This window comes from Sparus aurata, chromosome 19 (genome assembly GCF_900880675.1).
Source record: "Sparus aurata chromosome 19, fSpaAur1.1, whole genome shotgun sequence".
In the NCBI taxonomy this organism is placed as follows: domain Eukaryota; kingdom Metazoa; phylum Chordata; class Actinopteri; order Spariformes; family Sparidae; genus Sparus; species Sparus aurata.
Window position 1 is genome coordinate 9,701,239 of NC_044205.1, and position 72,089 is coordinate 9,773,327.

The 72,089-nt window shown below is 42.8% G+C and overlaps 2 long non-coding RNA genes across 2 annotated transcripts; one reads left to right on the forward strand and one right to left on the reverse strand.

Annotated features, from left to right (window-relative positions):
• Positions 1–19,250: 19,250 nt before the first annotated feature.
• Positions 19,251–45,713, forward strand: LOC115570437 (uncharacterized). The gene is made up of 3 exons (XR_003981767.1): positions 19,251–19,409; positions 34,596–34,810; positions 45,321–45,713. It is a non-coding gene; the product is annotated as an uncharacterized LOC115570437 (long non-coding RNA).
• An 8,805-nt stretch (positions 45,714–54,518) lies between these two features.
• Positions 54,519–71,923, reverse strand: LOC115569748 (uncharacterized). Its single transcript, XR_003981619.1, has 4 exons — positions 71,891–71,923; positions 66,845–66,933; positions 65,861–66,021; positions 54,519–54,649 (listed from the first exon to the last, which is right to left on the reverse strand). It is a non-coding gene; the product is annotated as an uncharacterized LOC115569748 (long non-coding RNA).
• Between the last annotated feature and the right edge of the window lie 166 nt (positions 71,924–72,089).

The following is a 72,089-nucleotide window of genomic DNA, read 5'->3' on the forward strand; positions in this document are numbered from 1 at the left end:
CCTGCTAGTTTGGCTGTCTACTGATATGCATATGTCTAGCGCAGAGGCACGCGCGAAAGACAGTCATTCAGGAAATAATGTGTGTGTGTGTGTGTGTGTGAAGTGCGGGAATAAACAGGCGAAACATCAAACCACGCCAGACTGACAACTTGTGAAACTTTGTAAACTTTACATCTGCTTATATCACCTTCATCATCCTCATTGTATGGGATAATTTGCAGCCTTTTCTGTGGAACATGTTTCACGTCGGAAAACAATGTTGTATGTCTAATGATCTCCTTAGCATTTCCAGTTCAAAGAGATGCTTTAGACACATGTATTCCCCCCTCAGTGTCTGCGCTTTTTGCAGCGTGAATTCAATTTGTCAGGTGAAGACGAGAAAAAATGAGGCCAGCGTACGGGCCCCCTGAGTGAGTGAGTGTGTGTGTGTGTGTGTGTGTGTGAGAGAGAGAGAGATTTTTTCCTCTCTTTATTTTGGGGAACTAGAGCGTCGTCTCAGCGCTTCGCTATTCCCTACTAATCAGGTGCTGCCAACCTGCCAGCCAAGGCGGGACGCGAGGCCTTTCAAAACACTCTGCTAATTAACAAGCCCCCAATGCATCCCTTCCGCTTTTACAGCGCTAGCACATCTGCCATTGAAACTCCGGAGAAGAAAACCTACATTATCGTCGAGCTGAGTGGATTCCCTCCGCTTTGCACGCCAGCCTGAATAGATTGCGTGTGTTGTGTTGTGTGTATGCGTGTCAGTCGCAAAGGTGCGCGCAAAGTTCTTCACACGAGCTCCCAATTTTTCTTTTTTTTTTTTTTCCTTCTTCTCCTTTTTTTTTTTTTCTTGAAAGTGTCGGCTTCGCATTGGTGCGCTCGCTCGCTTGTGTAGACATTGGCAAGGCGTCCTGCATCTATCAGGCAGCTGAAAAGCATGAATAGCGTTCCCACCGTCTTAATGACTGTTTACATGTCCCCAGTGCAGATTAAAAGATGTTTCTGGTGTCGCCCGGGGTCTTGCTGCAACACATCTTTGACAACCCTCTTGCGTGATTAACTTCAAAAGTGCTTTTTTTTTTTTATTTCCTGCACTTTCTCCGTTTCTCATTCCTTTACGTCCCTCAAATCAGCGCTAAAGTACAATGCTAATTTCATAGAGGGAAAAAAAAAAAGTGTGCGTCATCAAATTAAATCTAATATAAGCTGCAGATGCAATGTAAAATGTGCAGATTTGCTAAAGGGGATTGGTTTGAGAAGGGGGAAGCTGGTGACAAAAATTGGCCAGCATGTAATCCCAAGAACCTTTTCCGTAATCCAAATATTTACTTCAATTAAATCCCGGCGAGGGGCTCACACAGGTAGAGAGGCCTTTCATGTAAAATCAACACTTCTCATGTTAACTACGGGCGGAGAAAAAAAAGCCCCTCTAACATGGAGCGTAATTTACACAGCACGCTGGTCTTTGAAAACCTCCGGAAAAGTTGGACAAAGCACCCACAGTGACCCTGTTTACTTTGGAAAGGTCTGCGAGGGCTCTAAAGGATCCATACGTTCACAGCCGCACTGGAGTTATGAGCTTTTCCAGGCCTGGAATTCCATCTCCTTTTACGTTTGCCAACCAGAGGCCGGCTGTGGCCCATGAGATCCCCTCAGCTCATTTCCTCCCTGTCAGAAAGCCATACCACGCTCACTCTCTGCCTCTGATGGAGCCTCACGCTAATTTACTGCTACCCGCCAAATCCCTACATTTCATGAAATTGTCAATGAGCTGCTCTAAAGTCCTGGAAATGAGCTAAAAGTACTTTCTCAGAGGTCAGATGTCTCATGTCAAAGCAAAGTGATAGAAGGCAAAGTGGATTTCATAATTCATTGAGATCGACATGGGTCTCAGATTTTATTGAAAAATTATGAATAAACAAATCAATAAAGAAAGCAAGAATGATAACATATTTAAAGCGTATGCACACCTGGTTGGTTCCTTACTTGCACAACATTTAAAAGAAATATTTCTTAATGGTTATATGATTTCTTGATTTGTTGTTGTAACATATACTGTACTTTCTAACTGAAGATGTTACATTTTCCATGTGAATTCCACACAAAGAAAGTGTTTTAAAACTGAGCTCTTGACTATCAAGAAATTAGATGGAAATGATGACTTTACTGGTCCGTGTAGAATTATTTTATTCCCTTCTCTCCATGGGAAGGTCAGAGGTTAGGACTCCTGGCAGGATTCATTGTCTTTGTCCACGGTCATGACTTCTGTAGTTTTTTTCTTGGGATTTTTTGGGCTCCAGTAAAGTTGCATTAACATTTCTTTTCATAGACTAGTTCAAGAGCAAATATATCAAAATGTTTGACTACTAACTAACAGAAAAATATCATTTTTATTTTCAGTATTTTCTAAACAGTATGTCATTATGCGAGTTCTATTGTTAAAGTAACTTACAAGTGAAACAAAAGGATGGTTTTAAACAAAATGACTCTCCAAAAGTCAAGGTCGTGTGCATTTAAGTAGTTTAGAATTAAAATTGAGTAAAAAAAAAAAACAAACAAGTTTGAACTTCGAACCATAGATACTTTAGTCAGGATCAGAGTGGTGGGCTGGCTGACCTATAGACCAACACTGCCAGCCAGTTCTCACTCCTAGCTTGTCAAATACAGCGGCTGGATCAGTGATACAACGGTTCCAAGATTTATGCTGTAGTTACCCCTCTAAGATCATTTTTGGAAGCAACTGTAGTAATCTAAAGCTCTACAAAGGTCCAAGACAGGGTGTGGTCGGGGTGATAGTGTGGGTAGGAGCTTCCCCCCAGGAGACCAGGGTTGTTTGATGTTAATCAACGTGAAATGTTGATCAGCAAACTTTTTTTGAGTCCAACCGGATGTTGCAGGTAATTTTTGTGCATACCATTAAGCCCTTCACATGTGAAACTGACGCTCTGGTGGTAGACAGAGCATCATAGTCTGAAGCCCGAGGCCACTGACCGACCTGCTGTATTTAACAAGTTGGTAATGAGTACGTACGGACATTGCCATCCATGAAACGATGCTCATAGCACACAAGAAAAGAGAAAATATACTGGCGATGGCTCTGTTCGTCAGCCGCTCAAGCTCCCCCTCGTCCTTAAACATTTTCTTTTTTACTGCCACCTCAGTGCTTATGTAACCTATTTTTTTTAGCCTGATGTACAACCTAATTCACACTACACATTTATATCAAGAGGCAGCTGCTTTAACTGTTGTCAGAGCTCACCCACCTTTGTATTTTCTTTAAGTGTCATCTCAAACTTTCATCACCGTCTCATTAGCCTTGCAAGAGTTACATAACACTCTGGTAACTACAGATCTATTATATGCCGGTAGACGATGCTGAAAAACTCTCCTTTCAGAGAGAAGTTGTGTTTAAATGCGGTTATAAGATCCATACAGCAATTGCAACCACAGCAGGAACAGCAACAGAGAGTGTGGCAAGTGTGTTTTAGTTAAACCCCGGGCTTAAGTGTTGTAGACAGAAATGTATTTTTTTCGGGGAGGGGGGGAGGGAAGACTTGTTATTCTCCCCATCTACAGTGTGGAGGCCCTGGCAGGAAAATGCCAATCAGGAGGTAAGTCGGAATCCCATCATCCCTCTCCTGCCTAGAACACCTTCACTTTCCATTTGCTTCAATATGCAAACCAAGCTGTTTAGGGATGAGGAGAGAGGCGGCTAATGAGCTGCCTGCATCAACTCAACCCCGCAGAAAAAAGAGAGAGAGACCCCTCTTCGTAGCTGCTCAGGAGAACACCTCCTCTGGGCATGCTCAGAACCGGAGAAAACAACAACAACAACAGCCATACAGCCAAGGCAACACAAATTGACGTGATTAAGCAGTGGGAATGACAGTTATTGTGCGAGGGGCTGGATGCAGCGCAAGCAGATTTGGAGTGCTTGGGATCGCACGCAGGCGGAGTGCGTGCAGCTGCGGATGACTTGCAATGTGGGAAAAGTTTACACGGTGAGACATCAGCTGTTGATGAGACGCGCTTGACCTCTGAACGACATAAAGTTTTCTCGCTCTTCGCTTAGTTATCTCCCCCCCCCCCCCCCGTCTTAAGTTTTCCAGCGCATTGTGACACAGGCACAGCGCCTCATAAAGCTGTAGAATAAACGCCATTAGGGCTGGAAGGCGCTCGTACCCGGGAGATTGGCTGGCATCCTGTGCTGTAAATCAATCTCTGTGAGAATAATGATCCATTTCGGGGTCTAACAGTCTCTGCTGATTGTTCGTCTGCCAGAAAATGCCATATAGATTATACTGTGTCCTAAAGACATTGTGAGATGGGAAGTCCTCGTTCCTACAGTCATAAAAAAAAAAAGAGAAAAAAAAGCATATTCTTTAATTCCGAGGGAAAATGTTGACTCAACCCAAGAGATGTTTCTCTGAGCGCACATAAGTCTACGTTCAATGTCACCTCCAAGAAGTTTGTGACCAACGGAAGCAGAGGTCATTGTGCAAACAATTCAAGAGTGAGATGGGTTCCTGTTTCGTAACATAAGCGGACAAAAACGGACATTCTCTAAATATTATACGGTATGTACACGTCAATGTGCTGAGGTCAAGCACTGAACTTTTGCACTCTCCTCGGCCCCGGCCAGTGTTGTGCCCCGCCGCAAACCATCACAAACAAAACACGAGGGCAGTCTCGTTTCACATAATTGCCCAGCCAGAAAATGTCCATTACGCTCTTGTTTTCCTTGGCGCACGGAGTAGAACTTTAAACCATGAAAGAAAAGCAGTGTGGGAAGTTCAAATGGTATTGTCATTAACGCCTCAACACAGTGATCATTCACAAGGGGGCTTGCACGTACAGACAATGCAGGCCTTTCTTGCTGTGGCGCAGATGGCATCGTAAAAAAAAAGAAGAAGAGGCCTTCTCTGCAAACACCAAAAGCAAACACACAAACAGTGGTGACCCTCTGAGTCCCCTATCCATCTTTTCTCCTGTTGGGCGCTTGTTGTCCCAGTAAGATCAAGGCGCTTTCTCTGAACTGATGTCTTCATGCTGTTATGCACGCTCATTTCGGGGCAACGCTTGAAATGTAAATGGCAACTTTTTCTAAATGATTTATTTCATCCAGCTTTTGTTCCGACTTCATACTAGTGTAGATTCTCGGGACTTTCACCGTCGGGGGTTTCCCAAAAGCTTTAATGTACAGTAATTTATGATGCTCATCAATCTTTGTCAGCACTGCACAACCCCATTAGGTAAAGGTTCAGGCTAATTTACATGCATTTTCTGTCCTTTTTGTAGCTATTCTTCCCGTTTCTATTTTGGTCGGAGGAATTTGTTTGCACAACCAATAACCGCAGTGTTCGCTGATTACACAGTGCAGCATGAGGCCGTCGCCTCCATTTGGTTTAAGGCAAATTGGCTAACCTTTTTGAAATGGCTAGCGCCGAACCTCATCTCTCCTCCAAGACCGGTGGGTGTCTCGCGGGTTGCCCTTCAGAAACACAGATGTTCCATCTCCTGAGTAATGCAGCCTTCCTCGGGCCTAATCCCTGAATGCTGGCACCACCGCGGCACAAATATTTCCAAACAGAGCTGCAGCACTTCTGTGTGCAGCTGCGCCTCAACATTTGTCAAATCTTGTCATCAAGTGGCGGACACAAGGCTGAAGAATTTGCTGGTGATTACATCGCACACAAGCGGTGACTCACATATACACGTATGCGCGTTCGCGGAACGTGCACAAGTCAGCGCACGCACACGCACACACACACACACACACACACACATTGATGAATTGAAAGCTGCAATAATCTAATGAGAACTCAAACTGCAACTGAGCATATTTCAGAACATGTTTGCACAAAGCACATTCGGAGGTCGGTTTATTAATCACTTTCCCTCCAGTTGGCTTTGTTTGAGCAGGTGAATATGATGCTATTAGAACACCGGTGCTGCCAAGTTTAACAAGACAACACAACTGATCTGGCTCTCTGCCTGTTGCTAAAGGATTTTTAATGATTTTCCTCCATGCGAATAATGACAGCCAAGACTACAGAGCGGAACAACAACCCTAAAATGCAAGAGCCTATGTGTGTTGGAGCTTGTGTCAAAGTTAATGTATTATGCCTAATTTTAAGGTTCATCATTTTATATTGAGTTTCTACTGAAATAGGTTTACGTACTGCAATTGGCAAAAAAAGCAACTGTTTTTTTTTGTCCTAAATGCTGTTTTTCGCTCATGTCTCTTTAAGGCGCCCCACCTGAATATCCAGTCTGCTCTGACTGGTTAGCTTGCACACGCCTGACCCAGCACTGTGCTTAATTTACGTGCCAAACTAGCCGCTGTGCATTATATAATGCAAATTTGTGACGTTGTCGTGTGATGTCAAGAAGTCACTAAATTAGAGGCAGATCTAGTGAGGAGGAATCAGGAGCAGTGTTTTCTGTGGGAGAGGTGAGCTTCTGTTGGTGCAGACCTTTTAATTATTTTACTTTTAAGAAATTTCACATGCACAAGATCCTATACAAAACATTTAAGGACATGAAACCAAAAAATAAAGAAACAGAAATTATAATAGGGCTTCTTTAAGTTTTTGTAGCCATGCTAGCAGAGTGGTTCTAGGGATGGCTATGTCATCCACTGGTCATTTCACCAGTGTGTTCCAGATTTAAACATCTCAACAACCTCTAAATGGATGGTAATACAACTTTCTACATACATTATGACCACCAGAGGATTAATCATAATAACTAACGGTCTCTTGACTTCTCCTCCAGCACCACCAGCAGGTCAAAGCTTTTAATTTTCCAGTGAAATATCCCCATTAGGATCATAATATAGTGCATCCTACAAGGTGAATTATAACAACTTTGGCGACCTGCTGACTTTTTATTGAGCACTATCTCCCTGTCAAAACGTTGATATATTCAGTACTTCAGTTTTGCATGTGTGAAATCACTAACCAGTTGCATCCCCGCCATCCTCATCTTCATGTTTTAGGCTAGTTACAAGATACAAAGTACATTTATGTAACAAAACTAAGTTTGAGTCCTTTTATGCTACATACACGAAAAAAAGGATGTGTTTAGGAGTCTCACAGCCTGGGGAATTAAACTGCTCTGTAGTCTGGCAGTGATTTGGCAGTGGACACTCGTGTATCTTTTGCCAGGTCATTTTTTTGTTGCTGAATGTGTATGTTATCATGCTAACCTGCGAACTAAAATGATAAATGTGGTTAACATAAATTCCCAAATAGCCAACTACAGCCACAACAACACCAACCCCAGCCCCCTGACCAAAGCTCCTCTGCCATACCAACGGGCTATTAAATGTTTGCTTTTGTGACTTCATTATTTATTTATAAGTTTGTATCGTGGTTGTTCTTCATGTATGGAATTGGGAACTAGGACTGGAGTTTTGTCACCAAATATTTTGTAGAATGACAATTAAACTAATCTTATTTTTGAATAAACAACAGCGCATTAGTGTTGTCATTGTTAGCATGCCAGAATGTTGATGTTAGCATTTAGCTCCAGCTTAAGAAGAGCCTAAAAGAGCGGCATGGTTTAACACTCTGCTTAACCGAAGATGTATGTCAATGCTCACATGAAAAAAAAAAAACAAAAAACAAAACTGTAAGAACCTTTTTGTTAGTTTAAATCTGCCAATCACCAAAATTCCTTAACTGGAAGGATGACATGTTAACAAAATCCTGTCCCATCAACCAGCTAACCGTTGGACATTTTGTAAACTTGGATTCAAGCACTGACAACCTAAATGAACCAAAAGCACTAATCAAACCCCAACTACATGAGTCAGACTAAGGAGATATTGTGTGGGTATGACTCCACTCCAAACATTGACAAGAGCTGTCAGTAAAGACACTGATTTATTAAGTGTTTGCTGGTGTCTTAATAGAGGCTAATTGTGTGGGTTTATGGGTTTATGATCTTCACACTGTTCAAACTGACCCAGGAGAGCTTAGCTGACCCCACCACGCACACACACACACACACACACACACACACACACACACTTACACTCTTTTTCTCTCTCACATGGTCCCCTCCCCTCCCCAAACCTCCATTTGCCAAAAAAAGGTTTCTAGCTGCGACCTGTTCTGTCCCCCCCCCCCCCACAAAAAAAACAAACAAACGTAGCTCCAGACGCTGCGCTGAGGTCAAGCACATTAGTTTATTAGACCACATTATTTCCTGTTAATCAAGTTATTATTTTCTCCCTTCCACTTTTAATATCTGACTGCTCTGGGCCCAGTGGTAAATATGTCAACAATTTTAATTTGAACTTTTCAACTCCCTGATTTACAACGGCGATTTTGCCAGTCTGAGTACTGCCACTGACCTCCAAGGAACATTTCAATTTATTTGGCCTCCCCCCATAATTTATTTTCACTTATTAATGAGAATGGAGTTTGGGATAACGATATTGCTATTGGATCGGGTGGCAGGAGATTGCAGAATACCAGCTCTGGGTGTAATGGGTTGTTATTATTTGATGGCCTATCTCCAAGGGAAAACACCACCAGGTCAAGCTGAACAGATTAATTACTGGAGGTTATCAGACACATGAGATTACATGGACCCTAATCATTAACACTCCTCATTTGTTTAGTGTAATGGCGAGACAATGAGACGCTATGAATCCCTGCATCTTCACCTCTGGATTGCCCTCCTATTGCTCCCATATATTTTCATTTTTAAAATCTCGCAGAGAAATTGGATATTTTCCTTCCCAGATCATTGGTTGGGATAAGGATCCAGCATCGTGTTGACTTCTTTTTCGGCCCGTCGAAAGTTTCATGAATGATTAACAAAGCTGGGCCTAGACCTGCTCATAAATAAACAGCAGGCACCGGGACTGAACAGGCTTCTCGTGGACAGGGAGAACTGACAGATTGGCTTCCAAATCATACCATTCAGGGGTAGCTAATCCAGTGTATAGCATTTTTATGAGGGCGCAGCCAGGTCAGGAATCATGCATATGAGCTATGGGGTGGAGGGGATGTAGGAAAAGTAGATGAAAAAAGCACTCACGAGTGGAGCATGCCCTTATAATACATACAACCAACTTCCTGCTCTCATATTTGTCCAAACTGTGAACACAGAGGGAATACAAATGAGCCTGTGCGCTTAAAACGATGCCATGCAGCCTCTTCCAGTAAATAAAATGTCATCCACATGTGCAGTTGACCGAAAACCAGGACCAAGGCAACAAAATGCTCCTAGTTCTCTCCATACCTCGGGGCGATATAATGATTTTAAGTCTCCAGTCTGTCCCTGGGCGGGTTGAGGGGTCAGTGCATCCATATGTGCTCCTTTTTCAGCTGTTCTCCCTCCAAATGAGAGCCAAGGTGCCACAGGACGACCCTCCATCTCAATCGTGCAGCTTAATGAATAGTCTGAGGCCAGCCGCCCTACACATGCTGAACTTTTGGCTTTGGAATCACATCTCGGCCAATTTACTCCCCCGCCGGTATTCTGTGCAACCCCCCTCCCCCCTCCCCCCCCCTCGAGGTCAAGGGCTTGGATGCAGTTTGCCACTTCAAACCAAATCACTAATGGCTAGAAATAGCTGGGACGCTTTCCATAAGAGTTGCAGGTTTGCTAATTGTATGCATTTCCGTCTGTTCAGCCAGAACAGCTGAGAGCGACACAGTGCACTGCATTTCATGTGGGCTTGTTAGCATCTGGATGCATTAGGGAATAAGCGGGGCTGATTATCTCTCCAAGTTTTTTTTCTGGGGGAGTCAAAGCGATAATATATTACATCTAGCGAGATGAAATGAAATCTATCATGCTGTGAAGCAATCAAAAAAAAAAAAAACAGAAACGAAACGGTTTTACTATACTTGCTTATCACGCTTGAATGATATGTAATCAACTCTGCAAATTGAAATACTATATCATACCAAGGGTATAATGAGAGCAACACTCAAATGAATATTTCAGGGGTGTTCCATCAAAAGTGAAACATCTTTGTGATGTTATCGCTAGTTGGAGATGAAAGAGGGCTTGAATGCTCTGATTTGCTAATTGGTGTGTTTATTTAACAGGTTGATGAAGCTGTTAGTTCATTACAAGCTTCATGTAAAAATAATGAGGTGGTTTGTCCGTCCGGCATTGCTCAGGTGCGATGAGTGCCGAGGCTCACATTCCAAATGTCCTCCCCTTTGTCGCTGAGCGCTGTCACCTGACACTCTCCCTTTTCTCTTCCTGATTTACCGTATCACTCTAACCAGATTTGTGACACAAATTGGGATATTATGACAATGACCACAAGGGTTAAATGTTGTGTTCGCCAAACACTGACTGGTTCTCCCCCCCACCCCCGCTTCCCCACCCTCCCCTCTTCCCACTCTTTTCTCTTTTCAGCCCATTATGTCGTGGCCCCAAACCTGCTAAACACATTTCTAAATGACAGTTACTGCGCCTCTCTTCAAAGAAGCCCCGACTTGTGGATTTTCCTCGCCTAATGTGGCATCTTTGGCTGCGCAATAGAGTGGAGGGAGAAAGGTGGGGCCCTATGGCACAATGGTGGTTTGTCTGGGGGGGGGCGGGGGGGGGGGGGGGGGGGGGGGGGGGGGGACGGCAGGGAAGGGGTCAAGAATCAGAATGCGAGAGGACATTAGCAGTCAGCAGATTGATACAGGACCATTGATTCCCGGCTTCTTTTTTCCTTCCTCCTGGACATGATCTGCATTGCAAATGGCAGTTCTGTCGCATTGGCCTTTTTTCTGGAGTCAGAAAAGATTGCGGGGGGAGGTGGGGTTGAGCGGGTGGGGGAGATCGGGGGTTCCCACAACACACAGGCCTTCTAGACTCCATAAACTCACACCCCTCCCTGAAAAAAAAAAAAAAAAAAAACCCTCCGCTGCACTCCTCCTCCCCGAGTCCTAGCCCTTGTCCCAGGATCCCACCACAGCTGCCTCTCCAGTCTCCCAGGACTTCTCTTCACTACTGAGGAAAGCACAACAGGCTCATTGTTCTGCAGAGAGGAGGCTTGGACAACTCTGCTGCTCCTAGGTGTATTGTCTCCCCTAACAAGCCCCATAAGGTCTAAAAAGGGGAGTGCTCGAACAGAGTGCGGAAAGTTAGCCCTCTGCCTCTAAAAAGCCAAGTAATGAGGCTGCTCCTTTTGGCCTTGGTAACACACCGCGCTATCAGCGTTAAAGATTAAAGAGGAACTCCACACTAAATCTTTGATTATGTCCACATCATCACATCGATACTTGTTGACACAGATATGTTGATTTTCTTTCCCACAACACTACACGTCTCTTCATAATTGAAAGTTCATTCCAGCTGAACTTTCTGGCACCTCACTCCATGTTTTCAAAAATTGGCAGGACTCCGAAGTGTGTTACATACATAGGCCTGTGGTGACTCCCAAACTGTAGCAGCACCCACTGGGGCAAGTGGAACACTGGCTAACCATGGACCCTCGTACAAAGGTTCTGGTAGCCTTTGGCGAGACTGATAAGCACCATGGAGAAACAATGTCGTACATGAACCAGAATACAACAACTAATGGGCCATGGCAACAGGGGCTTGCTGATAACTGCTGTTTTCAGGGAATAACAGGATATTTAGGGATGTAACATTGACCACAACAAACAGCATGCAGCTATGTGCTGACACTCCCCCATAGAAGCGTACACCAGAGAGACTGTCAGAGTGGTGCTGCAACACAGGTGACTGTGTGACTGCCCATGACTGCCAATGGAAAGACAGACAGTAGCGGATCATTACAGCCCAACCCAGTAATAGCCCAGCCACAGAACAGGTACCCACACATTCCCCCTTTTCCACCAACATGAAATTGGTTCTGTTCCATTTGTGCACCTAATTGTGAATATTTTGGAGCATTTTGGTCCAAAATAACTTAGTTTGGAATGCAAAAATGACCTGTATTTAAGGTTCCAGGCCAACATTTGCAGGTTTTTCCTTGACATGAAGTGTGGACCAAACTGGACCTGACATGTTCTTCAAGTCGCTGTGCAGTTAGCCCCCCATTGATGATGCATTCTACAACGAAGACTACAGTCAAGTAGAAGTACTGTTCCTCTTCACAAACAGTTACTCAAGTAGAAGTAAATTAATCATCAAAATAACTACTTGAGTAAGACTACAAACAGACACCTGTATTTGTGACACCATAACAAAATCATCATCTCCTGATTAGATAATTGGCCAAATTTACACCAGGGCAATATTCCCAGTCTGTGTCTCTCAGTATGATAAGAAAATATGACATTATTATACACTATTATTAATGAAGTTTCTTGGTATGTTCTTTGGCTGTTGTCCCCTATGTCCCCTAAAGACACACTTTTTTAATCAGTCTTTTAACTAATATTTTAAATTCTTATTCCATTCTTATGTGGTTCTATCGTATTTTATGTTGTTGCTTCTATCTTGTTTTTTAAAAAACGATTTTAATATTTTTATTTATCTTTGATACTATTTTATTTTATTTATTATCTTGCGTATTTTATCCTTTTAACTGTTCACTCCATTTAATTATCTTTCGTCAGGGTTTTTATCCTATCTTATGTTTTTAGTTTTTAAGGGGTTAACTCCAGAGTTTCCTCAGGGGGGTCCTCCACACTGGGAACTGTGTCTGGGTTGCTGCTGGGGGTGCTGTCCTTGGGTCCCTTCGGCCCGGCCAGCTGTTGTCTGTCAGGGTCGGGGGGCCTGGGCACTGGTGCCCCCCGTGGCACAGCCTGTGACTCCTCCCAGTGTGGACGGCCCCAAAGGTGGCGTTTCCTCAATCCTCAGTGCCTTGCCATGTCTCCCTATTGCCAGCAGTAAGAGTGTGCAGGTGTGTGTGTGTGTGTGTGTGTGTGTGTATGTGTGTGCGTGTATGTAGTATGGAGGGTGGGAGGGAGGGGCTTTCTTTATTATTGTTCTATGTTTCTTGTGTGAAGCACTTTGTGCTGCACGCTCGTGTATGAAAAGTGCTCTATAAATAAAGTTGATTTGATATGTTATATTATGATTTGGCAAATAAATCAGCAAATCTTACAACTCTCTGCAATTTCATCAGTAAATATTAATGGTTAGCGCGATTTGCAAGCCACAGTCATGCTGCTTTGAACAGAGTCATGTGGAGGCCAGGCTGTGGTAGGATTGATAACAGACCACCAGCAGACCTGGGACCAGCTGACCACCTGCCTCTTAATGGAAAGTGCATGAACTCATAAATTTAAAAAAAAATGTTTTTTTACAGACATAGAGTAAAAGTAAAGTGAGAGTGAATCATGTTGCGTTAAAACTTTTTCAAAAAGTAAAACGTATCCGTGTTGTCTCCGACTGTCGACCCTGTGATGCTAACCTTGCCCTGCTGCTACGTGGTCAGTCGGTGTCCCCCATGTGCCCACAACCCATTTGACATGGGCTCATTTGCAGTGGTTTTAAAAATATCCTGGAAGGCTGGAATCTAGCAGAATTTGAAGGTGTAACAACTTTATGAAGTTTTAATCCACGGGGTCCTTGCTTTCATCAGAAAACTGCTGGGAGTTTGTGTCAGCAGACATTATGGCAAAAAGTTTCATGCAAATAGCCCGGCGTCACAATAATTACAATAATGCTCTTGCTCTGTTTATCTTCCCGCACTGCTCTTTTGGAAGGACACGACTAAGTGGCAGGTTAATCAAGTTTAGAGGTTAGAAAAACATACAAAGAAGAGTCTGACAGAGTGATCTGGACACAGAAATGTGAGGCAAAAATAAATAAATTCAGAAAAGTGCCGACCGTGGACACTGCAAGTGTTCCAGCTAATAATGTTCCATCACCTCACAGAGACAGTGGAAGTGATATGCAAATGGTTCTTCACACACACTGAGCGTGTCCTCCAATTATAGGCTCTCATGTTGCTACTGGCCACCTCTGCGCAATTAGCCCCCTCCGTATCCGACTGTTGAGCCATGTTAGCGTGGTCTGGAGGCGAGTTAGCATTGCAAATGAAACGAGAAGCAGCGTTTCCAGGGGTGTCATTATAAATTAGTGTTGCATGATGGGCACAAATTGCCATCCCTGCTCAAACTCGCATCTCCAATAAGTGCTGGCTTATTCCCCAGGAAATGCCATTTATCCCAGTGCAAATGTGCAGTGAATCTGCTCTCAACAGGGACAGACCTATGCATGACAAGTAAGTCTCTTAGAGTTACCGAGAGGGAGAGAAAATGTGGGGAGTTTTGTTCCCAAAACAGTCATTTATGCAGTTATGATTGATCACCTCTGGTTGTCTTTATAAAGTGATACATTTTAAAATCCTCCCTCTCAGCCAGGACACTGTATAATATCTCCATCTGGGCTCCCAGCTGTGTAATGTGAGCTGTCAGCGATGGGTTTTACCCCGCGGATGACTTGCACACTGCAGTGTGTTTCCAAATAACTGGCTGAGTTCACAGTATCCAGACGTCAGTCACTATCTCACTCATATCTCGCCTCAGTGCCCCCGTACGTCTGTGAGTGTGTGCAAAACGAGCCCACAGTTTGGTCCCAGCCAGTACCACGGTTCTTCGGGAAGCCATTTTCATTTTTCAGCATTATGTTTAGCAGTGGGTTTTTATGTAGTATATTTACTTTTAAAGCAGTTGCTCCTGGGGTTGTGAGAGTCCACCATTATGTGTATCTGTGTCTGTATCAGTTCAACCAGTTGAATTATCTGTAGCTGTACTGAGAATGGGTGGGGTGTCGGAGGAAATGTGTAGTGGCCATCCATAAGTGGGTGGGATTAGAATTGATATGGATTGATCAGAAGTTCAGAAGTCTAACTATTAACTATTTACAAGAAATATATTTACAGAACAGACTCAGAATCACATTTTGGATAGATGTTTTTATTAACTTAAATGAATAAACTTCATCCAGCTGAGGTTTTCTTACACAAGTATCAATATTGGCATATTTTACACAAATGATGTTCTGGAATAAACTCCTCTTCCCTTAAGAGACAGTTTAAAGTTTTCAAAGTTTTCAGTCGTCACCTGCTCTACGTTAAATTTTTCCTTGTGCAGCGCAATGGTTTAATCTATTCTAATTCATGTGCTGAGTAAAGCGTACGGTTTTCAATACGCCCCTGAGTCTTTATCTGCCTTCCTCTGTTTTACCAATGCCTCATGGCTTTGTCATTGTGGACCGTGGCTTAGCATTTAGCCAGTCTCTGGCTGCGAGACACTGCTCCACAGTCTCCGGTGTTTGCCATCCTAATCAGCCGCATTGTCTTGGAGACGACCCAGCTCTCACCTCGGGTCCGCCGACTTCAAGGCCGCTGGAATGGATAGCGAGGCTGTGTTTGCGGCAAACACTGATCTAAATTCATTAACCCTCCCACAAACACTTTCCCAAGGTTTGTTTCCTGGACCGGGCGCAGCATCTGAAGGAGCGCTATGCAAGTGGTCTCAGAGCAGTTCATGGAAATGTTTGTGGTTGTGCGTAATTGGAGCAGTGCCGGAGAAGGACAGCAGGAAAAATCAATAGCTCAAAGACGTACAGCTGAGGGTTGCTCGAAGGCTCACTTTGACTGAGTAAGGGTTGGAAAGCCTGTCATGGACCCAAGGTGAAAACTTTACCCTTCATTCGTTGCTCTTACCATTTCTGTTTGGTTCCAAGCAGGTCTACATCAGCTAGGTGTCAACAGCAAACAAACCTGGCATCATTTGCTTTATTATTTTTTTTAAAGAAACTTACCTTATTGTTTACATACACGTAGGATGTTTAAGTAAATCTTTTTTTTTTTTTTTTGTCATGAAAGCAACCCTATTACATCCACAGGGGCGAAACTTTGGTTCTGACTATTGTATTGGTCATTCTGTTTGTGCAATGCGTAAACAGTCGCCAGTACTATCACTTCAGTTCCATAAATATCAGTGCTAACTTGAGCAAGTTTGGCTAATGGCTAACTAACTGGTGATAACTTTTTTGCATTAGTTTACAGTTCTGGAGTAAATCCCCCTGGAGTAAAACCCTAACCTTGACCCTAACCCTGTACAGTTCCCTGGAAACCTCAGTCTGCCACGGTATTGATATTCCCCCTAAAATAAAGGTTGGATTTTACTCACAAAGGAAGTGAGTCTTTTTTATTGCGCAACCAAAACAACATCAGCGCCAAGAGTAATACCACGGGGAAACGCCAGGAGGGGATTTGAAAAGTTGTCTATAAATGTAAAAAGGGTCCTCTCAAATGTTGTCAAAGGACAGACAGCTCAAACATTTCATGACCAACCCTACATGGGCTTGTTGAAAAGGGAGGAAAAACATCTTGTATCCTCGTTTGTACAATATACAGCACTGTGACGCATTCCAGTCAAATGTCAGTCAACTGCCGCCAAGGGAAATGCCCACCCCAAGGCCTGTAGCTTATGTCATTTCCACAAATAGTAGGAATGTCCGGATCTTGTTAGGAATGTGTTTTTGGCCCAGGTTTGATCCCTAGGTTCCCCCATTTGCATGTTAATGTGTCCTTGGGCAAGATACTGAACCGCAAAGTGCTATCGCTGTGCGTGAACGGGTAAACATAGATATATTATGTGAAGAACTGATTAATTGAAATATATCTGGATTGGCCCCAATGGCAGTCCACAGGATTGGCTTGGGACATCCTTTACAAGTGTAAGTATAAGTTTTTGGATAAGTGTTCAAATCATTGTAGTTTACTTTTCCTTACACAAAGTGGAGGAAATCAAATTGAGACGCAAAGTTTTACCAGTTAATAGTACATAACAAGAGAGTTCCAAACTGCTTTTGGTGGAGAACACTTTGATTTTCCCGTGTGTCCTCAAAGTTGACTATGCAAATCACATGACTCATACATTTTCCCCTTATGAAGCAGTTGCATAATGTGCTGAGTCAAAACTCTGTGCCGTGCATGAGAAACCAGAGATTAAAAGGGCGCATCTGAGATGGATCCTGAATCTCTGAGCACGACTGAACGGACCTGTGGCTCGGGATGACTGTGTTCAAATACTTTAAGAGGCGAATAAGCGTGAGGTAGGCCTACTGCGGGAGGAGGGGAGGTGGAGTGAGATACAGATATGCTGATGGGAGCAGACAAACCAAGGAGAATGAGCCACGAGGGTGGCGACATGCGTGGATGACACGGCTGCGGGAAAGAGAAAAGGCGAGATGGAGAGAGACATAGTGAGTAGTGGCATGCGTGGCGTCTAAGCCCGGAGTCACATTATGCCAGCTCACTGGGGCACCACTTGCTCCTCAGCTGCCAATAAAAAGGCATCATCTCCCAGTCCCCTGGGAATGATATCTGGGGGAGCCGGAGCACCGCCGCTCTCCCTTTAAGGCCTGTCAGAGGCTTTGACGGCAGCCGTAAATTTAATCCTCGGACCTGCTGGGATGCAGAGGAGCCAAGCAGCGGGAAAGCCTTTCCTACTTCAAGGACCTCGGCTGGCTCCGGGATAGCCTGCCAAAAAAGCATTAAACCTGATGACAAATTCATTTTGCGCAGCTGCACCCCCCCCAGTCCACCTCGGAAATGGGGGTAAATGATACCTCTGCAAACAAATTTTAGAAATAATTATGCAGACATTTCAGGGAGGGGGGGAGTGTCTGAGGTATTTTATTTAACTCCAGACACAACTGGAGAAAACATCTCGCTGTGCTTTGCCCTTTTTCTCCTCTTTCTCATTAGATAAACAGTAAATATATTCTTCTATTTCTGACTTCTACTATTTTGCCAGAGGGGATGGCATTTTTTTTTTATTTTTCATTTGCCGTGTCACCAAGGCACCGCTTGTGCGAGTGTGTGTGGCCCGTGGCGCTGTGGGAGTCCGTCTAGCTGGAGAGGCATTTTGATATGAGTTGATTATGTGGAGAGACAGTCGCTGAGATGGCACAGAGGCAGAGGAAACCGATTTTTCCAGCCAGGCGAAGAGCGGATTGCAATGGCAGCAGCAGGATGGCCGGAGGCCTGTGGGGAGAGTGGTTTATTAATATGTTTGTATCCGAGTTGCCCCCTCCTCTTAATGTCGGGGCCATGCTAATCGCTTGGTGCTCTGACATCTGGAAGCCTCCCAGTGGAGGGCAAAATCGCACAAGCTTTCTGCGTCAAGATTTCCAGAATATTTGAAGTGGTCACACCTACTCTATAGGGATGAAAACCCTTAAAACGGAGGAGGGCGGATTTCTCCCTCCTGCCATAACATGGTGAGCTTGTCAGAAGTGTGTCATGCCGTCTTTGGTCAAAGAGAAAAGACGCCAGGCCTCTGCCAGATCAGTCCCTCTGATTTTTATCTCCCCTGAAGTTAATGAATTTAACATACGGTTTAATACAGGACTCCTTTTTTTTTTTTCTTCTCCCGCCGACTTGCTCAACATCACCTGTGAAATCCTTAAATAACAACTCATTTCTGGACAGTTTTTGTGTTGACAGAGCAGCGGCATTAGAATGTAAATCTGAATAATATATGTATTTTCTGTTGCATTCTTTATAAGATTTCGGCACTCGGTCCTTCCTTCTGCACTTTCAATCACTGGGCCCCAGGGGGTTGTGGATACCTGCTCTTTGAAGCAGTCAGAAAGAAGAAGGGAAGAGAGCAGAGGAGAGTCAAGATGTGGGAAAAAAAAAATGTGCCTCTAAATACAAAGTATCCCACGGAAAACAGGAGATCGAGATTTTTACAAAAAGCCACGCGTTTAGGTGTATTCCGTACATTAATGAACGCTTCTGACATACGATTAAAGTGCCATGTGTAACAAGTCTGACACGGCGGTAGTTACACAACTTCCTACAGTTAGCAGGTAATCCTACATTTGAACAAGTTCGCTCCTTATGGAAACAATGGAATGTCTTACATAAGGAGGAGGAATGTGCTCAGAAGTGATATTCCTGAGTACCGGAGCCTGCCTTCCTCTTGTTAGGATCAGGAAGCTTCAGGACGGGAGATAAGCAGTCGCCTCCATCCAGCTCACATTTCACCAGTGGGAAAGTAGCATTTTCCTACGGCTGCAGATAATGCATTCTATGGACGGTTTTGTAAGGGCTTGTCGGACCGTGCTCTCGCAACTGAGTCAAAATGCGCTCCTGAAATGAATTTATTTCTATTTGTGCTGATGATTTTAAAGAATCTTACAAAGTACCTTTCAAAAATTCTTTAATGTTTAAGAACTATTTGGTACTTCCTGATGGTCTGGCCCCGCCCACCTTGTTGAGGGAACTGTGTCACCTGTTAAGAGCCTTTATAAGCCAGGTAATTCCAAGATGGCGCCCTCTCTCCCTCCTGGAAGGCTGGTGCTTGCTTGGGCGCACCATTTTGGTCCTGTTTAGGTTGTGATTATGTTTATTTAGCCTTCAGTTTGCTTCTGTTGAGTTATCTTTATAATCGATTTGAGCGGTAACTGTGTGGAACCTCCCTTCTTCGTTGAGGTCCTGACTGAGGCGGACATAACAAGTGAGTGCTCAACCAAACCAAAGTGCTTGAGAGACCAAACAATATGTCAGGTCTTAATGATGATCACTACCTGTATATTTTTGTTGATATTTTCAATCCTGCATTGCATGTTTGTTAGTTTGCAGTCATTTTCATTCTGGCCTTTGCTAATGCATTGTTCTGCATCTGTGCATGTTGGCGGGTACCACCAAGAGTTGGTACTGTACAAACTAAACAGAGACCTGCTTGTGAAAATATGCTCCTCAGATAGATTTTGCACCCAGGCTAGCTGTTTCCCCTGACTCCAGTTTCTATGCTAAGCTACGCTAAGCCTTGCTGTCATACATATTAAACAACCAGGGATCTAAGGTGAGACGATCAATAAAAGAAGTGGAAAATTAAACAAAACAAAAAAATCCATCTTGGATTTCATTATGCAAACGGGCTGGCTGAGTGGCATGCATAAGCACACGTCCTCTCATTACATACTCCTCCACCGCCCAAATTTTCACATATGAATAAAACAGCGACTGGCCAATAAATGGTGCACCCACTGTTGTTAAGTTATACCTCATTGTCGATGTATGCAGTGCCTTGCTCTGGGGCCTTAAGGCAGAGATGATGGGCACTGCAGATGTCACACAACACTGGGTGACGAGTCATGTGACAGGAAATGTTGAGGAAAGTTTTCACTTCCTGAGGAGATTCCACACAGACGCATCACTCTGCGTGGCATAGCTGCAGGAAGGCTGACAGCATCGCATCAACCCGCAGTTGGCTGAGCTGTATTTTATTTTATTATGTTTCACACAACCCGTGATTTATTTGTAATTATTGCAAGCATCCCAGATTGTTTTCTATGGTGTCCCATAGCAGTGCCTGTAAGCTTTGTTCATCCATCAGCTGATGGATCCCAATGATCTCGCTCATGACACTTTCAATATCCTAAGTACAAAAGAAATATGGACAATAATTCATTAGTCATTTCATCACTTTGTACGGTGTATGAATTCAAAATATACATTTTTTCCTAATAGACATGCCTGGGGAATCAGATGCCTGTCTGAAGTTTCCTCAGGCTACAGGACTGTGGACACAAGCAGGCTACCACTACATGCATGTTTGTGCATGCACAATGCACATGAATGCTCCGATGCTGCTCTCAGCATTTGGTGAGTAGCGCAACGGATACAAAGTACAGAGGCAGCATCTCAAGTGGAGGAATGTTGCAAAGTAAACTGTGGGCAGAAAAAAAAGAAGAAAGAAGTTTCAGCACTGATGATGGACGCAGCAAGCTAAATTCTTCACGTCCCTTTCATGCCATAATAAGGAAGTTAACTTACCTGCAAACCAGCTTACTGACGGACTACTCATCAAAAACTGTTGCATTCCTTGACTACATATGCACGCATCTAATGTCAGTTTGCTGAATTTCTTCCTCTCTGAGATGAACTTGTTTCGAATGTTCAGGTCTTTCTCCCATCCTCCCTCAGCCGACCGCAGAAGTTAGCGCATCCCGTGGGAAGCGGAGCAATTTCAGAGTTAACGATCTGTACATGCCGAGACAAAGCCTGTGTGTAATCTTAACACATGACATCTACTTCAATCTTGCACGTTTGATGCAGTGGATAGAGAAATGTGCTCAAATCCACGCAGGGTTTTGCACTTTAGGTATGAGCATCTTCCTCCGTGCTTACTGATTACATTCAACCAGAAAGTGTAGAGTCGATTATCCGTCCTGATCTAGCCTGCCGCGGCAAAAGAGAGCCAGAGTTCGGGCCCCTGTGAGTATTAAACACAGCAAGAGTGTCTTACCTGAATCAGTCACCTGACAGCATTAGGCTGTGGACAGAGGCAGTTTTTCTGGGGTAACAACAAATGGCCTACCCTCAATAATTTAAATTAGAGAGGAGATTCTTATAGCAGATTATAAATTCATATTCACATAGTTTAAACAGTTTTTTTGTAAATGGCAGATGTTTAGGCCCCAGTCCAAAAGTTAGGGCTTAATACTGTATTCTTTACCTCTATGCACGGAATAATTCTTGCTGGTAACGTGTATATGTCAGCCGTCATTTCCAGGTAAAGTTTTAGATTTCCCTCTCCGACACCATCGGCTTTGGAATCGCACACATTTTTTATTTATTTTTATTTTTTTCTGCCCCTGAAAAGTCAATAGCAATTGATCAGAACATACCTGGGCTTCCCTGCGCGGCCGCCATACTTCAAACAGCAGCGCCCCAGTTCGAAAAAGCTAAGGTGTTACTCTTTATTCCCCCTGCATCAAACACATCCTCGATCAAACGTCAAACTCTTCAAACAAGGTGTCATCTGCAGCTGTCCGGTCGGGTTTGATGTGAGGAGGTGTAATGATACAAAGGGGCTGCTGAAGCTGTACAAGACTGAGCCTGCTTGGCTGCCACCTTCTCTGATATCCCCGAACAATATCTGTAGGAAAAACAAATAGAAACTGACAGTGTACACTGCCCGGCTCCGTCTGTTCATTTATGACTAATTTCTACATCTAACCCAAAGCCACAATTCACTGCCTGCCGGTGCCAGTTAGGAATCAATACTTCAGACTGTTGTTTTTAGCATTCACAGATGTAGACACACTTGCTACTTGGCTGGCATACCTGTGGGCCCGAGCGAAGGAAACCACTAATACCGGTCTAGCGTGGTCACAAATCAAAACCAACTCTCTAATGGCCCTACCTGTTTACACGGGAAATCAATCCATTTGAACTATGTACAATTCGCTACACCACTTTACTTGTGGGTTGCTGCTGTTTTTTTTTAAACAAAAACGGACACAAGCGTCTCCGGTTTCACCGCGGGGGCCCCAGCAGTGGAAGCCGGCAGCCTCACGCAGGTCCGAGCGACAGCAAAAAACCCAGCTCGGGTCCAATTTGCTGCAGGTCTCCCCGAGGAGAGGAGCGGTGTTGATTTTGGCACTCGCTTCCAGCCCCTACCAACAAATCCTGCCTTTTTTTCCCCTTTTTTTTCTAGACGTGTTGGCTCAGGATCTCACTGGAGAACTGGGGAAGGGGAAGAAGAAGAAGAAGAAGAAGAAGAAGGGGAAAAGAGAGAGAAAGGGGGGAGGGAAAAAAACAGCCCCGGGGCTGGAGGAAGATATTGTATGCATGTGCACTCAAGCACAAGGTTTGTGGCCAGCTGCTTAAGGATTTTTCTGGGGAGTCAAGATTATCCACAGAGTCAATAGAGTAAGGGAGGGAGAGAGGGAGTCTTCTATGCTTATGCCAGTGCAACTCAATTCTACTGGGGTAACAGAGAGACACTGTCAGCTCTGTTTTTTCTTTTTTTTTCTATTCCACTTTTTCAGACTTGGCCCGTAAGAGGGCAGCTCCATGTTGCTCAACATGCGCACAACCGTTCGCACCGTAGATCAGTGTGCGGACTGATTCGCAGGTTGTACGAGTGAATTTTTAAATCCAGCGCGCCTTAGTAAAACCCTACAGGGGATAGGACACTCCTGGTAAGTAAGAAATGTGAGACGGGCTTCACATTTTTTAGGTAAGACCGGCGTCAAAAACTCACTGTTCAGCTAACGATCATTCTCAAGCCAACCCCCTCGTTTTCTTTTATTTCCCTCTAAGAACAGCGATGTCCTCTGGGATGTTGTTATCTTTACAACTCTTAAGATTTTTTTTAAGCTTTCATTTGAGATATTAAAGTGCGAGAGAGCGTGGATCAGGAACAACAACCCCTCCTCCTCCTCCTCCTCCTCCGGTGGACTGAAAACGGAGCGGGATAAGAGCTGTTGCCAAGGTCACAGCTCTGCATTTGCACGGCCATGGTTGTCAAAGGGCTGAAAGGGCTCGAGCCCTTGAAACACCTTCTGGCTAGCTCCTGCATTCTGCATGTGGTGAAACCGCTGAAGGCGAAAGTGAGACGGAGAGAGAGAGAGAGAGAGAGAGGGAGAGGGGAGAGAGCGGCTGGGAGGATGTGAGGGGGACAAGGGCAAAACGAGAAGGGAGTCTGCATTTCACTGATACCGAACCCTACCACACAGTCACACTTTGAATAATTGCGAGGGACAGGCTGTGGGCACCTCTGAGCCAGAATGCAGGCCAGAATAATACCCCTCCTCGGGGTTTTCTCTGGCATCCCCGCGCCGAGGCCTTGACGGCGGCGCCATGCAAAGCCAGTTAGCAAAGCCAGTTAGCTACCTACACTAGTTATAGACAGCACTTCATTTAAAGAAATAACTTTAACCCGTAGCTCCACCTTTTTTTCTTTTTTTTTTTCCGAAGCAACGACACATTCCAAATGTCTCAATTGAAGCCCGGCTGGCTGAATAGTCTTTTCGGGGCGCTTGCATTGTGGATGGACAGCCTTTTCAGACAGCTTTTTAAGGGTTTGTCAGACAGGAATTTAGATTGGAGTCTTACATGACCCCTTCCCATGGGTCACTCGCTGGATAGGCCGGAGCTTTTGTTGGCACACCTGTGCGACGACGCTTTGAAAGAGCTACAAGCTCTCGTTTCAGGTTTTGTCCCGACGTTACAAGGCAGAGGATGGGTAGAGAATGGCCAAGTCTCAGGCTTCAGCAGGTGATTGTATCAGACTTTGTCAAGGATGATAACGGTATGTTAAATAAATAACTGAAAATTGATTTCAAGGAAACCAAATAAGATTTCACCGGAGCATAATGAACAACGTCTGATTAATCTAAGTACGAGATGAAATGCGTGAAATCATCAGCTTCAGGATTCATTTCTGTCCTCGACTACTGCTCTCCGACACGAAAATGAGTGACATTTGCAGGGTGACAAATGTACAAATGAATAACCACTCGCTGTCAAAAGTTGTGACTTTGCCTTCTTCATCCCATCATGGCAACCCAATATGAGCCCGCAACACTGTAGTTTGGCTTATAGGCTGAAGTCGCTGCCAAGATGAGCGAAAACAGCAGTGAGTGGCAGCCGAGCTACAGCGAGTGACAACAAAACCTCCTCAGCGTTTTTAATGGAGCACAGGGGCAAAACTTCAGCAACAACACTTTTTAAGCATGTGTTATTTCAATCGCTGGCTGAAAGCAAGTTTGTAAAAAGATGAGCGTGAAGTTTTTAATCGTTATTTATTCAGGACGCACAAATAACCCACACTGCAACTATTTATGCATTAGACTATTCGCTGGATTTAACCGACAACTGGACCGCTCACAGTGGACTTGTGGCTGTTTTGGATTTAATTTCATTCATAAAACCTTCACACAGACAAATGGAATTTGCTAAAATTGCCACTTCTCCAGATACAATAGTGCAAGGCCAAGACTTTTTGAATACATTATTTATACATTTTGTGAACGTTTCAGTGTGGATGAATTCCAACTTAAAATTACTGCTACTTAAAATGAGGGAAGGAAATATTAGGAAGAGGATGAGGAGGAAAAAAACATTTTGTGCGCGAAAAACAACTGGTATGGCTGACATTATGAGTTTGAGATTGCCGTTAAAACATATGTTCCAACATTTTGGTCAATTTGCGGGCAGTGAGTTGGGGTGTCAGTTTTGGTTATTTGGTTATTGTGCTTTCAACAGCCCAACACCCAACTGATAACTAACTGGTTGATTAGAAATAAGAACAAAACACAAATGACATGAATTACAGGAGACACTCCTTTTATTCTTATACTCAATTGACTGAGTGAGCGCCAGTGTTGTTTGACGTGTGCAGGTCGAAGATGCTCTGAGTAAGGAGCACACTTGTCCCCTGTAGCTGGACACATTTCATCACTTCTTTTAGTTGCCGGGCCAGCACTGGAGAAAGGAGCACGCCGGACCGCATCTGCATGTCGGCACTGATGAAAGTTACAGGTAGCTGTGAAGTCAAATGTCATTAGGAGCTGTACCAAAAGTCAGCTGTCTGAGTTAACGTTAGCATTTATGCTGTGGCTAGCCTGGCTTTTAGCTCATCCTTCGTCTTTTCCCCTTGTTTTTGTCAAAGTAGCTCTCGATGGCATAGTGGGCTCTGGGCACTGAACTAGCTCTTTAAATCCCTCACTGTCTACAGCAATACTTTGGTTAGACTGCTCTGACAGACGATCATTAAAGTTTTGCAATGCAGTCTGTATGGCCTCTGGGGAGGCTTGCACTGATAAGTTTTCAGCAGAGGTTACCTGGTGGCATTCATATGCTCCAGGGGCGGTTTCATTTCCTGACCTATGAAGTCATTCTTCTGACTTTGTTAGTTTAATTATCTTTACGTCTTATTGTGGAAGCAACATGGACGCTACAAACAAGCTGCGTTGTATTTTTACATGGCTTTATTCTCTGGAGCAAATTTTTCCGAGTATTCTGACACATCAGAATAATAACAGTCACATAACCTTAACATTACCGCCAACTCAGAGGAGCAAATCAATCATGTAGTTAAAAGAAACACTGTTAAGCCCATCTGGTGTTATATCTATTTTATCTGATGTTTGTGGACTGGTTTAATCTATTCAATGCATTACCATCAATAAGACATCTGTTTGCAGCGAGACTGTCCTGTGTGAACCACATATCTGTAAAAAAATCAGAAAAACGTGTGACGATGCATTTTTCAGCTAATCCGAGAGGGTTTTTGAGGAGTTTATTAAGGCACGATTATGGAGGAGGAGCTGCAGGAGTAAGTAGCTGTAGTTATAGGGTATGGTGGGTGTGTGAAAGTCTGTGGTGAAGAAAATAACTCTGCTCAGTGTGTTTTCCCTCAAAAACTCTGCTGGACCAGCGGTGTAACAGTGCAGCAGAGAAGCTGCTCTAATAGCGCACCCCCATTGTCATTCACATACACGTCTGCAAACTTTTTAATCAATTAATATGTTAACTGATGCTCTTAATTTTCTGAAATAATAAAAGGCTGCAGATCAGTCATCATTGTCTATTTGAATATTGTATATGAGTAGATTAAGGAACCCAATTAATGATTTAGTGTACAGTAAACTAGAGACATTGACATCCCTAGCAGTGATTAAGATGAAAACTGAGACATGAAAGCACTCTCATCTCTCATGTCTGCAAGCTAGATATGGGGCTGCAGTGAACTTAGCTTAGCTTAGCATAAAGACTGGACACAGGGGAAACAGCTAGCCAGGCTTTGTGCAAAGGTAACGAAATCCACCTGACTCATCTATCCGACTCAATAAATAAGCAATGCTTAATATTCCATTTGTTGAGTTCATGAAATAGCTGTGCTTGCTGTCATCATGCTAAGCTAAGCTAACCATCTCCTGTCTCTAACTTGAATTCAGCATACAGACATGACAGTGGTATCAATTTCCTCTTTCAGCTCCCAACAAGAACTTGAACTCCCAAAAGTTTAACGTAAACACCAATGTCTTTAAAACGCCACCCATGCAAGTTGTTGCACTAGCTTTCCTTTCCTGTTACTTCAAGTTTCAGACTCGTCAAAGCTCCTCCAAAGCCATTGAAGACGTTACATTTTGGCGAGTACTTCCTGTGAAATCACTTCTATGACTTTGCCATCTAAAATAAGTGAAGTGAGCCAACAGCACATACTGTGTGCGTAAATTAAATTAATTGCTCAAATCATAGGAATTCTTACAAATTGTTGGATGTCCAAGTAATAGTTGTAACCAATAAGTCTAAAAAGACATAGAGGCACCTAAGTGGAAGATATTACATTTATATCTATCATCACTATGCTAAATCCACATCAGCGGACATAAACTCACAGTTACAGTGCTCTCATGACAGCTGTCTTTCATCGACTGCCTCTCGCACAACATAGTAAAGTTTCTTTCTTTTGTCCACAAACAGAACTCTGCGGCGGGTAAGAGCTACAAATGTACTGTACGTTCCGTATCTAATCTTAGCTATCAGACACCAAACTTGGCCATGTTTGTTTGTGCAGGTAACATCTGCACTGAGTGAGAGGGGCCGCTCGACCACTAAGTGTTGCATCCCGGCGAGGAAATCTGGGAAATCTGAAAATAGCCCCGAGGCTCCCAGTGTTATTGTAGGGATCGAGGTGGATGATGCAGAAACCATCGGGAAGCCACAGTGGGATGGTATTGGACCGGGCTTTGTTTGGATAAATACGTTCTGAGATTACGTGGTTTGCCAAAGTACAGCCACTCGTTTTCTCTTGTTCAAACACTGGGGCTGTTTTTCTTTGAAAATGCAGGCGAAGGAGAAAAAACCAAACTCGGCTTCCACATGTTGAAAATGTCCACCTTGAGTCGTGATATACTGCCTGGACTCGTGGCATTTCGCAAATGTGAGAAAGGAGAGCCAACCAAAGGACCGCTGTAGAAATAAAAACGATAAAACTTTAACTAAACTCAAAACTTAAAGCAACCAAAAGTTACGACACTTGCTCACCCTTTACGACGTCCAGTTTGTGACAGCTTTGGGGAGCATGTGCAGGAAAGAGTTGACAAGTTTAGTGCCTACCTCAGCCGAACATTTTATGGCGACAACCTCTCAATATGGTCTGCTTTTTGAGTTGGGGGATTATTATGAAAACATACCTGTGAGCTTCCGACAGCAGCCGACTGACAGGTCCTTCAAAGACCTCACCCCCATCGCGCCTCTCCGAGCGCTGTGATCATAAAGGAGATTTTTTCCGGAGCTTTTCATAAAGAGAGAGTTCAGTGGGGTCAACGCAGGCGTCACGTCCAGGTTGCTCTGGTTTTTTTTTTTTTTTCTGAACACCTGGCACCTGCTTTTCTCTTCTGCGAGCGGAAGCCGGGTCTGAAAAAGGAGATAAAGTGCTGATTGTCCCTTTCCTGCCTTCTTTTTAGACGGAAGTCGGGGGTATTGAAGTGAAACCACTTGCCTTTGAAGATGCCTCCCTGGTTACTCTTCACTCCTGGGGAGTCTCCCTACTAGTCTCCGCTGATTAATCAAAGTGCTCCATCATCAAACATTGATGCTCACACGATTCACCGGCGCCTCAGCGGAGCGTATAATGTCTAGATATCATCATGCCCTCACAATGGTAATTGAAGGGCAATTGCGCATGCCATGTAAAGATACGGGATCCACCGCAACCAGTATGCAAGATGTAAAGCAACTTGCTGCCTGTGTTCCAGATCTTCATGTAAGGCAGCCAGCCACACAGCCATAAAAAGGCCTCCTCCAACCACATCTGACAAAGCTGCTCTCAGATGTGATGAAATACATAATGAATAAGCTTGTGTGTGCCTGCACAGGACCCTCCTGCTTGTTCAGTACAGGACTTGAACTGCTTTGACTAGCAAGAAGATTGGAAAGGGCCACCAGTGCCCTAGTTCAGATTTTGACCTCTCAATATTGGATAGTATATTGCATAAGGAACCCAGCCGGTGGTGCAGGGGTGGCCTCACTTTGAATCCCCAAGCCACTTGGGGTCTTGCTGGGGTCTTTTTGGGACCTTTCCTCAGTGAAAGTGTTACCTTTGCGTGTAAGCCACATTTAATACAACTGCCATCTCTGGCATCATGGACTTTTCTATTCCAAAGACTTTAAAGGAAACATATTATGGTTATTTTCAGGTTCACACTTTTACTTTGGATTACTACTGGAATCTGTTTATATGTTCTAATGTTAACAAAAATCATCCTCTTGCTTTAGACGCTCTGTTTTAGCTCCTGTTTCTTTAAGGACCCTCCCAAAAAAATTACACACAGTTGCCAAGCAATATAATTTATGCAGGTTGACCATTTCTTTGTAACACATGCCTAAATAGCTATTTTCAGTGGATGTATATCAACAAAATTTACATAAGGCAGCAACACATATATCAACATATCCTCGGAGGCAAAACGGACCTCATCACAACAGAGCCAATGCTGGACGAAGTAGCATCGGGGTTCAAACAGAAAGCAATGCTAGAAACGGTTACCTGCATTAACACGGCTGCTAGTTATGTAGTTGATGTTAAATGAGGCTTGACGTTCACACAGTTTCTTGTCTCAGTATTACATGGGTCTAACATTGGCACAGACTGGAAGTAGCCACATTAGCCAAGCAACACACCAATTTACCAGGCCGACCTACAAATATAACAGTGAACAACATGAAACATGGAATGAAGTTGGGACTTAGGCATCTATTCCTGACCTTGTACAGTAACTGGTCATTGCTGATTTGTCCTCAATGTAAAATCCACACACCGTAGAGCTTCTTAAGTTGTTATTATTATTATTATGATTATTATTAATATTATTATTATTATTCAACAGTTGGAAGGCACTCAAGTTACCCAAATGTATGTGCACAAGCATTGAAATAAATAGTTTTTCATATTTTCTTTTTCTCTGCAAAATGCAATGAAAATACAATATATAGTTGCGGCTGATATAGTTTAATAATTAGTCAGATAATAAACTAATGTTTTTTCCTGTTGAAAATTAAGACAATTTTCTACCATTACAAGTGTTCCTAAATTGATGGAGTTAAATATGCAAATGAGTCTACCTAATAAATTATGTTTGCATACATTTCCAGAGCAGAAATCTGTACCAAAATGAAAACCTAAATGTGTATTTTGGCTGTTTTCTTTCAACTAGTCTTACAGAAGAAGTATGAGAATAGGAACAAAAAGTTATGGAAGCAAAACATCCCGAATTCTCAAAACAGACCAGTTGGTTGGACACCTGCTGAGTCTCCCCTTGACATAATGGAAATCCCTGAGAACTACCTAGAGGTGAAACATTGTACCTGACCAGTATCCAAAAGGAGTGCCTGAAGCGGTAATATACAGCAGCCATGACACAGATCTGATATACAATGAACAAATTTGAGTAGTGGTCAGTTCAAGCTGATCTGGAAATTTGAAAAGAGTCACAACAGCAGAAAAGGAGGTCTGTTCAGTGTCAGCTCTTGTCCTTTAACAGCTGTCTGATGGCTGACATTTCTAGCGTGTTCCAGAGTCCTCGCTGGTGGCTGTTTTGGTGTTATGGTTGAGTACAATGACATTAGAACGTTGGTTTGGGGCCTTAAAAATAACTTGTCTGTGGTAGGTAGTTGGAGACATGTTCCTGTAATTTAGCTGGGAGCTGTCCATGTTGTGTGCTCTGCAGCGCAGGGAGAAAGAGTGGAGAGCGATGCCTGCTGTTCGGAAAGCAAAGTGTGTGGTCGCGGTGTTGTGTCTCACCTAACCAGCACTACCCTGATGAAACCCAAGCAGCGAGGCCGACGCGGGGCAGGAAAAAACTGTTCATACTCTCTGCTCGGAGAAGTTCTTGGAAAAAGAAATGAGAGAAAAAGTTGGCCTCCAGTTAATACTCCTCAATTTCCGTTGATGTTTGTCCAAATGCTGACACCTATAAACCGCTGACATATAACATTCTGCTTCATTTCCTGTTTTGCAGCGCATTTTCAAAAACGCTGACGCCGCGCAGCGCGAATCACCTGAGAGTACGTCTGCTTTTGCGCTTGTGAAAATCGACACGTTCGTCTTGCGCTGATCCTCGCAGCCCTTCAGACTTGACTTCGCTTTACACAATGGAACATCTTTGAGCGTGTTCGACACCACCATCAGAGCTCTTGCAGATTTAACATGACAGGTTTAAATGGGGGAAATCTCTATCTGGAGGACATGCTGTTTTTGGAACGCCTTTTCATTGAAATTAATTTAATTCCAGGACGGACTGGACAAAATTGAGGGCAGCTGAAAGAACACTATTTCCCCATCTGTCCTTAATTTTCCTCCCCATCATGTAAGTCAGTCAGATAATTGAATTATGGGTAGCACGCGGTCTATGCTACACTACTGTATAATAAAAAAAAAAAGGGTGGTCAAGATGTCAGGTGCATGCCTTGGCTGTGAGAATTAAACAGTAAATGCAACAGGATTCAACACTGAGGAGGAAAGAGACTGGGAAAAGAGAGAGAGCGAGAGAAAAAAAGAAAAGAAAAACACCGGCCCCTATGAATTGTATGAGCTCCCCTGTAGTTGAATTATAGATCTGCCTCTGTGTGTTTGCCTGGATGATTGACAGAGGGGGTAGGCACATCTTCAGACCCCATGCCCCTGCCATGAAAGTGAAATGAAATCTCAAAATGTACCGCAAGAGCTCTGCAACTCTCAGCATCTCTGTTTTCTGACTCAATGCCAGCGATAGGCAATGAAATCTCATTTGACCATAGTGGCTCCCTGCAGTAATAATCCTTATTCCCTTATGAACCGTAGCACTCGTGGGAAAAGGTCCTGACTGTACTCCCTGCCTATGCGTAACTGTCATTCACCACGTTTGCGCATGTTTTCCTGTGTCGAACTCGGAATTTTTTCATAATTCAAATGTTCCTGGAGCCGAGTAAATACATTCACACACCCTGTGATACATTTTAGGCTTGAGGTGTTTGTTTTTTTTTTCTACAGTGAAAGTTTGTATCAACCAATCCCAGAATGTCAAAAGAAATGTGATATCAATAAATAAAAGTATTGGAAAATATTGTGGTTAGGGAGGACCGAACCTATAATCTTTCCCTAAAACAGCCCATAAGACGTTTTTTTTTTAAACCTTAAGCATGCAATTATTTCTTTCTATAGTATCTGCATGTGGCAACTACAGCATGGTATTGTATTCCTTCAGATGTAATTTATGATTAATCTGGTTATATTCATGAATCAACGCAAACACAGGGAATAAATATTGGCAATACGTGTTTCTGCAAAACCATGAACATGTTGAAACCTTAGTCTTTTTTGTTATGTTCCATAATGTTGAATTTTATTATTTTTTTTGTGGTGACAATGTTGTGTTTGCGGTATGGTTAATGTTGGGAGCAAAAATAACACAATCAACTTATTCTCGCTCTCGATTCATTAAAAAAAAAGGGCAGCTTGATTAGTAGCCTTAAGCTTCAAGCTGTGATGCTCTCCCTACCCCTCTGCCATCAGTTCCACAAGTGAAGGGCTCTGCGGTCAAGTAGCAATACTGCTTTATATGCAATATTCAGTTAGACTTTGGGCTTGATGACAAACCTTTGTTTCTTGTTATGACGTACTATGACTTTTTGAGTCAAACAGTTGTGGTTTGGTAAGTCATAGAGTACAGTGAGTGACGTACGCAACATAACTGACGTGAGTGCATTACTTACTCAACGTGGGTAACGTCATTTAGTATGTCAACTTGCATATCATCACTCTTGCTTCTGGGTCACAATCTGGAAGCAAACCCTGGTCTCCGGAGGGTAAGTCCAGTATATCACCCGCCCAACCATCCTACAGACACAAGAAGTTTCCCTGATGCCCCGATGCCAGTTCAACAATATCCTGTAGTTTCACACCCAGAAGAAACTCAACATCAATCTCCTTGACAAATGCATTGCTTTCCGTTGACTTCCTCACAATAACGGCTAGCCTAGCATTAGCAGAAACAGATGTGATACGGCTATAGGAGAGTGAACAGTAAACAGTGTGGCTGATGTCATGAGATCAACTGAAAATCAGTGACGCTGGATTACATGTTGCATTGTTTCCTGTGAGTCCACCATCAGTAGGTGGGCACATGGAATCCAGCATGGGAATGGCAGGCTACTAGTTTCAAACAGAGGTTTGATTTCATAAAAATCTCAAGGATCACAACCTTAAGGCCATGGGAGGATCGCAGTCACGGTTAAAAGAAACCGACGTGCTAACCAACAGCAGTGTTGTTCCTTCAAACATCCTCTCAAACGTCCTCTCTTTTTCTAACTTGTAATTCTATAACTGCATCGGACTATACCTCAACCTTTTGCATTGAGGCCAGTGGTATCATTGCACTGTCTTAAGAAATCGTTGTCAGGAAAAACACAAACACAGGTTGTTTTATGTGTCTATGATCAACCCTGTTATTTTTCTGGCTTGGACAGTTTTAGACAAGCAAAAACTTAGTATCTGTACTCCCTCCGAGGTATTTCCAGTATAATCGATAACAAAGACTACAATAACAATGTCTTGCTTCCAATGAATTTCTGAACAGTCTTTGCTTCGGGAAAAGTGAGCGCTGTCTCTTTCGACTCTTACAGACGAATGTCAAACTTAATGAAACAGAAAATGTAAATCTGTTGCCTGGGAAATCGTGCTATCATCTAATATAGTATATAAGTTCACACAACACATACAATTTTCACCTTTCTTATCAATTTATATACACATTCCTGTTTGTGGGATCCCAGTTCCTTATGCTTAGTATTCTGGCTACAACGGCCGTGTGGAAGCCTGTAAAGTATTCATCATTAAAGTTCAGTCAATCCAAGTGCCTGACTTCCTCCCTCACTTAGTGCATAGCACTTCTGCAGGGCGCACGGTATTTAATTTAGCCCAATCTTTATAAATCAGCAAAACCATTCTTCTTCTTAATGGAGAGGAAATGTGCATGGCATGTCAACTAGTGGTTAACCTCGCAAGAAGTTTCCCAGTGTTAATCTTGGAGGAGCATCTGAGCTTTTTAATAGGAAAAGCCAATTAAAAATCAGTTAACATCTCTGAATCCTGCCATATACCTTTTCCCTTTGAAAAAAAAAAAGACACCTGAATACCTGCACTGTTCCCAGCGGTAACCAAGAGACCCATGACTGCACCTAATCCGCAAATTATATAACACACGGGCCATTTCCCTATGTAATTCCGCGGGAAACAAAAGGACAGTTATTTAAGGGGAGCAGCGATTCTGCACAGCGCTGGCAGGGGCACGACGGTGGCTGCCGGAGAACAGCCTTTTCTCTCTCTCTCTCAGCACCATGAAATGAAAATTTACATTCGCTTAGTGGTGCCGTGGTGCTCGGTGGTAGACAGCTGTATTTTTAATGAGAGCGGGGAGATTTAATTACCTCTGTTTTAGCGGGCAAGAACTCTGCGGTGCAATGACAAGGGGATATTCAGTGCAGGGAAAGAGGTGGCAGATGATTTCTCCGCTCGCATCCCAGCAGTCGCCGAGCCGAGGCGAGCCGAGCTAGCTGGCACCGCGGCTGCAATTAATCCAAATTTATTCCACTACTGTACAAGGCTGATCTGAAGGAGACAGTGGGGATAGTCAAGGTGGTGAGTCTCCAAAAGAGGAAGAGGAAAACAAATAAATACACCTTTAAAAAAAAAAACGTCTGCAACCTCCAGATACTTTGCTGACGTGTACCACTCATATTCTAATGTGATTATTAATGTTGGGGATTTTCCCCCCAAGGCCTTGTTTTTTGTTTTTTTTTTCATCACGTCGGCAAACTTCTTCAAGGCCACATCTGACATCTTCATGCTTATTTCCCTCCGCAGAATCCGAGTCTCTACAGAGGTGCGATGGCAACAGTTATCAGCCCGGCAGCGCTTCAGCACGAGGCCAGATAAACCCTCTTCTTCTGCACAGTCGTCACTCTTTGAACTGATACGTGGCATCAGTGCAGATTTTAATGTGCACTCTGCATTCCAATCAATGAGCAGAAGACTTGGATTTCAGTGTTCAGCAACGGCATCAAAAACAAGCTCGATTGGTGAGACTGAGAGATTATCACTGTCTTCATTTTCGGCTCGAGATGAATCAATTGGCAAAAGAATCAATTTGAGCGCTATCTGGCGTCTCCACCCACCCACCCACACACGCACACACACACATATGCACACACACACACGCACTGTGACTCTGAGATTTATTTTATCATCATGGGGAATGATTCGAAACAGCGGAGTTTTCCGAGAGCTTGGTTTTGAAAAGTTAATTCTATCTGAGAGGGAGATAAAGTGGGTTGTTGTGACCATCACGCCCTAATTGAATATTCACAAAGATATAATGGAAGCTCTGATAGCCATCACTGCCGTTGTATGAAAATGATAATAAGTCAAGGTCGAGGCAGACACGTACGTTTTCCTTGGCTTGAGGCGCCGATGGAAGGCCTCATTCAACATGCTAAACGATTTCTCTGTAATTCTGCATATACTAATTAGCAGTTAGAAAAGTAAACAAAAAGTGAACTCCAAGCACATAATGAGTGAAGGAATGTTTTATAGTTGTTGGTATTTCACTATGGAGGGTGCTTACCATTAATTTGAATTTTAAATACTTCTTATTAAATCAGCTGTAATTGCTTTAATTTGTCCACTTGAGAGCAGGAGACGTTTTGAACACAACATTTACACACAAAAGTTCATTATTTCAATGTTCAAGGTGGTTTATTTGTCATCATACTGTACAACACAGGTTGCATAATGTAATGTAAATAAAACAGTTTACATCCAGCAGTCACTTCATCAGCTCTCACCCTCTCACCATGAGAAAGTACTTTAGCGGCTAAATGCTGCAATCTGTACACAAGCTGTTCGCTAACAGAGCTAGCTGACTAGTTAGCCGCCAACACAATTAGCAACTAGCTGCTGTTTTGGAAACGAGGCTGATGAGAGTAGTTAGGCTTTACTTTAGCCAACAAAACTGAAATGGTTGGCTCAAAAACATTGAAATGCTCCACAGAGTTGAGGGGGGATGCACAGAGAGTCTATCAAATACACATTTGATTCAAAATAACATACACTGGTAGATTTTATGGACCTTGAATCAAGTGTTTTACTTGCAATACAATACAAACGACTTTGTTTCGAATTTGTAAGATATCTGTAAGGGTAAGTATCATTTCAATAGGCGATCATTGAAAATAGCAGCCAAATATTGATACGATGAAAAGCATTTCAACACTTTCATTATGTATGATACACTCTTGACTGTATCCCTGTTACATCTAACATCAGTAATCAGTTTGTGGCAGTGTATTGCAGATACTCCAGAAACTAGAATATGGAGCAGTATCACTTCCTCGCAAAAGTTATCATAAAAACATACCAATGCATGTTATTTTGCCATAAAAACGTATTGCATTAAAACAGGAAACTTTTCTTATTAATACGTATCCTATATATATCTTGTTATAGCGTTTGTACAGTGATACATTTTTGTGTTACAAGTTGGAATCTGGGGACTTCTCATGTTTATCATGGTATGATATGATGATATCATGATAATACAATGTGAACAATTCCTGTTGACCTTTTGACCAATAACTTTTTCACATTATAGCAGGATTCTGATCCATTTATTCATTTTCTCGCGTGGCAACAATATGCTTCCGAATCAGTTTGTTGGTTTTAGATATATTCAAATCAACACCGCGAGAACTTTAATAGCAATTCTGAACAAAGGTGGTTGATTTGCTGAGTCTCACTCCAGGTTGTAGAAATACTGCCAAAAAAATCCAATACGTTTTATCACGCCAATAAATAAAATCAATAACAGCATAAACCTGACGGCACTTGGCGGAACACTATCCCGACTGCTCGGTGTCGATGCCGATTCTCTGACTTCAGTATGAACTGTCACACTTCCTGGACTGGTGGAAGAATGTTGCCTGTGAACATAATCTAGGCAGCAATTACATTTTCTCCAAAATCTATTCGGCAAAGTAGATTAGCTGTGTAAGAAGTATTTGGTAGGAGCCATGATTGGTCGCACAATATGTCTGCTGTGTCGATTCACTAGGTATGCATGAGTTCCAGGGGGAAAAAAAACATGTCTGGTCATACGTAATAACACTAAGTATGATCCATGATTTAATCAGCAAATTGATGCAAGTTAATAACAATACCACGACTGCCTGGGGAAACTGCCTGTATAGAATTCTCCACTCAATTATTTTAATCCAGCGGTTCATTTTTTATTCATTTGCTGGGTCGGGTAGTTCATAATTTAGGTCCCAGAAAGTAAAAATTCAGCTATGGAGCAATTAAGGGGCTGTTCAGCAACGGAGCCCAAATTCACCTCCAGCTAATGTTTATAATATTCAAATACCGCCATGGATTCCTCTGTATCATTATGAGTCCTCACTGCGCTACAACTTTTGAGTCGAACATGAGAATAGTTGGAGGCAATGTGTTCCTTGGGGTTTAGTGGAAATTAAAGTTTTAGAAATTGGTTCATGCCAATCAATGTGGTGAGTTAAGGGGGGAGGGGGGAGGGGAGGGAGAGGCAACGTAAGGGAGAGAGATGCAGGAAAAGAGAAAAATAATGAGGCCAAGAGTGCAGGAAGCATAAACCGCCATGATGATTGGAGTGACAGTGACTGAGTGGAAGAGGAGGGGAAGACACGCAGGGAAAAACCCAAACTCGTTGAGTTCATCTTCATCCAAACTCCTCTGCAGCACTTGTCTTCTTACAAACTGCCAATCCACCCGGAGTGTCTCCTCGCTCCATCATCCTCCACCACTCCGTCCTACCCTCCCCTCACGCTCGCACCACCACCATATTTTCCTTCCCCCCCCCCCCCTTTCCCCCCTTCCCCCTGTTCCATTACCCCCCCTCCTCCTCCTTCTCTGTTTGGATTTGGGCAGACTTGAACTCCCCCCCACCCACCCCCCCACCACCCTCTGTCCCCCAGCCAGCTATGAATCACATGGAGGCCAGGGACCCAGAGGCTGCCAGGGCCTCCTGATGACTCCCAGCCCGGCCATAACAAGTGGCTGACAGCTCTATTTACATAAGACCAGCAGGCAGCGTGGAGAACCAGCCCGGTCTTAGTGACACACACACACACACACATACACACGCACACACACACCCTGTGCAAAAGGCCGATATGTCATAATAACACTTGGAGGGGGTATGAATGAACGCCCAGCTCCGAATAAAATGCAGGAGATGCACAGTCAATAGGTTTTATGGCCTCGGGGCGAAGATCCAAGCATTTGTTTTTTGGAGTTTTTTCCACATGAGTGCAGAGTGCAGAGCGGCGGTGGGACCCAGGGGGCCCTTTAGACCTCTATATCCGCCCCAGTCATACGTCTCTCATCACTAGATACCAGGGAGAGCAGAGTGAAGTATAGCCCTGTTGATTGATGTTTAGCTGTTATATTAGGGGCTAATGTGCCTCTTTGACCTTTCATCTGGACACGAGGGGCTGACCTCTTTAGCCGTAATAATACCCGCGTTTCAAAACCTGTGAAAATGATTATCTACTATCGACAAGAATGCGCTTTAGGTTAAAAGGCGGAAAAAGTGGAAATGCGATATCTGCCCTCGCTATCGAATTCTGAACTTGAAGTAGCTGCTTCATTACGAGGTGGACTCCGGTATCACGCGAGGACACCGGTTTTCGCAGGTGCGCTGTTGCTTATTTACCCCGGTGGGTAGCTGAGGGGGGAGATGGAGAGCGCATACTATCTCTCCCAGACTGACAGCTGGGGAGAATGTTTATGAAATAAACATGGGCCTGATGCAATGCTCAGAACCCTGCTCTGCAGTGGCCTTGGAAGCCTCCTCCTGTATCATCCTCCCCCCCCATCCCCGCCTCCCCCTCCCTTCTTCTCTTTCTTTCATTCGCTCTATCTTTCTGCAATACATAAACACACATATACACACTAACACACACACACAGACACATTCCCCAGAGCTGTGGATACAAAGGTGCTCATGGGCCTAATGGGGTCAAACAGACTGTAAATCAATTGTTAAGCCTTCTCTCCAGAGCCCTGCTGCAGAGGACAGGCTGTGCCACTGGAGCCCCTTCTCTCCACTCCACAGGAGAGTCCACAGCATAAAACAACATGTATCAGGCTGTGCTGAGGCTTAAATCACTGTGGAAGAATTATTATTATTTTTTTTTAAAGCACAAATGTTGCAAACACAATGATGATTTATGTCGCCGAGGGTGCTCTACGCAGCTTATCAGTCCTGAAGACAAGCGTGATGGATTGAGTTCATGGCTTTGGAACCCTTTTTTCAACTCACTGTACTTTCATGAACTCTTCTGACTGAAACATGCGCTCACAGCTCCTCCTCAGGTCCAAATGGCATCCTGCTAGAAGTGAGCTCCAAATGCCTGGATTTATTAGCAGGTATTAATACAGCTACATAACAATACTGCATAAAGTGTGATGAACATCTCCGGTAAAGTTGAGTTCAAGACACATTTTTTCAATCGAAGTGAAGTGCGGGAGATGGCGAGTGATTCTACTGTCCCGACACTGGTCGGAAGTTCGTTCCACCACTAAGGTGCCCGAACAGAGAAGGGTTGGGACTTTTTTTTGTTGTTGTCTCACACCCAATAATATGCCTGAAAAGGCATATCATTTTCTCATTCATCGGGCTACTTTTTGTTTTTCGGGGCAGTGATGACTCCATAGAGGACACACACAAAAGAGCAGATGCAGTAGCACTCTACACGGCCTGTGTTGTATGGATCATTCAGAGCAAAATACTTACTTTTGGCTGACTTTATTATTGAAATATTGATAGCGAATTTCATATTTGTTTGGCCATCAAATACAAGCAATTCTTTTTTACTATCATTTGACTGTACACAGACATTTGGATGCACAATTGTATGAAACAGGGCCTTTATGTTATTATTTTCTTTTTTTTTTCCCAGTCTATATGTTTTCATCTAGAGGTAAATATCTGACATGTGTTTCCTAAAATGTTTTCCGCAACCGTCCGAGGCCACACAGGAGACGGTGTTTGTTAAATTTTAACACGGCTGATTCTTATTGTCAGTATGTTTCTCCCTGAGACAACATGTGTTAATAAATCATAATGTTGGAGCTTGGCATTGTGCTTGTCAGCTGACTTGAAGTGCTGTTGAAAGACTAATGGTGGTTCTGCATGTTTTATTAGCAGCCTGCAATTTACTGCGGCTCTGGCAAGTCAATGCCGAGCCAAAATAGAGGCCGTGCTGAGAGAAATATCTTTTTTTAGGTGTAATGAAAGCCGGGGCCTGATAATACCTGATTACATTATACATAAGGACGTATTGACGGCGATGAATGCGCAATCTCTCACAACAGAGTCGAGAACAGACGTTTCTGCAGCCGATCAATAGGACAAAGTTTGTTTTAATCATGGCCTTGAGACGTTGCTCATTACGAATCAAGTGGTATTGAGTGAATAAATCACTTTAATATGCATCTAATTCCTGAAAGCAGACACTGAAAAAAACCCTCCCCAGATGAACTCGGGGCTCAGCGCTTCACAAGCATCCAAAACTCTGACTAATGTCCTGAGCAGCTCGGGCCGTTGCTAGGAATAACAGGCCCCGGTCACTGTGGAGTATTGGCCTCTGTGTGCCATTATTCCCACAAACGACCGGAAAGAAAAGTCACTCGCCGGAGTAACAGCTCCCTGGACGAGAGGCTGTCGTGCAGACTGTGAAGAAATACACAGGACGGTTGTTTGCCCATGCTGCGAGGAAGAAAGAGCACCAACATCCTGCTCGAGTGCTCGCTGTATGTGTGCGCGTTTGTGCGTGATTGGTGGCGAGGGGGTTTCTTTTAATGACGAATCCGTGATGGAAGGTGGCCCTTCGCTTGGCTCCGGTGTCCTGTTTCTCCGCGAGCAAAAACAAAGTTCAGCCGGTTAAAAAAGAAGCTCTGAAATCTATTCACATCCATTCAGAGTCGGTGCTGCGGTTTGAATGCTTTACAGGGGCAGTTAACAAGATTAATGGTTCCTTTTTGCTTTTTGGTCCCCCTTGGTTAGAAATTCAGCATGATTCCTGTTTTATTATCATAAAGTGAGAATGAGCTGGCGACCTGAAATGTGTGCGTGGTTACAGATGTGACCTCAGTTTGTGTTATTCTAACTTATTTGAGTAACAGACGGGCTGTCAGAATAAGTGACCTCACTAGCTGACTCATATCCTCAAAAGCTGTGAAAATTAGTTCCTCAGTTCCATCTACAACATTAACTTAAGTCATTATTAGTGCCTGACATGTATAAAAAAAATCTTGTAGATGTGAAGCTTCAGTCGTACAGACCTGAGATGCGACGGATGATCTCATTGGATGAGTTCATTTTCAGTGGGTGGAGCCAAACATATGTATGAAGTTTGACATTGATTTGTAACAGTAGCCATGAAGTCTTGATAATGTTGATCTTGATGATCTTGCTCCACGCAGCAACAGTCTGATCTGTACGAGTCCATCTTAAAAGAAACTAGTCTGGTTTCAGCCTCTGAACAGGACAGGAACTGGCTGCGGCGATGTCAGGTCTGCAGAGAAAAGAACTAGGCAGAAACAATATATAACAATATCCACATTATAAAACTTTCACGCTGTGTCACATTTATCTTTTGGCCTTCGTAGCTCTTGGTAAAAGCCGTTGTATAAAATAACCTTTTAAAGCATTTTTCATTAAATCCCAGCCGGTGTCCACGAGGAACCGAACAGATCCATGCGGTTTCCCCTCGCGCTGTAAAACAGTTTGCGAAAATCTGCCGCAGCCAAATGAAAATAACCAGCACGAACTTATGGGAGTATCTGTTGCAATGTCAATAACTATGTGAACACAACTTTGCTAGTAAGTTTTAGCACATAGGAGTGGGGAAAAAAAACAGGAGCTAGGAATGCAAAAAACGCTTCTACATCAAAAAATAAGTTAGAAAAGAAAACTACGGTGGAAATGTTAAGCAACCAACGGCAGAGTTAAAGTTATAGAATGAAAGTCTTGGTTTAATATCTGAGAAATCAACATTGACTGAAGTGCCAAGAAAGGATGTGTTCACCACATTTTTTCCCCAAACTTCAACCAAAATGCTTTTGTAACCTAAACCACATCGCATGGAACTGTGGAGTTTTTATTCATGGATTGGTTTGATACATAAATTAATATAATGTAGCATAATTTGCGCACCCTCCATTTATTGTTTAATGTCACTGTGGGCAGAATATAAACCAGTTAGCCAGAACGGTATAACTCCCTGCCTAAAACTGTGTAGGTTCCCCCTTTTCCAGCCAAAACAGCTTTGGTGCATCGAGGCATGGACTCCGCAAGGCGTCTGAAAGGTGTGCCGTGGTATCTGCCGCCAAGACGTTTAATAGACGAGTTTAATAGAGTTTAACAGAGTTTAACCAAATTTAAGTTTTTGTCTCAACAGCGGACAGTCTTGAGCTTGATTTTGGAAGAATAGGAAGCAGCAGTTATCGATGCACTGTTAAGCTAAGTTCTGGTGAGCTTATCTAAGGTTATCAAATATTTTCACCGTTCGGTGCTTCCACTCCTCCGTGCTGATATGTCGGCTCCAATCTGATGGCAAATGAATGATAGCTCTGTCCTGCAACACGGGGCTGCTCGGCGATACCATCGCAACTTGACTTCTGTTCCACCCGTCACCTGGGAAATATTTCCCTTTTCACCCTGCTCGCTGCTCACCTCGGCCCCATAACTGATTGACACGCTGTGAGCGTACTTTACTTGTGTTCCCACTCCCCTGGCCAAAGTCTCTCACAGCACCACTGTCAGTCAGATTACAGTAGAGCCATTCTTGATGCTATCTTAACCTGCCTGACTCGCCCCCGTGACAGCCATCAACATTAATTCCAGCTCTGCCGTGACTAATTGGTTTGTCAGTCTCATTCTGATATTTAGCTATCTCTGGCTGAAAGCTGCAGAGTATACCTGCGTCCGGCGCTTTTCATGTCAAACTCTAGTTAGCAGATGTTGCAGCACGCCGTGTTCTGTAGCCCCTAACCCGTGTGGACTGAATCCTGCAGGCCACGAGTTATGAGACTGCACTCTCTACTGTACTCCGCCGCCCGTAATGATCTGCTGCAGGAGTTCACTTTGCAGGGTGTTGCATCATGATCAGTGATAGCATGAATCATGACAGACAGCCGGAGGGGCACTTAGACTCCTGCATTCTCAGCTTCGTGTCATTTTTCGTTATCCTGAAAAGGGCTCGAGTCTTGGTAAGTGCAGAAGTTAAGTCAGAGGTCAGAACTCATTTCATAGCTGATTTGGTCACATCAAGTTCATCCTATTTCAGCGCACCTCGGAAAAAATAGCGTGCAGTTTTTAAACCCCCGGGTGATGAGTGTGCCGTCTTCAGCGCCGGCTGCAAATATGAGGAACTCTTTTGCCGAAACACTAGTGCTTATGTTTCTGTAAAACAACATACTATTGGTAAGTTTTCACATTTTTGACACTTCAAAAACCAACTGAAGTACAGTTATATTCCTGGTTATAATTAATATCTATGCACAATCTGATTTTGCCACGATGATGTCTTACCTGGAACATCATAATCAGTGTTGCCTCAGTACCAGCTTAGCAACTTTGGGAGGCGATGGGATGGTAATGTTTTTTGCTCTTTGGGTTGCATAAAGCAGGAGTCATGCAGAAGATCTAGGAAAGTTTAAGTAAAAAATAAAAAAAAATGGGGGTTGCGCCACTGAGCATCGAGCCCTAAATTTGGCAATATATAATTCAATTTATAATTCAAATTTAGAATGCTGTTACATCATGAAGCTGTTTTTACTTTAATATTGACACCTCACCCACTCTGCTGACAAAGATGATGTCATATGATTGACAGGTTGAGAACAGCTACCAAATGGACCTTGAGGTGAAGGTGTTTGGTCAACAGTTAATCGTGTCCACAAATACAGTTATGGAATTATAACTATATAAATGTATAAACTTAGTGTGACACCTCTGGGAGACGCCTGTACTGTGCAATAACCACATGCATATTCACTCTTATGTACAGCTTTATACATAAGAGCTTTTCACCCAAAGCCTGGTCCAATTAACTGAGCTGGTGTGTTTTAGCGTGCCGATTCAAACGAGGCTCCGGGGCCTCTAATGCTGCAGGACGTGGGGGGGGGAGGCGTCTCACCCTGGCCCAACTCCAATTACACCGCTTCTAAACTTCTTACTGTAAAATTTCCATATTTCTCCCACAGGCCCAATGAAGAGTGCAAAGCAATATTTCTGGCAGGAATAAAAGAACCAACACAAGGGAATCTCCCTTCAAGAAAACCTGAGGGGGCAAAGCAGTAAATTTCAGCTACTTTTACAGCGGCGTTCTCAAGATCTGAGGAAATTGAATACGGCGCTGATACAGCCCGGGCGCTTATTAAGCCCAGCCTTTTGTAATAGGAGAGCGGCTTGTTCTACAGCAGGTAGACTTGCCAAGAAAAGGGCGATTTCACTGAAGCGGCAACACCAGACCGAGAAGTGGTGAGACAAGAGGATTACTCACTACCTGAAACATGATGTGGACGGGGGAATGGCCTCGTTCCAAGCCTTGTCAGCCGTGCCTCCTCTTACCCCCGCTGTAAATGTACACGAGTCCTCTAATTTGAGAATTCTCTTTTGCGCAACTCGCGGTTGATTTCTGCTCAAAGCTAACAATGACGTTACTTGCTGTCACGAACTGGAAATGTTTACTTTCGAAAACATTAACTGGGAACGCTCGAGTTCATCTGACAGAGCGCTCTTGTCTTTTACAGCCGTTAAAGGTTTTATTGTTCAATAAAGGGTAATTGGGGTGACGCAAAGCCGGTGTTGGTTAAATGTCAAAGTGACATGACGAATATAAAAAAAATAACACCTCTCTGTGTAGTTCTCCGACCTGCCAAAATAAACAGTCGCACTTATTTTTTGATGACTTCAGTTTGTCAGAGCCCTTCAAGAGATTCCGTTCTGACACGGTGTTTTAAATACATGTGGATATTTTTGGAACTAAATGTGCTTCCTGGAACTGTTCAATGGCCAGACACCTATGGCAACAGTGAATATAATGCAGTTACACCACTAGAATATAAATTCTTGTCGCTTATTTTTTATTATTTTTGCATATTATTAGATTTGCACCAGCTATTCCTTCAACTATTCCAAAATTCTTAACTATTACCTTGTCTCCAACTACTATTGGTTACCCCAGTAAAATTCCAAACTTGGCTAGACATTTGACATTTGTACTGTTCAAGTCGACGCAAGTTCCAAAAATAACATCTTCACTTGTTGTAAATGTAGGTAATGACTTTATTTCTTCATTTATTATGATGCGTTTCAGGGGTAGTTAGTAATTATGACGGTTCCAAAGATAAAATGTCCGAACAAGCTAAGCTAACTGTTTAGTTACTCTTGGTTAACTCTTGGTGCTGTGGAACTTCACTTAACTTTTTTATGTAGGTTTAGGTTTCAAAGGATTACTTACACTTTTTTTTTTTTTTTTATTTACCCAGGCTCAGCTTGGCATGCGTTGCTGTGATGCACGTGACGTGATGACAATGAGCTCAGGAGTCGGGGGTTGAAGGCGTGGATGATGACGGTTGGCACCGCTCATCTCTGGCCCCGAGGCCTTTTGGTTGGGAGGCAGCTGGGAGCTCGGCTCAGGTGGAATGAGGTCATGGCAGTCATGTGAGACAGGAGTAGGTGGGGACCGAGAGACAGAGCAGCTCCATAGGTTATTGTCTCATGGCTGCTGTCCTTGCGGATATGCACGTGTGCGCACATGCCAGCATGTCTGCTATTGACATTAAGGCTGTATTTATCAGAACTGCTCAAAGTGAAGATTTGTGCACGTGTTCAAGAAAAAACTAAATCATTCACTTACACTGTTATGCACAAATGTAAGAATAAAGGCATTTTACATTATTGTCACTTAAAAGGTTGTTCATTTGGTTAAGAATAGGTTTAAGATGACTACTCACCTTCTCAGATATTTTCTGGACTTGCAGGTGTAGGACATAGGTTCATGTATTCTGTTGCTATGCATCCTTCAGCTTTCAGTCCAGTTTTACTCTGCAGCGTTGAGCGCGGTGATTGATTACATGACGGCGTACAAATGTCGGTTCCAGAGCACTTAGGTTTCATCTGTTCGAAATCTGTAAACCATGTCAAACAAAACTTTAACTGATGAGGCAAAAGACAATCTCTGGAAACAGACGTGACTTACTAAAAGCATCGCAACGGGTTAATTTGCATGGGAAATAAATCAAACGTGTCGCCGTTTTCAGTTTTTGTATTCAGGGAGCGATTCGAGACCGGACCAGATTAAATGACTTGTCAAGATGAGCAATTCTTCTTTCCGTGCTTCAAAGAGTAAGTTACTGAGCGCCCTATTTTACAAACTATATATCAGGTTAAAGTAACAGTCTGGTTATACTGTATCCTTAGAGGCGTCCTGGGAGCCTGCAGAGGGAAGTGAGCTGTGCACATCCTCCTGAAGGCTCCATAATGCATCCTACAGGCCCAAACATAAACCATCCAGCACACGTCTCACGACCCCCGAAGGAAATGTACAGCCCGAGATAAGAGTCTGAACAAACATTTCAGTTTTTTCGTTGCCTCGTGGGTTTATTTTGAGGACTTTGTATCGAGGGTCAGAGCGAGTCACCCCGCGGCAGAGGATGTTGTGTCTCTGGCTCCTTCCCAGGCTTGTTTCTGCTTACATAAAGTGTCACAACAGGCAGGATATGATGACAGAATGATGGGATGTAACCAGCAGTCCGTGTTAAACTGTAACAAGTGGCCTTCACAGCAGGAGCACTTATACTCTGCCTGCACTCAAACGCTCACACACATTCACCTTGTGAAATTTGAGTGTTATCTCATGATAAATATGTGACAATTTATATTACCTGTACTTTTCAAAGATTAAGAGACATTTTCTATACATAAATGATTGTTAGGTCTGTAAACAGACCCTCATTTTGCTTTTCAAAAGACGTGAAATGGTTGTTTCCTCACCTGATATCCCCTTACAGGAAGAGATCAGGTATTTCCCCTCCCAAAGCCCATCACGGTAACATGAGAAAGCTTTTTACTGATCACTCTGTTCATATATTGTTACATACACAACGGAAACGGTTAAGTGAGAGTGGAAAAAAAAAAAGCAAATCTGATCTACCTGAGTGACTGATGTTAGCTTCCAGGTGATGTTCCCCATACCTGTTCCAGTCACAGGAGTCACAGTTCTTTCAAAGATAGTGAGATTCTTTGAAGGGAAAAAAAAAAAAGGAAATTTACCTGAACTTTTGATTAGCTTTTATTTAAATCCTGATAAGCACTTGGATCAGGCGGCGGTATCGTCAGCTGGGAAGTGCGCTGGAAAGACAAAAAAGAAGTCTGAAACTGTATCTGAGACACACCTGCTCTTAGCGGGTCAGCCGGCCTGTGAAAATCAAGCTTCTTTTCACTGGCAGTGTTAAGGAAATCTCACCGTGCCTTGCGCAGCCCTCACAATAAAGGCAGCGAGAACAGAAGGCCGGATTTGCTCTTTTGACCCTGTTGTGTTTTCACTCCTTTAAGTTCGCAACACTCCGAGCTCCGTGACTGTTTCCATCAAAGGAGCGCTGGCCTCCTTTGGAGACTCGCCCTTCCGTGGGAAGATTCGCTGCGAGACATGGCCGCAACACGATCCGCTGCGTGCCCATTGATTACAGTGTCATGACCCACCATTTGTACACAGTGATCATGGAGTTTGTGTGTAGGTTTATTTGTCTTTCTAAGAAAAATAACCAGAAAATATAATAAAGTTTTTCAATTGGGTGAGGTATTTCATGCTGGTGGAGTGGTTTTGTCCACCACTTTGGTTAAGGATGAAATATCCCCACCTATACACCTTAGATTGCCATGAATTCCCACAATTTCCCACTTACTTTGGTGATCAAACTTGATCACACAAGTTTGATCACTAACGGGTTGATGTTTGCTATTTCGCCTCAACTTTTGCATAGATTACCATAAAATTCACAAGATTCATGTTATCCTCAGGACAAATGTCATCATTTGTGAATTAAATAAGTAAGAAATGAGACTCGCATTGCTGCCTGCCCCACACATGCATTATAAGTGTTTACATGTCTCGGCAGTTGCTAACAAGCAGCTAAATGAAACAACAGAAGTTGTCGGGGACAATAAACGTCATCTATTCATTAGTCTGTCTTTACAAGAGGACTCTACATTTAGTTTATTTATCTCTAAGTCGTAAAGATAAAGTGTGTGTATAGTATAGTGTAGCAGGTTGTTTAATGTTAATGATGCTCAAGTAATGTGAATGTGTTTATTTCCTAGCACTTTTTTACTTCTTGCAGTTTCATTTGCACTGTAAAATTCCAAAAAGTGGTATTCATCTGTGCAGATTACCTTGCTGAATGAAGCATGTAAGTTAGTGTCATAAACTTGTGTTTGCCAAAGAGCTATTTATTCTGCAATCATCCACAATCCAATCCTAAATCCCATAGGCGTTTTGTGGAGGCAACCAGGAAGATGCTAAATTCTGTGTTAGTCTTCAACAAACGTCATCTCTCAGCCTCAGCTGCACTTTGTGTTGGCGCTAATTAGCTAATGTTAGCATGCTAACATGCCAAACCCGAAAAGGTGAACGACACCAGCATGTTGTCATTGTGAGCATATTAGCATTTCGATGTTAGCTGTTAGCTCAGGTACCACTAGGTCTAAGTAGGGTAAAGCCTCTAAGGGCTGCTACTGTAGCAAGGGTCTAGACCAACTCTTCTTGTTTATAATTTACTTGAATATTCATGAATCATACACACATAATGATGCTATTGATGGAAATCTAGATAAAGTCACATATCTCTGAAAGACATTAGTAATTCTTTCTATTAAGATTCTTGTACTACGCATTAGTTAATAGGGAATAGGGCCAATATAAGTCCTCATAAGGTTCTTATTAACACGATTATATAACTGTTAAAAATAGCATAATAACTATTTTTTTATTGTTGTAAAATGTATTACAAAAATATTAATGAAAGCCTTGAGAGCATCTTACAATTGCTCATGGTGGCATTAAAAACACTTTTATAGTGTTTACCTAACTTTCCTATGATGCCATTGTTAAACATTCACCAAGCTTTCTTTTGTTGCTTTATCAAGGTTATTACGTACTTTATTATGCATGTACCATCAGTTAACTACACACTAGATAACGGTTAACAATGATTTTTGCACTTGTAAAGTGAGAAAAATGCTTTATTAGGGTTAATACATTCTGAAATCATTCACTGTGAATAAGAATCTGATCTAAAAGAGCCAATCCATGAACACATAATACAAGGATCTTAATATACTCCCAAAATAATCAAGAGATCAGGCTTATTTTTTGCAGTTGCACCACACTTGTCCAGACCTCTTGCCCAAGTTTTTGTCAAAAAATCTATTTACAGTTAACTTAGTTTTGGAGACTGCTGTCAAGTTTTAACAATCTTGCTACAGTTCGGCAACACAATATATCATTGCACCAGTGTAAAACCCTGCAGAGGGGGAAGAAGGCTCCGATAAACCAATCAAGCCCAAATTAAAGTGTGGTATGGTAACACAGTGTTGAACAGGCCCAGACCAGTATATGCCTCATCATCCAGCCCAGCTGCAAGACACACATAGATGATAATGAGTCTCTGTCAGCGGCATCCAGCAGTATTGAACCAGATCCTGTGTGTCGGGGGAACAGCCGAGGCAGAGGCACATCTCCTATACCTCTAAGCCCTGTCACCAGCTTGTATTCAGCTTTGGCTGATTAAAACTGATGGGGTGACATGATTGTGACCTGTATGGATTTCTGACGCTCCCAGGCACACTGCCCGACTACATGTGTCTTCTCCCTTTGACAAACCCACCTGGGAGCACTCCGAACCGCGCTGCAGAATGCATAATTTAAGAGGCAGCAGGCAATCAATACCGAAAAACAGTAACGACATGGGAGGGAGAAAAAAAAGACGGAGGGGGAAGAGAAAGAAGAAGGCATCTAAACTCCCCACCTATGTCCATCAGCAGCAGTCATAAGTATCAACTTCTAATCCCAGTGGGAATTTCCTGTTGTGACATGAAACTTCGGCAAAGCTAAATAATCCCCTCCAGGAGTCAAATCCATGCAGAGCTGCATCGATCTTCAGGGGTCAACATGATATGTTATCATCCTGCAACTGGTTCGCTCAACTCAACACCTTGCGAGAGTAAACATTTTAGAAAACCTGTGTCGTACTCCTTGATTGCACTGAACAGAATGTGAAAATTAGACTAGAGATTATGCAGCTGAATTACCATCTTAGTGATAAGAGCGATGTTTTAAACATGATGTTTTCTTCTTCCAAACTGGCCTGCAAATAGAGCATATTACAGAATCCATGTGAAATGTGTTTTTTCCGTGCAGCGCGAGATGCTTTGTGTTTAACTTGTGTGATTGACATCCCCTTCTCCCTAACAAATTCCTTTCCATTCTGGCACTTCCTCACTGTCACTCTCACTCAAGGGCTACAGAGAAAATGTGGTTTTCTAAAGATTAAGGGATATTTCTCACATATCCCCCCCAAAAACAAACTTAGTAATTGGGAGCCAAGCCACTCAAGGACAATGGGAAGAAAGTAGGCAAGTGTCTACGTTTAGCGTAATGAGACATAATCACTTGTGCTATTACTTCTGGCAGACAGACTGCAGTCTGCACAGAGTACGAAACGCTCGGCACGTACTCCCTAACCCCACATGGAGCCGTCCAAGCACCTTGAAACAATGAAGGTTTTATGAGTCAGATTTGAACTCATTATTGTGTTGAAGCAAAAGGCGAACTGTGCTGATTTGTGTGATAGCTGGAACTGCTGTCTCAGGTGGATTTGAGACTTTGCACTTTTTTTTTCGCGAGTGGTCATTAAATGTTTCCAGCCTTTAAATTATGCCACCGCTCTAGCTGGTCCAAAAAGTCCACTGGAGTCTTTTGTATTATACGACTGAGCTTAAGATTGTGAGCGTGTAAGAGGCTTGCTGTGTTTTCCCTGTCATTAAAACGGCACCATACAAGATTACCATGCTGAAACACACCAGTCATAGAGGACGATGTGCTGAACTGTACTGGACTTACTCTCTGCCAGTGCTCTGGTCGGTCTGAGGTCCCCTGAACTAGTTTACTGAGAGCCTCAAAGGCCTGGAGTGTGTCAGTGTGAGATGAGCCCTGACAGCCTGCAGCTGGGCAGCGATGGTTCCAGTACAGCGTGGTCCAGCAGAAAACTGTGTCATACAACTGTATACCCAGTCCCCCAATACATGTGACAGTGGAAGTGTGGTAAAATGTAACTAACTTGCAGCAACTTTCATGCATTAGGGATTACAATTTCAAATTCAGTCATATTGTTTGTTAACTCTGTTTTGACTCTGTTTTGACTCTGTTTTGTCTCTGTGCGCTCAGTTAAGCGACTGGTTCAGGATGCATTACCATGGCACAGGAGCTGGATGTGTGAGACATTAGATTCTACTAAAGGTTAAAAAATAAATACTGGTAAATCCAAATTTCTCTTTGTCTAATGTGGTTTAAGGAGCCTGTTTTCATCAGAAAAACGACCATATAGGTAAAAAACAGAAAGCCGCTTACTGCGACTTATTGTTGTTAGACAGCCGCCTCTGGTGGCTGTAGTAAGAAATTAAAGCTGCATAGGAGGAAGTGAAGAGAGATGGTATAAAGAGTGGAAAGTCTGTAGCTATAGGGAGGAGGTTTGGGTTGGACGCTCTGGTTAAACAATCGCAAGACTTTCATTTGAGGGAACGCTCTGCATGTCCAGCATGAAAACAGAGTTCTTTTAACGTACTTACCTGCTTGTCACGGAAGTTACAGAAGTAACATAGCTAGTTTAACCCAAACCATAATGTTTTCATGAACTTAATTAAGTCGTTTCAGTGCATAAACTTAACCAAGTAATCTTCTGAGGTCGCTGTCACGCTACAATGGCCACATCTTTTGGTAAATGGCTGTATTTGTCATTTTGTGGGATGCTGACAGTCGACCTAGTGAGTCGTATCGGCATCAGGATGTGTCGGGTTAAACCGCAAAGTTTCATAATATATTCATACATGTGAATGTGAGGGTTCAGAGCTATTTAATGCAGGTACATTCTATATTATTACAATGACCATGCATGAAATGAGAAAGTGAAAAGGGTCACTTGTCGAGATGAACCACAGATGGTTTATAGCACTAGATACTGGGGCCTTTTCGGTACAAACACAATGCCCAGTAGTGTCTCTCTTGTTGGCACAAACATTTTTAAATTGCTTTTCTGGGCTTAAGGTAAGTTTTACAAAAAGAAAAACTCCATGGATCAATACTCCTGAAATGAAAAATCACAATTTACCTTTTTTTAGTTCAAGTTGTTTCCATGGAAAATATTCTCAGGGCAGCAGGTGAATCGTTCACCGCAATACTGCAGTGGCCACTTGATGAAATTGGAAGCAAGGCTGAGTGGCACGGCTGTATGTAGGTCTGAAAAAAATACATTCATGAGAGAAACCTATGGAGGGCTATCAGCTAAATCTGACCAAAGCAGAGCTGAAAGAGAGTGAATGTTGGACTTGCATACATTCATCAGGTGGGCTGAGTAACAGAAGAAAATTGAAAGGGACGTGAGTAATTATTTCTGCTGTTGAGTAATCTGCAAAGTTGTACATGTTTCAATGAGTAATATGTGATGAGTAAAGTAATTTAAAGTAACTGCAAAAATGTGAAAAAAACACACAAGTACAAAAAAACACTGCAGTATTTTTCAAAATACAAAAAGTTTTGTTTAGAATTGTGTATGTTGTTTTTTTTTGCAGCTGTTGGGATAAATTATGCTAATTTCACTGAACTGAAAAACTATTTTGAAGCTGCTAAAAACAGTCAAACAGACTGGATAATCCATCTGCGTTAATCTTTTCTTTATTGGGGTCCAATTAATTTCCCTTTCATTTCATGGCTCATTATTGTACTCTGTGTGTTCATCAGTTTGCATCTCACCTCTAATGACCTGAGTGGGAGGGCAGAAACAGCCCAAGCATCGCTGGACTTTGGCCAAAACACACTAAATGGACCTTTATCATGGAACAGTGCACTCACTGCTAGATTTTTGATGTGTTTTGCAGTCGGCACTTTCTGCCCAGGGCAAATGGACTATAAACGTGTGTATAGATGTATATGTAAACTGTGATTCATATTCTGTAACTTGGGCAATGTGCAGCACGAGGGTGAGGCAGGATACTGGGATGACTGGCCTCTTCGTTTTCTGTTCTGCACGCAAATGCACGGTACTTTGGGATAATTGGAACTATACAGAGACAGTCTAGATAAAGGGCTTATAGGAGTGAATAGGTTGAATCAAAAAGGCTGCCTGAATGACTTGCCCCTGACTCTGCCTTGATTGACACTCTAAATACAGTCATGGCGGGGGAGCTGGAGCTCCAGCTTAGGGAAAGCTTCTGCCTGGGGTTTTCCTGCTCCCTTGTTTTTAATTAGTCACACTGAAAACTGTAACTGGAGCTGGGGCTTAAACAAATTTAATTGCTACATAATAGCTAGTTTAATACAATTGTGGAGCAATTAGGATGGATATTTGTTGCCGGCTGGCATAATAATGCTCGCAGTGTCTTACGTCCTCTCCCTCCCCTCCTCGCAGCACTGAAGTGTTTTCTGCCAGGGGATTTCTCCTTGGGCACTGGGCACAGATGTGCTCCTGAGTACAGCATATGGGGCTCCGGCTCCATCAAAAACACTGCTCCAGAGTAGCATTTACTCCGTCACTCTCCAGTCCTGCAGAAATATCCCAATTAGCATTAATGACTCTCTCTCTCTCTCTCCAGGCTGTTTGATTTCCATGTATGCCTGAGATAAGGTAATCGCTGTGCCATACGTAGTTTGTCATGGACAGTTGTGGCAAAAAGTTCCTGTGCTGATTTAAAGATATCCACTCTCCTGGCCTGTCTAGTGAAGATTTTGATTGCAAAAGCATACTGCAACCCAAACTATAGGCAGACTGCAGCACCATCAGCTATATATGACTGTCATAGCTGTCAAACGTCTCATTACTCCATGTCAAGTCAAAGGTGTATTCATATTAATGTCATGAGGCTGCGCTGTATGGGGAAACGGTGGTGCAAGGCATTATTTATTGAAGGGACAGTGACAGACGATGTACCTGAGGAAGACTGAAAAGTGAAAAATAACAGTCCTCTCCCTTAATAAGGCTGTCTTGTCAAACATTTATGGGACAGACGGAAAACAAGGGCAGAGGCGTGCGTTTATTGACACGATCGGGGAAGGCTGTCACAGGATACAGGTTAGGGAGAGTACCAAAGAGAAATTCAGCATTGTGTTCGGAGGAAGTGCTTATCACCGTGTTGCCCCAAGGTCTTTTCAGAAAAGCAACAGGTTATGTTTCACTGTTTTTTTGTGTGTGTGTGGATTTGTGAAAGCTATAACCTATATCCATTACCAGGAAAGTGAAATACAAGAGTTTAAAAAAATAAATAAATAAGTAAGAGACATCTTGTCATCCACTGGCTGCAGGCAAAGTTCAAATGCTGGAGTATCACTCATACAATGTAAGGTCTTTGTCAAATGTATTCACCAAGCCATCTATGAATTTTTACAATATGATGCTTTACATACACTGGATGTCAGCTGTACTACCGCCATGTTTGAGCACTCGAAGCGGAAGCATCTCCGAGCGGCTGGGTTCACATCGGAGGCGGTGTGGGAGTCACTCCATGGTCCGTGTGTGTCACATGTTGGGAACCCCCGCTCATCAATCTCCTGTAAAACAAAGCTGATGTGTTTTATACTGGGGTACAAGACAAACCGAAATTGAAAATGAAACTTAACGCTACACAGAGAAATGTCTGTTTTGTTCCCTCTTTAGTATGTATCCATGCTAAATAACATGCCCTCCTGATCGTTAGCTTGAAATGAATGGGAAAACCTGCATTTTGAATTTAAATCCTAATTACTTTTAGTACCCAACCCAACATAATATATAGTAGGATTACACAGATTTTGTTGGGGAATAATGCCCTGCAGTGCATACTTTGTCATATTTATTTGTTGATGATTGAAGTATGATATACAATATTGTATAAAATATTGAAACATAAATGACAAGTTTTAAAATGTATGTTTAGGCAAATGTGTTGTTATATTAACCAAGTAATAGAAAATAATAGATTAATACAAAAAATTATTGATAGATTAATCAAAAAAAAAAAAAAATCCTTGTTAGGTGCAGCCCTAATTCTCCTACATTTCAGAGGAAAATAGTGTTTTTTTTTTACTCACACCTTTATCAATAAAGTAATCATGTGATCCATTGGTAACACTGTACACGACATTCTGCTGATTACTGAAAATAAAACCAGTAAAAGTGAAATGCGGAACAAGTCCTGTGTCAGATGCCTGCTTTCCTTAAAAAAAGAAAAATCTGAATAATCGAAAGATTAAGTCTTTTCATGCCTAATGTTATTAGATGCAGACGTGCCGCTGTAATTATTATTAAATGAATTAATCAATGATAATAATATGTATTATTTGTATCCAAATACATGTATATTGGAGGCAGTAAAACACTTTATTGAAGATGGCCAACATTTAATTGTCAAATAATATATTTCCAGTGGGCCGCTTTTGTATTCCTAATAAATAATGCAGAAAGGTGCACGCCTTAGTGCATCATTAGCAAAAAATGTTGCGGCAATTTAGCAAATGAGGCAAACAGGAGAATAATACATGTCCCTGTTGGTGCTTCAATTATTGATACAAACTCTAATTACACGATTATCAGGCAAATGGAGCTGGGTATTTGAGGGGCACACAGTGGAGTGCTCTGAAAGCTATAATTGGGATCTGATGGTCAGGGGCCGCTCATTAATTGACCCCTGCTGATCTGCACTGAACAGAACCATCAATAGAGGGTTGTTAACTATGCAACATTCACATGTGTGAAAGCACTGTAAGTGAAAATGGCAGCAGCCACTCTGCTGGAGCTGTTGTCGGTTGTAGTCGCGGAGGGACGATGGAGATGGGCTGGTAACACACTTTTACACAAACCCCCTGCCCAGCTGCATCATCGCCAAACAATGAGAGGAGACAGCTTACACTCAGCGAGGCTCTTTGAAACTAAAGAGGCAAACAGAGAGTGGCGTGTCTGTGCCAGCAGAGAGACGCAGTACCCACTGAGCCCTGGGGGCTTTGGCCAGACGAGCACAGTGCCCAGAGGTAGCGTCCATTTACTGGGAAGCACAGCGGAGGTAGGCGTCCCTCTTTTTACCAAGGCAAAGAAATTGTGGCATCTACAAGAGAGACAATGGTGATGAATGGACTCAACTTACTGGACAATTCATTATGTTAGCTTTGTGCACGATAGAGTCTCAGTATGACTTGTCACATGACATGTGGGCATAGAGGGGCAGAGAAAACGGATGGGTTCATGTTAGAGTTTGATGTTCCACTCGGGAGCTGGCCCAGTGACCAGGCAGCCGTCCAGTTAGCTGTCCGGCCGACCCATCAAGCAGACAAATGAACAAAGTGTTTGTGAAAAGACATCAGCGGGGGACACCCTGCACCTGGGGCTGAGTAAACTTTTTTCAGGTCTTTTCAGCGACTCGCCATCTTTTCTTTTCTGCTCCCTTCTTTATCACCAGGGGGTATAACACACTTTGAAAAAAGAAAACATTTCCTACCAGCTCGCCTTAAGACAAGCCTTTGGTTTCTTTCTCGCCACCCCCTGTTGGCAGCACACTGTTTAATAGTCCGCTGATAATGTTCCTTTTCTGTGGCCAAGTCCACAACAATTCCAGCATGGGGGAGATTGAGGGAGATTGTTGATAGGGAAGATAAATCACAGATGTGCTGCTAGAGTTTCCAGATGGTAGCCATAATGAATATGAGCTGAAACATATATTTATACACACTGTGATTGACCAGCAGACATGGGAGAGCAGAGGTCACAATGTTTATGTCCCTCATGATTATAAGTCATCACAGTTCAAGACAGCGGGGAACATTTAGGTGATGCACAGGGGTACAGCTCCCCTGACTCCACGGGGAGGATTAACTGTTTGACCCCATCAACCAGTCTGAACACACCAGTGACTTGTGCGAGCCCTTGCTATTTTCTCTGTTGCATCACACTTGCATCATTACTTAGCCAGCAACTGCACGTCCCCTACTCACCTTGAAGTGCCTCAAAAGTGAGTTTAAATTGAAAGATATATTTAAAAAATTCCCCAAAATAACAGATTTTTTATTTCCCCTCAACGTTTTCTGCTCAAGAATGTCCGACGAGTAATCATGCAAGCCCGGGGCTACACGCTCCACATTTCTATTGTGAGCTAACTGGATGTTTTGGGAAATGTGCTTCCTGCCGAGAGTGATATAAGAAGATACTCCTACACGTTTGAGGTAAATATGAGGCTACAGCCAGCAGCTGGTTATCTTATCTTAAAGACTGGAAAACAGGAGAAAACAGCTAACCCAGCTCTGTCCGGGGCCAAAAGAAACACCTACAGTACCAGCAGGTAGCTCACTTACTAAAATGTTTCATCTTATTTCTTTAATCCCTACAAAACTAAAGTATAATAACAATCAACAATTAATGGTTTTACAAGTGGTTCAAAAATGTGAAACGTAATATGACTGGTTTTGAAGGCGTTGTTATCGTTTCAGCTAACTTCCTGTCTGTTCTGCAGTTATCAATCACCTCCTTCCTCTATACAAACCCTCATTTGTGGGCAGACAGGACCGCCTTTTTATGGGTCTCTCTGTCCCGATAGGATAAAGTGGGCAGAAATACCTAAACTTATATCCTCTTTAACTGAATGAGAGGGGGGAAGAGAGACATGGGTTACTGATCTGTTGGAATATATTGCTATTTAAAACTTAAATAACCACACTGTATAGGGGCTTTAATACCTCTCACTGAGCTGGATTCCAATTTATTCACGTTGGATATGAACTCATATTAAAACCTTTTTTTAATGGCAAAGGTGTTACGTAATATGGTAAGGGTTAGAATCTCACAGCCTGAGGAAAGATGCTCTGTAGTCTGGTGGTACGGCAATAAAACAACGTTTTTCACCATCGTCATTTATTGCTGAAGGGGGCTGCCAAAATCAACAAAAACTGACAGTTTCTTGTTGCACCTTTAAATAGGCTAACTTCAGACAGAGCCCACTAGATGTTTTCAGCTTAGTGTTAAGTTAAACCAACTGGATGGTGGCTGTAGCCGTACCAAAGCTAGTTGCAGGGTTAGCTGGTGTACTGCTGTAGCTAGTGAGCTAGACAAGCATCAACCTCCTTCCCAGCCTCAGCAGGCTAACATTAGTCACCGTCGCTCCTAGCTCCTCTCTGTTTTCTCTCTAGTGTTTTTTTCTTTGGTTCACCATTGTGCCCTACCCATAAATTCAAGAGAGAAAATAAAGAATTTCACTAGCTCGGTTGCTAATGGGTTGGATTAAGTTCCCACAGTTAAGTCCAAAAGACATACCATCGACTACCACACGACCGTCTGCAAACAATTACTCTTTTGTGGAACTGTTTTTCTTTAGACTGACAAAGAAGTTAAATTAAACAACAAGGCTAATACGCTACGACACCGTCCCCTGTTTTGAATTCTCTGATTCTCTGTCACCTCAAAGGTCTGCTTTGTCAAGGCGGCCTGCTTATGGTTAACGTAAAAATTTGCATGTCGATTTCCACTGACTCCATGCGGAACATAAAACCTCTAAAACCGACCGCGTCTTTTGTCGGAACACAGTGATATTTACCAGACAAATATAATATTATAAAGTCTCTGAGCAAGAAAGGAAATATGCATATTTGCAAAACATTTTAACTAGGCCTGTAATATCTTATATGATCATTCTAGATGAGCACTGACAGTAAGTATCTTCCTCCTGCAGCAGACCGAGTGTGACGGGTGACCGTGCAGCGAGGGGCTTGGGTGTGAATCTTGTGAAATGCCTCCCTGCAACCAAAGACCAGGCTCTTTAAATACGTATGCTAATTCGGGGCTCATTCTCCAGGGTCAGCGTGTGGATCCTTTTCACGGTCGTTAATGGAGGTGTAACTGGACTCAAGTGTGTAACGATCCGGTTACCCTGACATTTTCTAGAGAGCAGCCACGTGGAGAGCGGACACTGGAATGCTAGCCTAGAATTCAAATATAGATCTCAAGCGGGTCGACTCGAGTCTGTGGCAGCCAGGGAAAAGCCTTAGCTTGTCTTTCCTCTTCCAAAAAGAAAAATAATAATAAATCAGCTACAGTAAAGCAGCTTGGAATGAATGATTGAACGAGTGAAGAAAACACTTTTTTTTTTTGCATTTTTCTCCGTGAACCTTACATCTCACCTCATCGCTGCGTTTCAATGAATGACTTTTCAAGCTGTGCAACCCTTCCTAGCCGGTATTCGTCCACTATCATCGCAGTGGAAGTGTGAATAAGAGACTCATTCTTCATTGTCCCAGACTAGCCTTAGTGGGAGTTCACACACTGCAGTCTGGAGTCTGGAAAATTGCACTACGATTCAGCCCCTCCAGACAAGGGAATAGCTGTCAACTCCTGGAATGTTCCCGTGAAAATAAACAATGCTCGGGCTGCTCTCTGTGTCTCCCCTCGCTTCCCCTCTTAACTCTCCGTTTTAACCCCTCTCCGCTGGAGACGCTCGGGCGTACAGCAGCCGCGGCAGAATCGAAGAAGAGGAAGTAAATCAGAGTAATGTCTCCTCAAGGTTGGAGGCACTCAATTCTGGCCCCGAGAGTGCCATCTTTCAACTCCTCAGCAAAAACATGTGTTCAAGGTACGGTTACAGGAGCCCGTCCAAGTCAGCCGCAGATCGTATTAATCACATGTCTTTCATCATGGCACTAAAAAAAAAGGGCACTTTCTGTGTTCAGCATTTTGTGGTTTGAGTAGTGTACACAGCTTTGCAGCCTACAATTTGTTTGTCAACTCAGCGCTGTGTGCACATTCAGAGCCTGGTTTGCAGCAGTCAGACATGACATTATGTCAAGTCGTGCACAGTGACTAGGTTGCAGATGATCACGCAGTCCTCCTGTAAAAGCAGTTGGTCGGTCTGGTTTTGTAAGGTCAATTTAATCAGAATGCAAACTCACTCTCGTCTGGTGCAAGATGACTCAGTGGACATATCTCATCTTAAAATAACTTAAAAAAGAACTTCCAATAAAATTGCTATAGTAACTTCCAAAGTATGTTTAATTTCAAGGATGCAATCAACATGTTAATGATGGCGTTGCATTTGAAGTTCACTTTGATCTGCCACTTTTGCTTTTGTGTGCATTCTCAGAGTAAGAATTGATTAAAGGAGCAGTTCACTCCAAAATCGAAAACACATATTGTACCTCTAATCTGTTGTGCTATTTATCCATCTCGTGAGGTGCAGAGTTTTGGAGATAGTGGCCGTAGAAATGTCTGCCTTCTCTTGAAAATAATGTAACAAAATAGCACTCCAGGTAGAAGAAAAAAAGTGTTAAAGGTGTTATTGATAACATTCAACCACTAAATCTGGCATTTAATCGTCCCTCTTCCAATGCATTCTCAACATAACACCTCTCTTTGAATCATCAGCTCCCTCAACTGGTCATTAGTTTGTCACACTAGCTAATATTGCAAATGCTAGCTAACTAACATCAACGTTGCCAACACTAGCAATGTTAACATTGCTATTGCAAGCTAACCAACATTAACATTGCTAATGCTAGCTAGCTAAATTAGCTAGCCAACTTTAGGCCAGTGTGCTGGGCACATACTGTAAAACTCATTTTTACCAACTGCTGAAATTCTTAATTGCTGATCACAGATACCAAATGATGCCAACAACTTTATACTATTGGTTCACAAACCTTGATAGAAGAAGGAATCAACTGTCGAATTTGTACAAAGAGATAAACAAAAAAAAAATCATTCTTAAAATCAATAGTTCACAATCATAATAATGTTTTTAAGGAAAATATTTACTGTTAGTCTGCATATTTCTACAAGCTCAGTATTTATTTAAAAAATATATATATATTTGTCTACATTTTCTGTCCCTTTATCTTGATTCTATTCTGTAAGACTTAATGAAATACATTTTTGGCGCCCAACATATTTCAACTGACTGCTAGGGATGGCTGAATGAGGTTGAGTTGACCATAAAAAGGCGTATCTAACAGTCAGATCAATCTGTTATATTGTTATGTGTCAATCAGCTTGACTTCTTTGGAGTATTGCAAAAATGCTAGGCGCTGCAGCTATGTTTCAACTGATAGGCTGATAGTGTCATGTGCTGTATATGTAACAAGAGACACCGGCAGGGGAAAAAAAAACATACACAATCTATCCTCTAAAGGGCAGAATGACTTAAAATGTTCTGTCTTTTGCTGAACAGCTCTTACACGACATATTCGTGGCCCGAAACGATTCTTCTGCATGTCGTCAAATCCAGATGACTGTAGTAGTAGTGTGGCGGGGTAACTTGGATCCAGAGGGATGGTAAGAGGGCCATGACCTGATCTGGCACCGGTAGCACCGATTGAGCGTTCTCTGGTTGCCTTGGCCCACATACAGAAGCAGTGGGGCCATCAACTTATTAGGAGCTGGCTGTCATCAGGGGAATTTGCAGAGTGAGTTTGTTATTGGATCCTGGGTGTGGGTGGAAAAGCAGTCAGGTTGTCTTTCTAGACTTGTGGTTTTTCCTGGCTCTGATGTGACTGTGATTCAACTGCCCACCAACCACTGAGCACTACTGTATCTTGGCTTCTTGGCTGCTGTTGCTTTTCTGCCGAGGACACACGAATAATAGTACGGGACCCCAGTGGATCTGTTAGAAGCCACCTAGCCGGGAGGGTCAATTGCGGCTACTGTTTAAAGCTGTTGGTTTTGCTTCCCAAAAAACTTTATTCTCTAGTGAACTGTGGTCAGACCAATATTGGACCGTTCTGAAAGAAGATGAGGCTCCAGACAGAAGTTCTGTAATAAATATAGCAAAAAAAACCAAAAAAACATTAATTCAGCTGAATGTAGAGGAAGGTCTTCTTTACTTGCAGCGTCATGACGGATATGTTTTCGTAGGTTGCACCTTCAAAAAGAAGCACCACAATTTATAGTATTTAGCCACGGTCATCCGAAAAAAAGGAAGAGTCAAAGAAGAAGAAGCCAACATTAAAATGTATCCAACTGAAAAATCCTACGTCCTCCCTCGTGACAACACTGACCGCCCCGTAACTTTTGTCGGCCAGCTGAATGTCTAGCTCGCTACGTTTGACGAGCTCCCTCACTTTTTTCTTCTACGTAGGTAACACCTGTATTTTTATGACTATGGCAAGCCAAAGCATCTGTTGGATGCAAGCAGTTTTCTAAATGACACATCCAAAGATTCTGCCATATTTGGAGATTAAACATTTTCTGCAGCATGTATTTGCTGTGGGGCAGAGAGAGAGCACTATCTGCGATACTCGGCTGTGCAGTTCAAACACGAGGCCCAAACCAAATATTGCTCTTTGAGATCCACCAGGCGCTTGATTATTTTCCTTTCAAATTAAGTTTCATTGTTTGGATGGAGCCGGTCCACTTGCTCTCACAATTCTTTTTTTTTCTTCCCCCTCGCAGTGCATGAATGTCACTGGACCTCACAAAGAGCAAAACAGCACACCAAGTAAGTGTCGCAAAAGGCTTTTAAGTTTAATTTTCAACCCAGAACAACCATACTGTTTTTTAAAGTATGAGCACAGAATTCATTTTGACAACCGTTTGATCAACTGGTACAATCATGGGACGGGGGGGACGTGGCATTTGTCTCCAGTTTATTTTGGCCAACGTGCAGCTTTCCTCGGCTGATGAGTATTTAGACGACCTTATCCTCTTTAATTTGGCCAAAAACAAAGCAAAACACTGATGGCAGAACATTCAGATGGGAAAGTGTTCTCTTCGATGTGACCTTGGACATACTTGCGCGCAGTTAAGCCTTTTCTGCATTTTCTCTTTTCAGACATAAGATGTGTTTTGGGTTCTTCAGACTTCAATGTAGAGAACGCCACAGTTCAGATCAATAAGTAGCATTATCCACACATACTCTTTCGCCGTCGTTAAAAACTGACTCTTGCAGACCCTCATTAACTTTGTGTCATGTTCTTTCTGACATCTGATTGTTTTTTTTGATTAACACATCTGAAAAAGGAATTCAAGGTCAAGTTGACTTTCCCTGTCACCTCCTTAACGTGGCGTGAAACCAGTAATACATTCTGTTTAATGGAGTGACACAAGGCATCGCTGTGGGCTGGACCAGACGGGTTTGATCGTGACCATCGAGCCAGAAAGTTGGTGCTGAGCGGCAGAAGGCTCACCGGGAGCCCTCCTCTATTTCAATGCGTGGCCTGACAGCCAGCATTTTGCTGATGGGGACCTAATAAGGCTTGGCGTGGGGTGACCCCGGTCCATGCCTGCTGACAGCCTCCGATGCCACCTCCCCCCCACATCCCTCCTCCACCAGCACCCTGCTTGAGACATCAGGCGGCCCCCTTCATCACAGAGGCCCCCGTGACTCTCCACATTGGGCCAAACTTTGACTCTTATCATGGAAGGCCATTGCTCGTGTCAGATAGGCTTAATGACTCAATCTATCCCATCAAATGCGAGGACGGCAGAAGTATGCTAGGAATGGGATTGGGCTTTGGCAGAGGGGAGTGGAGCGTGTGTGTGTGTGTGGATGTGTGTGTGTGTGTGTGTGTGTGTGTGCGTGCGTGTGTGTGTGTCTACTTTATTATTTTCTTCCAGTAAAACTATTTATTTTCTTTTTGAAAAGTTGGAATTCAGACAGACTTAACAACCGACCCAACACAAAATACAGCAAAGTACCCGCAATTAGCTGAGACGGACACAACGAATCAGCTGGAGTGAAAAAGCCAGCCCAATGCACTGCACACTGATTTTATGCATAAATATATGAATTTATGAAGCATTGTGTAAGATTAAAGGAAATATACTTAAGATTCATACAACATTGACTATACGTGAGCTAAGATGAAGCAAGAGCCATTAGAAGGTTAGCTTAGCTTAAAGAGACAACAGCTTGTCTGGCTCCGTATAAAGGTAAAACAACACATCGTTTTGTATCCACTTTGATTCATTCATTAAAAAAAGGTAGTTAATGGTGGTTTGATAGCATTCAGCTTCATGAGGCATGTCTTCCCCCCTTCCATTGCAGTCACATCACAACACCGCTGCTGTTGGAATCCGCGCCCCTCAGGTGGCTGCTAGTTTGTTGCAATACCTAACTTTTGCTAATGCTAGCTAGCTAACATTAACGAGCCAACATTAACATTCCTAACAATAGTATAGCAGTATCTTTAGATTCAAGTCCTTTTTTAGAGATATTTTTAAGTCGGCATCAGGAGTGCGCGAGAAGGGCATGCAGAATCGAAAAACTTTTCAATTGAGGCTTGATTTCAGCAGAACCAGAAGTGTTTTGGTGAGTCGCATTCGGACTTTAAATGACTTGTGCTTGAAAAGTTATTCACAACAGGCAATTAAGCTTATCTTGGTTCGGTAAAAGTCAGAAACTTGAATTCATATGACACGGTTGGATTAACTATTTAACAAAGACAAAGGGTGAGAGAATGTTTAAATTTATTTTTTTATTTTTTTATTTTGTGAATTTACCACATTAATATACACTATTAAAAGCCAAGAGAGGCTGTAAAACATAAAACTTCCTGCATTCACACTGCCAGCTGAAACCACTGAGTACAAAGTGGTATTAGGAGACAGGACGGGCCAGGGGCTAGCTGGTTAGAACACTAACTTAGGTAGACATCACTGCCTAATAATCACCACTGTGTTGACGTAAATGTAGAAATATCAGACACTTACCTAACAAGTAACATGTCTACATACCACAAGAAATAAGCGTTTTTTGTATTACCTTCCCTTCACAAACCACAAATAGAATTCCATTATCCTTCATTGTATTTGGGTTCTGCACAAGTAGAAACCAACTGACCTTAACCGATCGTTAAGGAGAGCACATGTCACTTTGTAATTTGGGTGAACAGACCCTTTAAGGAAAGAGAGACTAATGCACATACCAGTGCTCGGTCCTCTCGAGGTTACAATACCTCCTGTGCACTCTGACAAGTAAAGTCTTGACCAGGCCCTGGGCTTTTCGCTAATGGAAGGCAGACAAAACATTTTCTGTGCTCGATAGCATCTGTTTGCAGTCCACAGTCGAAAGCGGATATCAGGAGCGGCCGGCGCGTGAGAGCGAGGTGCTGAGGAGATTGTGACACATTTCCGACAAGTGCTAATGAATGTAAACATCGCCGCGATAAAGACAACACAGCGTGAGGAGACGCAGCCTCAGAGGAGAGGGTAATTTAATCTATTTTTCAAACGCCTCTCGCCTGCCACAATGCTCTTATCATCCTCATCATGGGAGACGTGAAAACAAGCTCGGGATGAGTTGTGTCAAAGACAGCGGAGGGGGGAGGGCCAGGGATAGGCCTCCTGTTGAGAACATGAAGGGAGACATTTTCACTGCAAGGAAGGTGAAGGACACCTTGGGGTGCTTTCCACTTGATGAAAAAAAGTGACGAAACTTTAGGGTTTTTTTTTTTGCTTTTTTTTGCTTTTCCTGATTAGGACGGAGTGTTTTGGGGGCTGTGCGAGTCAGTGGGGAGCTGATTGAATTTGTCTTGGTTCAAAAACACAATTACTTGAGGGAGAAAGATAAAGATGCCTTCAATTAGCTTTCAGCCTCCACATATAAATATTACATGGTACATTTTTGTTTCTCATTAATAAATTCATTTTCCGATGTATTTGTTCATTTCCTGTTGCGCTTCGCTGTCTTTCGAACACGTACCAGGAGGCTATAGTCCCTCCCTTTGTTATGCTTATTTTTTCCAGAATGCACCAGGGTTGTATATTTCCATAATGAGAGTGACACACAGTTAGACAGAGAAACTCCACCCACTGACCTGTGGCCTGTGTTGACCCTCATTAGTCGGGCCCACACGCAGCATGTGCACGAGGCAGTCGGTTAACCTAAGGCCAAATCCATCCATCTCTGACAGCAGCCACGGCTCCGCCGCCACTGATCCCTCCAGTTTGATCAAGTTCGATTCACAAAACCAGTATCCTGTGGAAGAGAAGGTTGAATTCCGGCACGCTGCTTGTTACAAAAGCAATGTTCCAGCCACAGACCTCTGCCAAGCATCTCACAACGTATGACAACACATCTGTACGCTCTAACCACACACTGTTAAGCACATTTTACACACCAGAGACAATTACAACATCAATGATTCATAAAAAAATTTCCCCCCATACAAAACCACAGAATACAGTATATATCATCTATAAAAGATTAGTTGGCAATGCAAAATTTTTATCAACATATGTTCAAAAGGGGAAGAGGCAGATAGCACAATAACCAAATTGAGCATCATAACCAGGAAATCAGATCATACATCTAAAAATGGACGCTAGAATCACTTGTTACTGAGTAAAAACTGGCATTAAAGGAAAAAGTGTGTTCGGACATTGGCCATGTGTTGTGTAATATTTGACTTACAATCATGTAAAAGTAGTGAAAGAATTGTGTGAGGAAATATCAAATAAATGGCATAACTAAACTATATGAGGCTGAGGAAATTATGAATACCAAAAGACTGCATGATATCAACATATCAAACAGGAAATGACCCCCATTTATTAAGTTGCCTTACAGATAAAATCAAGTTCAAAACAATATGCACAAAGAAGTAGAAAGTTTAATCCTTAAAACAACTATCAGGAAACGTGGCATGAGCTGTCAAATGCTGCAATTGTTTGAGATACTGTGATTTGAACCAAGAAAATGTAACTTGAAGGACAACACACACACACACACACACACACACACACACACACACACACATATTTTCCCTTTTTTAATTCTTAAATCTTTTCTTTCCTCTTACTTCTCCAGCTGACGTGTTAACATAGTCACTCATCGCAGGCCAGACGTGCTCTCTCGGTGTGTCCACAGGGATGTCATTTCTCATGGCCTCTAGGAAAAAACACAATATACAAACTTTGTCATAAGGCGGGACCACCTAGTGAGAGACGGAGACAGCAGTCGCCGTCCACAGTGCTCCATTCAGAGAAATGGCTCCGGCAAAATAAACATCTACAACATGATAAGAATTGTCCTCTCGGCAGCAGACAACTGGAACAGTGTGTACTCAGGACATAAAACAGGTAAGCTCCCACATGAATGGTTTCTTTTGTCTTTATTAACAGAGACAATTAACAGCAAAACACATTTCTCATCTCCTTTTTAAATTTTTATGTTATAAGGCTCCTCCTTTTTGAAAGTGAGAGTCACAAATCAATTCATCTAATGTCATCCACTGTGAAGAATTTGCAACTAATCTCACCCTTGTGGTTTTGTATCGGCCTGCATTATAACATAAGGTTTTTCTGATATGTTGTCCAAAATTTAGCATGCTTACATGCTCACAATGCAAACACTGACATGCTGATGTTCAGCATAATGTATTCTATGCTCACTATCTTAGTTTAACACGTTAGCTATTTAGCTATTAAGGTACAACTGAGGCAGGATTTTGGTCATAAGCCAAGAGTAATATATTTTTAGTAGAACATGAACATGTCGAACATGAATTTCATGGCCATCTTTATAGCGGCTGTTAAAATATTTCAGTGTGGACCGAAGTGCTGGACCAGTCAGCTGACCAATACTGCCATCCATGGAGCCACGATAACAACGTACAGCAAAAACCTGAATATAATTCAACCACTGACTTTTAAAAAGATAAATAATTGTTTCACAAAGTATTTACAACAAGGCCAACAGAAACAAAGTGTCATCACCTTTTAAACCCACTACAAGGAGTTTTTTAACTGCTTGTGAAATAGTCACAATGTAATACTGATGCCTCTGTATGACCATTAGTGAGATGACTGGCTATTTATTCAGAATGCCATTCACTGCGTTGGATTCAGCAAAATCATAATATTGGGGCGTGTTCATAGCTTTAGCTTTCTCAACAAAATTTAGAAACAAAATTATACATTACCATATCACTTTAAATCTTGCAGACAGCTGTGTGTAAATAAGAAAAATAGTATTTAAAAAAGTCTTTCACTTCCGAAACAAATGCACATGCCGGCCAGGTCAAGATATTAAAGGCAGGCGGTGGTGGTGCACATACCACTTTTGTCCACAGGGGCCGCCAGAGTAAACAAAGACTCAGCTGCTTGTAGCTGCTTTAAGAGAAGTGGTCCGCAAACAGTCGCTTATTCACACATCCAGCATTGAGCATGATTACTATTGATCTGAAGCAATGTCTTCGGCAAGCTGATGGATGTAAGTCCAATATTCTTTCTCTTCTAGCTGTTTTTGGTCTCCAACAGCTCCTGAAAGAAACATCTGACTCTTAAATGCTCAGTGACCTACTTGCAAACTTTGTCCATCTGCTGTTTGGGGCTGAGCAGGTACCATGCAGCGAGCTTTTACAGCTATTTCTTTGAAAGTGAACTTTAAATCACTAAGAGACACCTTTCACATCACATACTGTTATTGTTATGATAAATATATTGATTATAGCAGCTTAAAGCTCAATAATACTTACTGTTAGTCATAATAATCATTCCATAATTGGACTACATCCATAATGACAACGTAATAACGTGGTATAGTAACATTCATTTATTGAACCAAAAGACTAAAGTAGAATGATTCTGCGTTATCATCACTGTCTCGAGGTGTCTCCTTGTTGAAAATGTTTATGACAGCAAACTCTGATAACATTGTCTCCGTGTTTTGTCTAACCTGTGAGCCGTGACAAGGATAGCAGAGTTTAGACTGGTGTTAAGATGCATAACCATACCTCAGTCAGCTCAGCTTGATCTGTGAGATTACTGAACCTGACAGAAAGTAGAGATTGCAGTAGGTGGGAAGGATATAGGAATTGGCTCCGGAGTTGTTGCAACCTTTTCAGAAATCTCAGACGCTTACAGACTGACACGGCGTTCGATTTGACGTTCGGCAATCTCATTTCCGATTCCCACCTGCACAGATGCAGTACGAGTGGATGGAATTAAGCCCGGACTGATTTGAATGTGATTTCAAAAACAACACCGACTGTTAATGTGATCCAGAAGATGGAAATAAACGAAGATAATCTCGTTCAGAAATAACATGCAAATCTTAATGGATTGCTTCTATCTCCCGCGCTCGAGTCATGTGTCACAGCTTGTGCGTTTTCAACGTGACCAATTATAGTCACAATCGCGCAAGCAACACCGAAAGCGCATGTTTGACATTGCCAAACATTAACAAGAAAATAATCATAACTGCAAGTGCTAATATTTGCTTACAGAGCCCATGTTTTATTCATGGGACATCTGTGCCACTTGGAATCAGCCCGAAGCTTCACAGCCCAAATAGGAATTATTCAATTAAGCTATGCAAAACTGATGGACAAATGTTTGCTGCTTTTATTTCATTTTTTTCTGTTTCGCAGCGGCCCAAGCCCACCCCCTTAACAATGCATCAATAATCTCTCAATGCTGCATCACCTCGACTGCCAATCAAAGGATGGGCTGGGGCCTGTTTGCTTCCCTGATTTGAAATATTAATACAGGTTAGCCTTGTGAGATGCAAAAATGTAGACTGGGGCACATGCTGGCACCAGAAGCAAGGCCGCAGCTTGACAAGGCAAACAAGAACCCCTTAAATAAATGATGAGTTTAAAGGTTTGGCGAGGCTCCCTGACATGAAATAACCAGTGTACAATGAGCGCAACCCTGACCCAAGGATTTCAACACAACCTCATCAGCATCAGCGGAGAAAAAAATACTCACACATTTAAGCACAGCGAGCGCCCCTTTTTTTTTTCCGCAGTCGAAAACACTGTGGAACGTGCGTGTTGTACTGTACGTGAACCTGGCACTGTTTGGGCTTCAAGCAGGAGGCGATATGATAATGAGCCATCTCTCAGTCTTACAGTGGAGAGAGGGTGCTTGTAAAACTGATAAAAAAATGTTAAAAAAAACCTAGTTGCGCTGACAGGCTGGATGCTCCTTCCCTTCACGTTGCGGCTGCACCTCGCGCCTCGCACTCCAAGCACGGAGAACAGTTATTTTAGAGGACAAATAGTCTGTCTGGCATCGCACAGAGACGCATTCCATCGCGCTGTATGTCTTCGGGGGAGGATAAAGAAGCTTGAGCATGCAACAATCGCTGGCACGTGTGTACACCGAATGTCAAGTGAAATACTTATGATTTTACTCTACTGTGAGCTGATGGATTTCCTGGTCCCCTGAATATACGGCTGATGGTAGGATGAGAGAATGCTGCATAAATGTAAGAGCTGGCACGGTGAAGGCCTTCGCTGGGCCCGGGCCATGGCTTCCAGGGATTTGTCCAGATGAGAGCTGAAGGGCCTGAAGATCTGCCGGAACTTTGCACATCTCAGTTTTGCCTGCGCGTGAGTGTGTGTGTGCATGCAGACAGACTTGCCTCAAAGTACTTTCTTTTTCCAGTTTCGAGGGATGTGCAGTACGGGAAGAGCTAAAGTAGGGTTGTGCTTTGGTCTGACAGACAGGGGTGGGTGAAAGCTGATCCAGTATCAAATTCAGGGGGCTTCTAAAGACGCTGATATACAAACTAATATTGATTCAATTTCATATGCAATTCTGATAATGAATCACCACTGGACTGACCTAGTAATATTTTGCTCATAATTGACCGTTTGCTAAGCCTTTCCCTCATGAATATGAAATGTGAGACACAGGGTCAGAGGCAGATCTTCATTCATTCCTATGAAAGCTGCTCAGAAAATGTTACTTTGCGAGTTGGAAATTACCCGGAACTTTCACATTGCTTCCATGTTTTGCCTAGAGCCTGAGCAACAGCAACTTCCACTGGCCGAGCCAGCTAACTTCCTGTTTAACCCTTTAAGTGCTAATTTGAATGTTAAATGGTTTTAATGATGCTCTTCTAGACTTACCAAATGCTACTGGAAGAATCCAAATCTGCTAGTGGAATTAATCATTTTGCTAACAAAAAGTGTATCATCGTTTCACAGATGTTTCATTGACAATGTTAGCTTATGACTAAAATGTTTTTGGGGCCAGTGTGTGTAATGTGACATGTCAGTGAAAAAGTTTGTCCATTATGTCAAACTGGCTCCAAAAGATTGGTGCTATTCCTTGGGGCTTGCTAGCCACTCTTAGTCATGTCAAGCTTTCCTTTCTCAAACAGCACATAGCCGGTGTACAATGATGCTACAATGATAGTAGCAGATTTAGCACCTTGTAATTTTTGAAACAATGGGTTCTTTTCTCCTTGGACAAAGGTAGACAAACGCAGGATCCTCATTTCAACCAAACAACATTGAGTTTGTTGGCTGACAACTGTTAAAGCAGATATTTTAAGTTGTAAAGATAGCTAGCTAATAGTGTAGCTAATGTTTGCTTCTCGAGTTTCTCACTTTTCTGTCCAGCTGGCTGATTTAAAACAATAACCCTGTTAGTTTTCGACCAAAACTAAACTGTGTGTTTGTTTTTTGTCAAATAGAGTGGACATATCTGCTCTGTAAATCTCTTGCTAGCTTTTTTCCATAATGGAAGATACTCAAAACAAAATAGTATGAAGTGCCCTGGGCCTTGGAAGTGACACTGGGCTGTGTTCATCATTGTGGGTTTTGAGTTAGTTAGCTAGACATGCTATCATTTGCAGCATTTGCATTTGTGCATTAGCTGACAGACATACTGTTTAATCCATGTCGTACAATTTCATTCTTGTATTTTTGTTTGAGGTTTTAATAAAAATCTGCCACCCAAACTCTGCACGAAGAGCATCGCTCACACAGCGTCATTTCCTCGTTTCGTTCCTCGGTCTTCTTTGACAGGGCCAGGTGGCATATGCTTCGTCATGCTCGAGGTAACTGTTTTTGTTTGTTATTCTGTTCGACAAATTGGTACATGTTGCTCACCTGTATGTGTTACTCACTGATGTTCAAAGATCTTCCAGCCGGCTGCTGGATGCCGAAAAATAATGAACAGCAGCATCCAGGGCTGAGCAAACAGAATTTTTTAAGCAGATGTATTCTGGCTCTTGAATTTGCCGAAATACGCACACGTTTCTATGGCGACAATACTGCTTTCCATTTAAACAGCTTTACATGTTTAATT